General features: G+C 39.7%; 5 protein-coding genes and 1 pseudogene across 5 annotated transcripts; 5 read left to right on the top strand and 1 right to left on the bottom strand.

Annotated features, from left to right (window-relative positions):
- The first annotated feature begins 1,773 nt into the window (after positions 1–1,773).
- Positions 1,774–6,447, top strand: LOC104426423 (probable proteasome inhibitor). Its single transcript, XM_010039481.3, has 9 exons — positions 1,774–2,008; positions 2,134–2,302; positions 2,426–2,572; positions 4,152–4,241; positions 5,168–5,245; positions 5,341–5,375; positions 5,461–5,524; positions 5,603–5,680; positions 6,143–6,447. Exons 1-9 carry the CDS (start codon positions 1,828–1,830, stop codon positions 6,213–6,215), a joined length of 915 nt encoding a protein of 304 aa, XP_010037783.2. The 5' UTR covers positions 1,774–1,827; the 3' UTR covers positions 6,216–6,447.
- A 16,926-nt stretch (positions 6,448–23,373) lies between these two features.
- On the top strand, positions 23,374–26,974 carry LOC104426421. The gene is made up of 6 exons (XM_010039480.3): positions 23,374–24,057; positions 24,585–24,672; positions 25,084–25,256; positions 25,740–25,797; positions 25,889–25,936; positions 26,556–26,974. The coding sequence occupies exons 1-5, from the start codon at positions 23,884–23,886 to the stop codon at positions 25,903–25,905; spliced, it is 510 nt and encodes a 169-aa protein (XP_010037782.1). The 5' UTR covers positions 23,374–23,883; the 3' UTR covers positions 25,906–25,936; positions 26,556–26,974.
- An 844-nt stretch (positions 26,975–27,818) lies between these two features.
- LOC104426420 lies at positions 27,819–28,601 on the bottom strand. The gene is made up of 2 exons (XM_010039478.2): positions 28,198–28,601; positions 27,819–28,032 (listed from the first exon to the last, which is right to left on the bottom strand). Exons 1-2 carry the CDS (start codon positions 28,526–28,528, stop codon positions 28,016–28,018), a joined length of 348 nt encoding a protein of 115 aa, XP_010037780.1. The 5' UTR covers positions 28,529–28,601; the 3' UTR covers positions 27,819–28,015.
- Positions 28,602–41,577: 12,976 nt separating this feature from the next.
- LOC104426419 (probable glutathione S-transferase) lies at positions 41,578–44,557 on the top strand. The gene is made up of 2 exons (XM_010039477.3): positions 41,578–41,962; positions 43,914–44,557. The coding sequence occupies exons 1-2, from the start codon at positions 41,648–41,650 to the stop codon at positions 44,289–44,291; spliced, it is 693 nt and encodes a 230-aa protein (XP_010037779.2). The 5' UTR covers positions 41,578–41,647; the 3' UTR covers positions 44,292–44,557.
- Positions 44,558–52,576: 8,019 nt separating this feature from the next.
- On the top strand, positions 52,577–55,105 carry LOC104426418 (glutathione S-transferase U8). Its single transcript, XM_010039476.3, has 2 exons — positions 52,577–53,041; positions 54,502–55,105. The coding sequence occupies exons 1-2, from the start codon at positions 52,727–52,729 to the stop codon at positions 54,859–54,861; spliced, it is 675 nt and encodes a 224-aa protein (XP_010037778.1). The 5' UTR covers positions 52,577–52,726; the 3' UTR covers positions 54,862–55,105.
- Positions 55,106–67,893: 12,788 nt separating this feature from the next.
- On the top strand, positions 67,894–70,253 carry LOC104430546 (annotated as a pseudogene).
- Positions 70,254–71,288: the final 1,035 nt, after the last annotated feature.

Genomic DNA, 71,288 nt, shown 5'->3' with positions numbered 1-71,288 from the left:
CCCCTTTTTCCAACAATCGAAGTGGCCTGGGCTCGGATAATGGTGGCTCATCTAGGGTCTAGAATCTTAGCCCTAGGCCACTCACTCACGAGCCTTTTTATTTGAGTATCAGTGAACTTATTCCTAAACTTGTCCTTTACCAATCGTGTTGGGCACAAGCATAGCCCTTTTTAGCCCAACCTTTGACTGACCCGGCAAAGGACGGACCCTTCCTTGTTGGCGCACTCAAGAAAGGTTCCATTATCCTTTATTCTTGGGGTGAAATGAAATTCATCATGATGGAGATTAAAGGCTGATTTCAAATCAACATTACACTCATATGATCTTGCACCAGATGGTGTTATCTCGTTCCTAACGCTATGTTTGGGAAATGGGGAAATTGAATGGGAAAAATCTTTTGTAAGAAGAAAAAAGAGGGTAAACTTATAATAGCAAGCATTTTCTTTGCAGTTTTTTCTCCATCCATGCTTCCAAACATAGAGCAGAAAAGATAAATAGATGTGTTGACGCCAAAATAACAAACTCTTAATATTGAAGAGTAATGAGTTCGATGGATCAGAGCAAAATTTGGTCAAAACCGAAGTCATTGGTCAATAAGACAAACTTATTGGCTGTGAAAGAGTCTGACAAACACACATTGCGGAGGTTCTCGACAAAAGCCTTAACCAGGATTTAAAAGAAATTAATTGACATCATAATAGAAGCCTGTCAATACTTTAGTCAAAAACAAAAATAATGGAATTGACACTAACACATTGCTATTGAGCGGTTATGTCAACATTCTCTGAATTTGCAACTTCTTTTAGATGAATATTACTAGATAATAGGAAGGTTTATAATTTTTAATTAATAACTACAAATAAGATCAAGAGATTACTTACGAATTCAAAATCATAACTGTTTCTAGTAACTAGCGTGAGTGGGATATAAATGTCCATGCTATAATCTGGGTAGAACAACCCCTACGAGCACACGTACAATCAATGACAATATGTCAATTTATCTTTAATTTCCTCTTACTTCATATTTCCAACAATCTTTCAATTTCCAATATCATTTAAATCCTTGCAACTTTTCGTTTTCTATACCTATCCTTTACATTTCATTATGATTCATGCTATTTATTTTCCTGTCCAAATCAATAAAGAATCCTTTCACAATCTTTGACGTTTTTATCTAATCCATACTTACTTTAAAGAATTTTTTACTCACTTTTTGGGTGAAAAAAAGATGAAGCTAGAGAATGAGGTAGTTGACGATAAGTTTAGCATAGAGACGCGAGTGTCCAACATATAATTTCTTGATCTTGTTTTGCCTACTACTTAGCAACATACCTATTCTCTCCTCAGAGAAAATTGGCGTACTTCCGAACTCTGCCCTCATGTAGAAATACCCCTGCGATGAGGAACGAGAGATAACTAAATCGAGGATGAAAGAAGCAAAAAAATCGAGTCGGATTAAGCGAACTAAATCGAGCAGCATCCGATTTCATCATGCAGTGGTTTGGCTAAGTTAAGAAGACTAGTCAATGTAGGAGATTGTTCATCATCATCATCATCATCATCATCCTTGGGCTATAAGCTAAACGGTAAGCCATCTTCTTCTTAAGTGAAGAACAAGCAAGCGGGCAAATCTGGGCCCCGGCCCAAGGAAACAATCAGGCCCACACCTCACAGCTCAGGCCCGTCCACGATATTGGGCCCAACGGGCCCAACTGCGCACCGACTCTCCCAGTTCTTCAGGACCGATTCGAGGAGAAGCGGAGTCGCTACCTTTCTGCTGAAGCTAGCGATTTCCAGCGTTTCCTCCCGACGGAGATCGCCGACGATGGAATCCGACAAGTCCAAGGCCGTGATCGGCGTCGTGCGGGCGTCGCGGCCTTTGTTCCGGAGCCGCCACGACGGCCTCGCCTTCGCCGTCCACGCGTCGTTCCTCGCCTCCGGCCACTCGCTCGCCGCCACCGGCCCCGCCGCGTACGCCGCCGACGCCCTCTCCTCTCCCTTCGCAGGTGAGTCGAGCATCGTTCCGTTGCGCGCGCGCGTCCGCGGGGGCGATCGTTTCGCCCGGGGGGTTTCGGGAATGAATTTCTCTGACCGGAGAGCTTCGAATTTTGTGGGGGTTTTGGCCGTGCAGGGGAGGTTGGGATCGAGGGCTGGAACGAGGCCGACGACGAGTACGCGTTCGTGTACGTGAGCCCCGAGGACTCGAAGAAAGTGTTGGTGAAGTGCCTTGCGATGGACGACAAGCTGGTCGTGGATGCTTTGAAAGACGGGGCTGCCGAACCTGTTCATCTCGAGATTGAGTATGCGACTTGGTCCTTCTGAATTTCCTTGCTTCCGTGCTGCGCTATCGAGCATCTTGTATTTGATTCTCCGTTCTTTCGGTTTTAAATTTGTAATTGATCGACATTTTCCATCGCCGGCAGCGTTGATGAGTTCATCGGGGAGGATGGAGCCGCGAGTTACTCTGGTCAGTTCAAAAATCTGGATAAGTTGGTGAAGAGTTTGGATACGGAGATATTGTCAAAATTGAATGGCTCATCGGCGCCTAGTTCGTCGACGAATGCTGTCGGGTAATTTGGTTTGATTTATACTTTATGTTGATAGCGCCATGTAGGTAATTTATTTTTCTTAGGAAGAGAGATCTTTTGATTGTGGAGAAGATTGATAAGCAAGGGAAGGGATGGACCTTTCCGTAAGTGGATGCAAAGATTTGGTTGCTGTGGTATTTCATCGAATTCCAACTCAGAATTTAGGCTGTTGTGGCTCTAGAATGTGGCTCAAGATTTTATGGAGTGCTGTTGGAGGGTCTTGCAGTATATTGCCTAGTTGTCTGCGCTTTTTATTTTTTATTTTTGGTTATTTTTCAAGTTAAGAGTGAGTATGAATTCATTTGAGGATGACTGAAATGCAGTCCCTTACTTATCTGAGCCAGATCTTACCGTTCATATTTGCTTAAAAACAATAAATTTTTCTTTCTTTTCACACTTTTTCTTTGGCATGGAAGCTAAATGATTTGTGCATAGCATTCATACACCAGTCAAGAGCATAAATGCTTATGCTATGGGGATGCTTGTTTTAATGGCTCTTCTAAGTTGTATGAGAGTGATTTGATGACTAAGATGTCTGCCAAAGTTTTGTCAAGGGGGTAGACAATGTACCGCTGTAAATCAAGAAAGCTGCTTGGGGAGGTACTTTTTGATTTTTTTCCCTTGGCTCAAATCAAGAGCATCCCATTTGTGTGGCTCTGGCCTTTTGACTTTTAGCTATGCTTCTAACTCTATCTTGTCTTGGCTAGAGTGGTTCTATATGTAATCTTTCACTTGCTTGATAGGTTCCATGCGAAAGGGGTACTGAATGAATTATAAAAGCGAATGACAATTTTGGTCTTTTAATATACTTCCTATGCCTGGTTAGAGAAGTTCATTCTGTAATACTATGTGATTTGCTCCCTACCTTTTGTTGGAAAGATCATATTGCGATCGTATGATCATGTTCTATTTAGCTTACTTTGGATATTCTAATTGAGAAGTTCTTTAGCTTTCATGTTTAATTTTCCATAGCCATTTGCCACAAACTTTAACAAGAAAGAGTTCTTATGAACTTCTTGTTTGGGCTCAATCAAGTGTTATGTAGTTATTTGACTCGAATCCCATTTATTTGACTAGTTATATGAGTGATGTAATTAAGCTTTCTGTGTGAATTGGGAGTTAGGTCTTCAAATCCTTTCCATTCTATGCTGTACGTGGCCTCATTTAGTCTGCATAATGATCTATATGCATATGTACTTGCATGTGTTGTTATAATTTCTCTCCATTCTCCAATGAGATATGTTTGATAATGGTCGTGTGTATGGTTATTGAGCATCCTGTGTTCTACATGAAAGCAAACAGTTGTCTAGAATGTGATTTGGTTTCTAGTGATGAATTCTGTCATAGTGATCATTCACTTGTTTCTGCTATTGCCATATAAGGCAGCAACACTGCAGGCATTTAAGGTACAACAGTGGGTAAAATGAAGTTTTATATGGTTGTCTGCTTTAACATGTGCGTTCTTTTTGGAGATGCATAGCTAGATTTTGCATTGAGTTAGATTTTTCATCTTCATTTCTACGATTTATATTTTAAAGGATGTCTTCTTCCTCATTTTCAGAAGAGAAAATAGTGAAGGATCAAGACAACCTATCAGTGAACCTGGTATTGCAGCTCGTGAACCTTGGGGTCCACAAGTTCATCCTTCAGGGTCTCTCTCTCTCTCTCTCTCTCTCTCTCTCTCTCTCTCTCTTTCTCTCTCTCTCTCTGCACTTGTTTGTGTGTGCTCGAGCATGCGAAGATCCTGACAATCTTATCCAGTGTCTTTTAAACTGAGGGCAATGGAAGTACCTAATTACTGCTAGAAATGTGGTTTTGAGAGATGTGAAAGCTGAACTGCTAATGTTGACAAGTTCCTAAGGTTGTTGTATTTTGAAAATATATTGCATCTAGAATGTTGCACAAGTCCCCTTGGAGTTGCTGTTTCGAATTACAGCAAGTCTAATTCTTTTTGCCATATGAGACTCTTGATAATAATTATCTTTTCCATTACTCGTCAGCTATGAATTGCAATGAGATGGCAAATGCCTACATTGTGATATGGCAATTCTGGCCAATTTGATGTCACTAAAATAGGATATAACTAGGATAAGTGAACAGGAGAGATGTAGAAAAAGCAAGTAACATAGAATGAATATGTATCAGTCTCTTATTGATATAACAATATGTGGAAGGAGCTCTCTGTCCTTTGGATAACAAGAGTCTGAGAATCAACATATATTCTGTTCTGTTATGTATGGAAAATGAGAGTATTGCATGTTTAAATATGATATTCATGAATAGTTTCTGGGTGTGAAGTAGTAGTTGGGGAGCCAGCTTAGAGCAGTATTATCCTCTTTGTTTATGGGACTTTTTGTCTGGTCCATATTGGAAATATCTTGCCACTTCTAATTATATGCAAGTACATTGTATGAAGTCTTATCAATCAAAACTGTTTTTAATAAGCATATCTTCTCACTTAATTTGATATGTCATATTATATTTTTGCCTGAAGCAAAAAGTTACTGTTCTATTGTTGCTTCTTGCATTGAATGCTCTTTTTGTTTCTTTTCTCTTTTGTTTTTGGTTTGTGCACAGAGTTGTAATTCCTCCTGTTTATCCTCTTGGTGGCAACGACCTTTTTCCTGGGCCTGGGGCTGGAATGTACCCAACCAGGTTCTTTGCTGATCTTATCTTATTATATATACATTTCTTTTACACTTGCCTTACCGGATAAATTAGAGATTAATTTTCTTTTATTTTCAATGCAGGGGTGGTTATGGTAGCAGTGGGAGTATGCTTTTAGGTTTGTTTGTAAATTACGTATATATAGCTCTTTCTCATTCACTGTTTTTTGAGAGATTAACAAGGGTGGCAATCTGAGTATGCAGGACCTAGTGATCCCAGTTGGTTTGGTGGAGACGCTGGACGTCCTGGTTTTCCTGGAGCCCAACCGTGAGCATCTTCTCTCCCTGTCTCCCTCTCTTTGTGTGCGCACACGCTTGTTGACCTTCACTTGATCATTTGAAACAGGGGTGTTCCTCCAGGTGCTCGTTTTGATCCATATGGTCCACCTGGTGTGCCTGGTTTCGAGCCAGGTCGATTTGTCAGGTAGTTATATCTTCTTGCCTTGAAGTCCGGTCTTGCATAATCATTTCATTTGTGGCTAATTAATATTCTAATGTCTCATGTTACTGGAGTTTGGTGTGGGAATTGTGAGGGAATTGTAAAAAGAGAGCGACAAGGCTGTGGAGTATAAGCGCATGTTCAAATTTGTAATCGGAGGTTTTGCAAGGTTAAGGAATTGTTGTTTTTTGGTCATTTGGCTAATAGCTTATTAGGAGGGGAATAATAATGGAAGGAGAAACTAATACACAGTTACAATCTTTAAGTTGCAATTCAGTTAAATGATAGCTAAAATGTTTTCGTTAGGTGAGACTGAGAGAATCCTCATTTTGAATATATCAAATGTTCGTATCAATTGTGACTGCGCAATGGAATGCTGATTGCATGTGGGCTGAGATTTTTCCTTTTCTAGTCTTTTAACATCTTCGCCAAACTTCATACCGACAGAAACCCAAGGAGACCTGGTAGCGGGACACACCCAGACTTGGAGCACTTCCGGGACGGTTCGGATTTCATCTGATTCCAACTGTTTGTAGATTCTTGCCCTTTTCTACTCGACGATAAGAGAATCTACGGGGAAGAGAGACGGCAAGAGTAAAATGCCGCTGCTCAGAAAAATTGTCCTTTTTGGCCCCTTACTTTGCCCTTATAATCTGCTTTTTTGTCTGCGTGAGTCGAATGGTTCTGTATATTGCTATGATATAAGTTCTTGGTTGTGATAGTAATGGTTTAATATTTTAAAATTTTTAAAATTTTTAAATTCCCACGGAAGAGCAAAAAAGTAATTGTTAGTAAAATTTAGTTTTAAACAAACAACAAATGGGCTCGCACGGAGAAGGCCCTCCAGACAAGCAGTGAATCCTATTGGTGGAATGAGGGCTCAACCTTTGGCGTACCGAGCTTTATAAGCTTTTGATTGATCTTATGTGCCCGAGTGGATTTCCCGTGAGAAGCCATATATGCGTCTATCATTTCTCGTCTACACTTTAATTACCCAAACAAAACTAAAGAAGACGAAGAAATCAATCAAAACAAAAAGCCTGGAAAGAGATTGGGCTGCATCAATTCATTCTATACGAAGAACGCCCGACATGGACGAAGCTTCTATTTTCCATTTTTTTACGCACCTTCAGGAACGTCAAGGAAGTTTAAAATCATGCTGTCAGACCTCTCTCTCTCTCTCTCTCTCTCTCGGAGTTTCTAGAAGACGAATTTTCAACATGGATTCATTTTCAACCAAAGGGGTCGCTTTCTTCTAGAATAAATCTTACACCGTCCTTTTAAGATTTGGTTGGCTGGTGGTTTTCAACTGCTTTGATATTACGTATATTAGCAAACTCTCTTGTCAGTAAAATTGTATCAGTCGGTTGGAGACGCGTTGAAGAGGAATGGCGATTATTGAAACATTCAAGCCTCCCACGTTGCTTATCGTGTTCTTGGTTGTGCTTTGTCTTGGCTCGGAGATGAAATCAGTATCCACAGAGGCGAGGAGTCTCGCCAGCATCCCATCCCACCACAGTAAGCATCTTTCTCACTCTCTCCCAATAGGATACGCGTTAGCCCACGTTCTTCCGGGCCACATGGAGTAAGGATTTACCGATCTCTTGATTTTGTGGATATCTACGACAAATTGATCGTTAATTGTGCGATGCAATCATGTACAGGGTATTCGGGAATCTTCGGCACGCTTGGAATCGTCTGCAAGTGCTGTGACCGTGCCGGTGGTGAATGCACCGATGTGCACACCGGGTCTTGTTCCAATCTTCGTTGCTTTCCGTGGAAACTTAGTTGATGCATACCAAAAGCCCCGTTGTTTTGTTTTCTCTTTCTCGTCCCATATTTCTCATGCCGTAGACAGCTATAGAATTAGAAAGAAAGCTGAAAAACTCTATACAAAGAGATTAGACTTTTGAGTAGAGTGTTTCGTTTAGTACAACTTTGCCCTACTATTCTCTTTCATTAGCGGACTCTAATACTAATATTTTTTAGCAAGTCATAGCATTGAGCTTTGGAGGATTTTACATTTGTGAAACTTGATATTTCTTACAAGCTCATATCGAATTCTTGTAAAAACATGGTGGGACTTCCTGGGAATATGGATTGGATCTATATACGAAATATATAGAAAAATATGATAACTATGACACCTGCAATTTTCTTTCAGCTGCCATCCTCCACCGTCGTCGTCTTTTTATTAGCATTCTCCATTATTATCGTGCAGGCAAATTCACCGCTGCCTCCTCCGAATATGTACCGATCTCAGACTCTCTCTCTCTCCCTCCCCGTTCAAGTGTGCACGCAAAAATATGTCAATCTTGACATCGACTCAATGAGAATTCAGCTCCATCTCTTTGTTGTCGACGTCCATCTCAATCAGCTACTCATCGCCATCGCCTATGGAATCCCAGGTCTAGAGGCAGTGCCTCCGATTTTAAATCTATCGACATCTCAAACGGAAGTCGACCTCGTTTCGATATCAAAAAGGGGGAGAGGCAGCCCCTAGAGGTGACTCGCCTTAGGTGATGTTTGCTTGTTGTGCTGCCCTGGTATAAACGAAGCGGCGTTGACTTCGCCAATCGCAGCAACGCGCACTAAGTCAGAGACGAATGGTTAGATGGGGTTTGGTGTTTGATTTGGTGTGGAAGAATCAGATGGAGCGAACCCATGTCAAAATCTCACGAGAGACATAGGAGATCGAGAGATCAATTAGGACACATAGAATCCCCATCCGCTGAGATGAACGTCAAGAGCTCAAAGCACTCTTCTATGCACATTAAAAGCGCTTGCAACACGTCGCTCAATGCGAACTCGCCGGTCAATATTCGGGATGCTCTCTATTAAAGATATTTAGATATCTTCTTACTTAAGCGACCGTTGCTAATTGCTTGATTTGATTGGATGTATGAGTTGAGTGTTGATTGGATGAATGAAATGATTGACAATAATGACGGTCAAGGTGGCGGCCAAGGAGCCAAAGGAGGCAGACGTGAGCTTGAAGACGGGGCAGTCTTCGGTGGCGGTCCAAAGCGACATTAGCATAGTCTAACTTAGTTTAGCTTAGTACTAACTAGGTTAGCTTGCTGAAAACTTTAGGTCCTAATTAGTTTAGATTCTATTCGATAAAATCACGTTAGACTTACAATCACCTTTAAACTGATGGTTAGAATTCCTTAGATTAGCATTTGGATAATAATATGATTGGATTTAGGCTCCCCTTAATAGGTTTAGTCTATAATCCCAAGCTTATGGGGATTTATGTCCCAAGGCTTAATAAGAAGGCATTATATATTCTTAGCCTGGCTTAGTATCAGGCTGTTATTTGACCTTGTAATAATTTTTGTCCGATTTGTATTGGGTTTTCCTTTCCCACCTTTACTTATAAGCCATTTCATTAATTGTTTGTGTCTTTACGGCACTGCATTTCAAAATATTGTTTGTTAATCTCTTTTTTTATATACATTAAGTCTAGTTTAGAATTAAATAATAAACCCCTCAAGAGCACAATGCATGACCACTTAGATAACAACCTTCCAAGTTGAAGGTACCAAAAGGATGTTAATAGGAATATTAGCATAATCAACTCCTCGAAATTAGAATTTTTGGTTGCGTAGGAAATGAAAAAAACCTCCCACATCTCATTTGGTTTCTAGCCAACTTCAAATAGCTGATGGCAAATTTTAGGAAATAATTAGGTTGTTTAGAACTTAAAAACAAAGCCCAACATCATGTGAGCTATTGAATTGGGATCAATAGACCCCTTGGATTGTCATCTTGTGGTAAATCATTTGGACAATCTTTCAAGCAAAACCTCTAAACTTGTTTCTAGAATTCCTCAAGACGGTCGTGACACTGCCTCACGAGGTTCTAACTTCGTGCATTTCATTTGGTAAAAGATGCAAAAACTAAGCACCGCCAAATACTTGAAGAAGATTTTAATTAGGAACACTACTAAACAAGCGCTTGTAAGGAGACAAACTCATTAAGATTAAACGATAAAACATGATGTTTTCCCAACTTATCCAACAAGCAGTCGAGAAGTTTATTGTCAATAGAACGTATGTGACCACTTAAAATCCAAGTACATAATCTAAAGAAAGAAGGATGACTTAATCGAGAATGTCAAGTTTCATATGATTTAACAAAAGATTTTGGAAACTTTAAAAAGATAAGCTCAAGTAGGGATCTACTTTATGACTAGTCTGAATTGTCCATCTTGTCAATGAATTGTGCACATGATATCCATCAGAAGAGAAGTGAATGTCAAGACCAATGTGATTGTAGTAGGTAAAATCAAAGTGTCATAAATCGAAAGTATATGAAATGACAAATAAAGAAAAAGTGTTAGTGATGGAGAAATAGCAATATTAAATTCTTGAAGAATGGAACAAAGATCCTCCAAATATAGAGTAATGAATGATTCGTCGAGGGAACCCTCAATGGTAATAGTAGTGGACTGGTGTGCATGTGGATCTTTGCATCAGGATTGGTTATCTAATTTGTGGGTTGCTTAGATTGTAGTTGATAGCAATTGGATGCTAGGTGACCGTGTCAACAACGAAGCCCACAAGAGGCTTGTGTGATGAGGCACTGCAATTTTTGTGAGAGTAGACATAGAAAGGTATTGCGTTGTGCCTCAAAATAGGTAATTGAGTCTCCTCAGTCAACAACTATGAGACGTGCCTGAAATGAGGTAAAGGATCTTCATGGAGAAGTGAAGCTTCCACAAGTTCAAACTCATAGTTAAGTGCCATAAAAAATTACATAATAAGCATAAAATCATGATATTTAGCAAACTTGTGAGCATCAAAATTTGCATCCCATTGCGGCTCAAATGAAATTAATTGATCCCAAAAAGCATGCATGGAGGATAAAAACCATTAGTGGGCGGACTTGTCTTGGTGATTCCTTAAAAGTTGATAATTGATTGGCAAGTCGGCAAGTAGGGGCGCGTTTGGTAACGTTTCGTTAAAAAATTGTTCTAGGGAACAAAAATAGAAAAACTATTTCTGTTCCGGGAAACAATTTTTTACCGAAAGACGTGTTTAGTAAACTTGTTTCGGGAATAAAAATGAATAGAAACACGTTTGGTAAATTTATATTTTTTTGTTTCTTTTAATTTTTTAATATTTTTATTTTATTTTTCCTTTTTCCTTTCTTTTTTCTTTTTTCTTTTTTTCTTCTTTTGGCCGGTTGTCGGCCTCTCGTGACCGGCCGACGGGGCCGGCAGCCTCACCCAGCCATGGCGAGGCTTGCCGGCCGGCCCTCGGCGAGGCCAAGCCTCGCCGGGACCGGCGATGCTCGGCCTCGCCGAGGGTCGACGACGCTCCGGAGAGGTCGCCGACCCTTGACGACCGGTCGCCGGCCATGGCCGAGGCCGGCGATCGGCCAAAGAAAAAAGAAGAAGAAAAGAAGAATAAAAAAAGAGAAGAAAAGAAAGAGAGAGAATTGTTCTTCAAGAAGTGTTTCTGGAACAAAAAATTAACTTTTTTTTGTTTCTTTTTTTCGTTTCCATTTTGTTCCGGGAACAAAAAAACAGTTTTTGAACAAAAACGCAAACAAACACGTTTCTGTTCTTTTTTTGTTTCCGGGAACAAAAACAAAATTTTTGTTCAAAAACAAAGAAAAAGAACATTACCATGCAGGGCCTAGATCTCAGGCTTTGTTTGCTGTATTGGTGCAACCAAACATAGATTTAATAGATGTAATCAAAGTATTTTGAAACCTCATTAGGATTTAATAGTTCTTGCTATCCCGCTTGTCCAAATATTTAGCAACTACGTCCTCACTCTCACCAGTAGTCTAAATAGGCTCAAGAATATTACTAGTGACTTAGAGGTGTTAAATGGGTCATTGATCCATTTATGGACCCATTTATAATTAAATGGATCGTTAATGGGTCAAGTCTCATTTCCCAAAACATCCATAATAGGTTTTGAAAATAAAGATGCTAAGATATATGAATCTTAAATAGGTTTGAGAACAGACCCATTTAAGACCCATTTATCAACCCATTAAAAATGAACCCATTTACTGAACTCTCTTTCTCTATTTAACTTTACAATTTTTTTTATTATAAAAACTGAAATTATAATTACTTTTTATTTTAATTTTCTTTTCTTTTTAATTTAATTTAATTTAATTTTCTTTCTTTTTTCTCCGATCGTCAGCGATCGACCAGGCGAGCCTCGAGCTTGCCAGCGTCGGCCGAGCTCAAGCCTCGCTGATCTGGCGAGCTTGAGGCTCGCCGGCGTTGGACGAGGGGCAAGCTCGAGCTTGCCCGACATCGGCGAGCCTCGAGCTCATCGGATTTGGCGAGGTGGAGGCCTCGCCGACGTCGGCGAGGCTTGAGCTCGCTAGATCTAGTGAGGCGGAGGCCTCGCCGACGTTTGGTGAGGGGCGAGCTCAAGCTTGCTCGACATTGGCGAGCCTCGAGCTTGGAAGATCTGGCGAGACGGAGGCCTCGGCCGACGATCGGGCGAGGCTTGAGCCTCACCGATCTGGCGAGACTCGAGCTCGCCGGCGTCAAGCGAGCTTGCCGAATTTGGTGAGCCCGAGGCTCACCTGTGGCCGGCGGCTGGCCAAAGAAGAAGAAGAACAAAAAAGAAAAAAGAAAAAGAAAAAGAAAATTAAAATTTAAAAATAATTAAAAATAATTAAAAATAATAAAAAATTTAATTTTAAAAAATAAAAAATAATAAAATTCGATTTTTTAAAATAATTATTTTAAAAATTATAAAAATTGTCCATTAAATTTGTGTTGTATAAAACTATTTTAGTAATACCATTTTTTTAAACATATATATAATAAATAAGCTTTTTTAAGTTTAGTTAAATGGGTCGAGTATGGGTCAGGAAAATTTATATTAGGCATAAATGGGTCATAAGTGGGTTAATCGGTCAATTTGGGTCGGGCCATTAATGACCCGACCCAAACTTGACTCGACCCACCCATCTAACACCTTTACTAGTGAGTAATGCCAAGACTTATGTCTTTCGGGCCAATTCCATAAAAAAACACGAATTTTAGGTGTTGTCCTTAAATCTGACCCAAACTTTGTTTTGTCTAAAAAAAAGCACAAACTTTAGGTGTTGTCCCAAATCTAGCTTGAATTTTATTTTGTCTAAAAGAAAAGTACAAACTTTTACTCGTATCCCAAATCTAGCCCTCCGTTAACCCTCATTCCAATCATCTGACGTAACATTTCCACGTCAACAATAATATCCAACACAACAAGCTGATATGGATATAAAGACAAAATTGTTCTTGGGCTTTCTCTTCTTCTGTAATGCATGACTCATTAGATTGGGGAGACTTCTTTCTAGGGTTTCCTTTCCTCAAAGAGTTTGCGCATGGGAGTCTTAAATTCGTTGGAAGATCTCGCGCACTGGCTTGCTCTCTCATTCTCTCACACGGAGACACTTGCTCTTGCACATACACAAGCTTGATTGCTTGGAGACGTTGTTTCCGTCATAAATTTTGGCCCTGTGAAAGTTGTGAAGTTAATGTGCATTGAGTCTAATTGTTTTTTGAATGTCATAAATAACTTTGATATCTACTCCTTTGATACATAATGGTACCATGGAGATGCTTTTGGACTTGACACTAAGAAGATGCATAAACTTATGGGATCTAGGTGTTGCCGTAAATGCACTCCTCCTATTTGCCCTATGGGTCGACTGTGAAGAGGTCCAAATTTGTTGAGGTGCAAAACGATGTTGCATTCGAGTGTTTAGAGGAAGTGTTAACGGAGGGCCAGATTTGGGACATGAGTGAAAGCTTGTGTTTTTTTTTTTTAGACAAAATAAAGTTTGGTCGGTTTGGGACAACACCTAAAGTTTGTGCTTTTTTTTGAGACAAAATAAAATTCGGGCCATATTTGAGACAACACCTAAAATTGGTGCTTTTTTTTTTGGAATTGGCCCTATGTCCTTCTACAAAGCTTGACATTTTACTGAGCCCTTTGAAAATTACTTGATCCATTTAATATGGTTTGAATGAATAGTGAAATAGTGAAACTTTCATTTTATCCACCATGTTATCAGTGAAAAACAATAGAATGGATTAAAAAAAGTGAAGAAAACAACACATTTGTGGACAGATTTGGAGAAATAAGGTCATAAATAGGCTCAACACTTAGACATTCCTCTAGAACCGGTCTGAAGTTTCTGAGAACTTGCCTGAAAATTATTGAACCGTCAAGGTCTATTGAACAGAAAACCGGCTGGCTTGAGCAGGCTAAGTTACTGTAAGCTGACGTGGCAAATGACGTGCTCGTGGCTGCAGCTTACATGTTGACGATGTCAGCAAACACTAGTGCAGAAGCTTCTGGGCGTGAGAGGCGCGTGAAGTAACTCATCCCCTGGTGCAGCGGCGCGTGTTAACGTGGGGCGGCGCGTGGGGCGGCGGAGCGCGACAACTTAAGTATCCCTAAACGCAGTTCCATGTGTAAATTCTTAGTAACCGTAACTAATGCCCAAACATGAAATGCAAGGACGCAGTGCATATCATCCGAAATGTGAAATGCAAGGACGCAGTGCATATCATCCGAAATGTTTTTGATAGAGATTAAATTCCAATTTTATCTTTATCTTTGCTTTTTTAGGTTAGAAAATGCAATGAAAACCTTTGGGTAAACTTAGGTGTCAATCAAGAGAGATAAAAAAGTCCGAAGCGCCCTAAGGTGAGGAATGTACATTCATGATGAGACTAATATATACTATATTTTTTAGGCGCACGTGAGCTTTGGAGGATTTCACGTTTTAGAAATTTAGATCTATATCGAATTCTTGTAAAAAACATGTGCAGAATTCCTAGGGACATAGAGTCTATCTGTAGAAGAATGAAAAAAGAATAAGTATAAAAAAATCCCCAAATTTATTGTATTAGTTAACTTTTCAATTAGAAAAATTTAGTATTAAAATTTTTCACATTGGTACTAATGGAGTTTATCCAAATAATTTATGTTGAAGAATACTAATGTAAGTGTCAGTCATCCTCCATGGCATGACCGCTCTTGGCAAGGGTCACGGCCTTCACCTAGGCCTATGCCAGTGCGGGCAAAGGTGACCAAGCCTTACCAAAGGCCGCAAGGTACCTCAGTCTTCTAACTCGATTGCTGAGTCCCACACCATTCCTTGTTGACTAGCTTGTCCTCCAGATCCCTGCAAATTCTAGCTTACGAGGGGGTATGTCCTCCTTCCTCTGAATACAATCCTGTCCCCAAATGGCTTTTGTTCTCCACGGCCTCCTTCCTCAATTTGATCTCCTGGCCTCTAGTGAGGGTCGTCCTCATTAGATCTAGCTAGGGCAACGTCGCCAGCACTCGCCCTTGCCCAGGCGAGGCCAGCCCTCTTCGGTCATGGAATAGTCATGCAAGAAAAAGGAATAAGGAAAGAAAAAACTTCAAAAAAATCATTAAAAAAATGTCAATGTCGGTGTCCCATCATGCCATATGGGATGTCTTGTGTCTATGTCAGTCATTTCCGGCCTAAATTGATTAAATGGACTCAATTGATACAAATGAATTTTTTTAAGAATAAAATGATCTAATTGAAATGTTAGGACTAAATTTATACAAAAAGAATAGGCTTATGATCTTTTTGGTACTTTTTGAAAAAAAAATGATGACCGTTACACCTATTTTTTTCCCCTTTTAGTGGCCATCCTCATTCAACTTGCTCTTTTCATTAGCATCCTCCATTGTTGTCACCCAAGGAAATTCACCCGATGCCTCCTCCGAATATGCACTTATCTTAGAGTCTCTCTCTCTCTACACACACACACACACACACACACACACACACACACACACACACACACACACACAAAATATGCATGAGATAAAAGCTCCACCTCTTTGTTGTTGATGTCCTCTCAATGAACTACTCGTCATCAATGACCAGATCCTAGATCTAGAGGGGAGTGCTTTCAACTCTAAGGGTACATATGGCAATATTTTTATTTTGGGCTAATTCCATAAAAAAAGCACGAACTTTAAGTGTTGTCCCAAATTTGGCCCGTAATTTATTTTGTCTAAAAAAATGCATAAATTTTCACTTGTGTCCCAAATCTGGCCATCCGTTAACCCTCATTCCACAGTTATCCGACATGGCATTTCCACGTCAGCAATAATATCCAACACATCAAAACGATGCTGTATTCGAGTGTTTGGATGAAGTGTTAAATTTAAGTTTGCCTTCTAATGAGGTGAACTTTACAGATGATTCTCATGAGAAAAATAATTCAGCAGTTTCAGTTCCAGGGGATGAGGCACATAGCTAGGGCCATTGGATCAATTAACAATTGGCAAACTGTTTGCAATGTCAGAAGCTAGGTTGAAAGCAGAAGATTACATTGCTTTAAAGCGAGATATTAAAATCGTGCGCATCTTGTAGTTAAATAGAGATGTGAAGCCTATTTGTAATAGAATTAATTTATTTTGTCTCAAATAAAGTTTGGGTCTCAACACCTAAAGTTTGTTTTTTTTTTTTTTTTTTTGGTGACCAGGGGAATTCCATGGAACAACATGGGTAGGGCCCCCGCCGCTGGCCCATCCAAAGCATTGAAGCACTGCGTCCACGAAGTCTCGAACTCTTCCCCTTGGCGTGGAGGGTACCAAGCCTTAATAACCTAAAGTTTGTATTTCTTTTTTTAGACAAAATAAAGTTCGGGGATTTGGGACAACCCCTAAAGTTCGTGCTTTTTTTTTGAGACAAAATAAAGTTCGGGCCAGATTTGGGACAAAATTAAAGTTCGTGCTTTTTTATGGAATTGACCCTTTTTATTTTGGGGAACAATTTCTGTTTAGAAATATTATTATTTTTTGTTATTTTTATTTCCTGGATGAGTTTATGAGTAGAAGAATGTGTTCAGTAAATGTACAAAATTTTAATTGCCGAAATAAAAAAAATGTTTAGTACAATTCTAAAAATTTATATTCCGATTTAATTATAAAAAATGTTAGTGAAAATTTAACAAATCACGTTTGGATAAAACTAGACATTGTAAGGATTTAATTGATCAAGATATTCTAAATTGATGCATTTTGAGCTTTTTAGCTATAAGAAGGAGAGCAAACGTTGCTTGATGAAATGGGCAATGACGGAACAACTTAGGATGAAGGTGATCCTAAAGTTGGTGTGCTTTCATCAAATCTTTAAGCAAATGATATTGGAAATTGATGGAGCACGGGCTTATTCAATTGCTATGAATACAAGACAAACGGTAATACAAAAGACTTGTTCAAAACTATTTAATATTATATTAAAACAGAATTGCAGATGATCAAAGGATGCCTCTAATAGAATCTTAAGGAAAGAAGATATCAACTTTTTAGCATAGTCGCTAGGTTTTCGCGACTTAGTACTATTTTTAAAAGAAAATGACATTCAAAAATCTACATAATAAAGTCCTAAGCGCTTATTCAATTTTGAGTTCAATTTTTATCAAATGATTTTCACATTTTTTGTACTAAACTAATTCTAAAGTAGAATTAACGCTAAAATCTAGTAAAATTACTCAAAATTTTAAATTTTTTTCGTAAGTTTTCTAAATATTTTTTATTTTTATTTTTTTTTAGGATTAATATCACAGAAAATTTCATATTAGTATACTTGTTATAAATTTATCTCAAACTAAAATTTTGATAATAAAAAATCTTAAATCGATACAATTATGATAAATTGTCTTAAAATTAATTTTTTGAAACACTCTTTAATCACGTGTCAAAATCTTGTGAGTAAGATAGGAGATTGGGAGTCGGATGTGACACATGAATCCTCATCCAATGAGATGAACATCAAGAGCTCAAATCATTCTTTTTACGCTCACAACACGTCAATAAAAGGAAAGTCGGTAAGTCAATAGATCCAGATGCTCTCGACCGCTTCATCGGCGGCTTCGGTTTTCGATGGAAGTGTGACTAGACCCTCCCAAGATCTGCAAACCCACGACATTGCGAAAGCTGTTTGGGTGGTCGATATTCGATGAGGCGTGCGCGGAGATTAGGAATTGCGGGACAAGCTCCATCCAATCATTAGTGCGAGGCGTTGAAAATGCAGGACAAAAGGTGTGTGTGTGGGACGAGCAGGCTCTCTAAATCATCGATGGCTCCAATAAGGCTCCGCATGATCTCTAAATAGTGACTTGATGCGAGGGATCGATGGGGAGTCTATTCTCAATTGAATATGTACTCGTGTCAATGTTTGTCAATCATCGTGCATATTCATTTCGATCTGATCGTTCTGCTCAAAAGATGTGGTTGAGCATCCAAAGTTTCTCTACAAGCGCATGGGTACTTGAGTTGCACGAGTAAGGATATCATTTGCAATTTTGTACATTCCATCACTCCCGCATAGATTCATGATTTGTATGTAAATTCTTATACAATCACCACTAGATTCGCTGTTAGCGTGAAAAGCTCTCTCACATTTACCGCCGGATGGGTGTCAAGTGCATTTTTTTATTTTTTATTTTTATTTTTTGCATTGGCAATGAACTTAATGGAAAACCCATGGTACTTTCTTACTTGCCTGATTGCCACTCACCTATTTTTTATGCTCGTAGTCATCCATCAAAATTCACTAAAAATGAGTCGTGATTAAATCAAATGAATCATAAATGCACACTCATAACTCGATTGCCCGAGATATGTTAGTGTAACTAGTATAGGACCCCGGTATTGCCTAGGGAAAAGGCTTGCCTTTCTGTAGTGCTAACCTAAATGTTCCTAGAGCTTCCTCAATCTTAATCAGAGTCAAATATGACATATGGTTTCTAATTTATTGAAACAGTGGAATCCTCACCAATCATGCTGGTTACCCTAGGTTGATGGGACACCTATAATACCAAGTATTTGTAGAGAAAATGTACCTCCTATGAAATGGAGGATAGTGGGAATTATCATATAGCGACAACTCGTTTGCACTATATTTTATGCACATGTAAAATATAAAAGTGATGATCATTCGTCACCTGGTCCACTACAATTATTATTGTTGTCTCAACTCTAGTCATGCACGGTATCTACCTAATGAAATTCAAGGTCATGAAGGTCAATGTGGATCTTATCATGCAACGAATGAAAAAAAACAAAAAAAAAAACTGCCAATCTTATATTGACACGACGTGTACTTAAGTACCGAAACAGTGGGGGCGGGTCTTTTATTCAAGAACCGCATGATAATTCTATGCTTCATTCCGGCAGGTGCTTGTTGCTATCTTGATATCTTCTGTTTTTACATCAAGATGCTTGATGCTGCTTTTCCTACGGAACCGACGAGACTCCAATCCGAGCACGCAAGCTCGCATTACGTAGGGACACTTTCTAGTCGCCAAACTGCATTTGAATCTGTACTACTTTCACTAAACCCAACGATTGCTTTCTTGGGAATAACAGAACCCTCCTAGTCCTGGGCTCCTAAGGGCTCCTAATCGCACTAACTTACGTAGGATTTAAAACGTCAAATATGCAGATGAAGAAAGAACGAGTCCATAAAAACTCCTTCCTTTAGAATATCTGGCCAAAGAGGAGAAGCCGTCCACTGAACAACTTTGCCCAAACAAACATTTGCACGAATCAGGTTTCTTAAAAGACATTGCATGAAAAGTCGTATTTTTCTTTCTAGCCAGGAAATATATATATATATATATATATATATATATAATTATATCTATCACATCGTTATCTTTTAGTCATAAATCTTTTAATAAGATAAATTTTGTTCTAAATAATTTTACATTGATATCAATTGAATTTATCAATCTAATTTAGGTCGAAAATTACTGACATAAAAGTCAATTATTTGATGTGACACAGTTGGCATTGAAGTGGATAATTTCTGAATTTTCAAATATTTTTTTGAATATATTTTTTTTAAATTTTTTCCTTTCTTTCTCCTAATTATTTTTTTTCCCATTGTGGAGTTTTACTACCCTTGCTCGGCCTCACCTAAATGTGGTTGAGGCTCAAGTGATTGCGAGTGAGGTCCCCTTGTCGGAGGCCACCTTGCCGGCTAGAGGCAAAGGTGGCCATAGCCTCGCTAGTCCTGAGTGAGGCCGCCTTCATCTATGGCTATCGTGCCTCGCCCATAGTGGAAAGAAAAAAAGATAAGAAGGAAATGAGAAGGAAAAAATTGGAAAAAATTTAATAATTAAAAAAATTATCAATGTTAGTGATAACTGTCACATAAGATGCTTGTCGTCCATGCCATCGATTTTCGACCTAAACTTGCTAGATAGACTCAATGGGTATCAAGGTAAAAATGTTTATGACCAAATTGATTCAATTAAAATGTTTTGAATTGAATTGTATTAATACAATAAATTTAAGACTTTTGTTGTAATTTTTTTCCATCCTAGTTGGGTTTTATATATTGATATCCCCACGTACAAATTTAACTAAAGTTAGATTCGATGAAGCTGTATCCATCCATCCATCTTGCTGTATTTCCCCCACCGACGTTGGCTCTCTGCTCTCCACCACTCTCTCTCTCCGCCCGCCCCACCCCACCCCCTCCCCCCAACGTGCAATATGCAACAGCCGTGGGGACGTTGATGTAGTCATTACCGACCTCGGTCGAGGTCGGCGTTGTAGCGATTTTGAATAACCTGAAGTCGTCGGTGCCCACGGTGGATCTCGGACCAAGATCGCGAACGTGGCGGCAACCTCAACCTAAGATCCCTGGTCCATCCTCGGCCTCGACGAGAGAGAGAGAGAGAGAGAGAGGTGGGCGGCGGCTGGCCTAGATATGGAAAGCAGTCTAGGGTTTCTAGGTGGTTAGGTAAAGAAAAGTAGCGGGGATACTTGCCAAAAGAAGGGAGAAAAAACAAAACCAGAACGTGGTAAATAAAGTCACATGGTTAGTTGGTGTTGGTGCCCAAGCACAAAGCGAAGGCGCAAAAACAGAGGTCGTAGAGGGATACTGAGATATGAAAGAACTCCGAGATGATTTTCAGAACGTTTCCCCCGTAAAAATAAGAAGGAATTACATGTGTTGGAATCTAGAGAACTCGACCGTGCGGTATGGATGCATGCTCCTATTAATAGGGAAAATTGGCCACCAGTGTCATAAACCTTCTCTTTTTATTTATTTATTTGTTTGTTTATGATATCTCAAGTTCTACATTGAATGAGAAAGATCTTGTTAAGTGATGTCTAAACTAACACCATCCACTCAGCATTGAGCTGGGTTATTTACGAATGGCATTATTGTATGACCCAATGTGACGATGGTAGAGAGTTTTGAGCAAGAGGCTTTTAAGATGGCACAAGGTATAATAATGGACGTGAATGAGGGGAATATCATTGGGGTCCATATGGGCCAACATCGACGATGAGCTCAATTCTTTTAGTCGGTGGCCACCACTTTGTATGGTTACTTGGAGTACTTATTAAGAAGGCTAGGCCCACCTAGAAAGGATTAAACCTTTACAAAAAGAGAAAAAAAGGAAACAAATTAGAGATGGTCTCTATATAGGAATAATCGAAATCATCAAGCGATGTCCTCTTTCTTTCCTGTTAATGGCAAATGTTATCCTAGATTGCTACGGTAACTCTCTCTATTTCATCAATCTTGTTAAAAACGAGTCATTCGTGTTAATAAGGAAGGCTCAATGAAATTACTTTAATGGTGACCCGATTTAAGAGCCTAGTATCGAATTAGAATCACGTATTAGATCTCGCTCTTCTTTTTCCATGATGAGAACCAACTTACTCGATCAGTAAAAGTGGTCAGGTGGCATTTATGGCTTTGCTTTTTGATACCAGGAAAAAGGATTCGTCACATGAGACTTTACCTAAATCTTTAATCCGACTGAAAGCAGATCGTCCGCGGTAAGTTCATCAACTTTTTGCAAAACTATCTGGGCATTTGAGAACATCGCCGCCCACTATCTTTCCGTCCGCAACGCTCCAAATGGAGAACAAAGGTAACATCAACCACCCCCCCATCTCAATCCCAAAGGATAGAGCCAAACCGGGGCCATCACCTTCATCATGAATCGTATGATGGGAAAGCGGACACATCCCATGATCCTAAGGTGGAATTTGGAGGGCCTCCGGTCTATTGGACCGGAGGGAGAAGACGACGACCAGTCGACAGACACTCCATGTGGCCCAGAATCTTTTCCGAGTTCAAATTTGCCCCTTCAAATCACCGAACCCCTTTCAAAAAGTCTCAACCGAAACTCAAGACCATGCGGCGACCCTCAGTGGTGAGCCTAGTTCCTGATCGGGTCCACTCTTAGGGACCATCTCGTTTCCACCCAAAACTCAACCCTCCTCCCTAGGCTTGGCCCCCTTCCCCCCTTCCCTCGTGGGCCCCACCACCCTCAAACCTGACGTCCTTCTCCTATCATGGCAATTCAATTAGGGTCGGGAATTCCCGACACTACCCTTTTACATGATATTTGCGAGAATAGATAACTAACCGTATCCAACTTAATTAACATATTTGTGCAATAAACATGCGATTTGTTCTCCTTCATTCCTTTGCCCTCGATGCGCAATTCGTTCATACACAAACCGTCCAATGCGTGTTGCATACATATCAACTAGGCGAAACTCCATATTAATATTAATTTTCCCCCTCCACTATAATTTTAACGGTACCATTGAGCCTAGGATGATATTTCTCTGCTTATTTACCCCCTACCCATCAACTCAATCACGCCCGAACATGATTGTCAATCGGACTCCATCGCTTTTGGTATTATTAGCCTAGAAAAAGATATCCCACGTAACCCTATAATCTTTATCTCCTTCGTTCTAAAATGGCCATCGCTCTTATCCAAAAAGACGCATAATAGAGAGGATTCCTCATCATGAACTTGCTTACTCCTCCCGTGTGGGTTCCCCATCATTAAATCGAAGGGCCCGAACCCAACTGAACTCATAAAAGATCCTCTGCATTATATATTAAAGAATATATATATTATAAATATATATAATGTGTATGTATACAAAAATACATGCTGCGTTGTAGCGACTGTAGCTCCATATCTGAGCTTGACGACGACCCACCCTTGTCTGGTCCGACAAGATAAAACGATAAGGTCAAAAGCTCACGTCCCTCTCTTTCTCCCTGTGGGGAAGAGGGGGCTATTCGCATTCTCCTCGTCACTGCCATGGCTTGGCTCGGCTTAGATGGAATGCGATTTGTCAGAGGAACGTTCAACGGGGGGGCGGAATCGCAAAAACAAGAAAGAGGAGGGTCGAAAATGGGAAAGAAGAAGAAGAAAAGGAAAGCCATAGAAAAAGTGGAAGCGGGGGTGGAAATCAAAAGGCGTGAGGGACTGGGGAGTTCGGTTATGATCCACTGGGGAGAGGGTGGGGTTCGTGGCAGTAAAAGGTTGGAGGGCCTCAGCAGGAGGGCCCACCTGGGCGGTTGATGGCTCCACGTGGCGCGGATCCGTTAGCACCACCCCGACAGGTATTAAGCGGGCGAGCGCCCCCCCTAGAGAAAGACGAAGCAAAAGGAAGGAAGGAACACAGCAGGAGGGGGTGCCTCCAACGAGCTTCAGAGGCGTTATTATTTATTAATTCAACGTAAAAAAAAATTAAAAGAAAATGCATTATTTTACGACAAACTATTCATATTTTTTCCCCCTCTTTTTATTATTTAATAAATGAAAATATATGGTTAGCGAAAATGTATATAAATTAGGGGTTGGCGACGGTTTCGATCTAGGTCGTCGTCGTCGTCGTCTCCATCGCGTGCCGTCCTTCACGTGTCGCGCCTCCCTCTCCCTCTCCCTCTCTCTTCCCTTTTCGGTGTTCCTGTCCCGTTTCGCTTCCTTCTTCTTCCTCCTCCTTTTCTCTGCTTTCTCTGCTCTCTCTCTCTCTATTTTTATTTTTTGGGCTCTCTCTTTCTCTTGTATTTCTCTCTCTCTCTCTCTATCTTTTGTTGTTGTCGTCTCGTCGGTCGGAGCGCAGACGCCTCCTTGTCGTCTTCGCCTTCCTATCCACTCTCCTTGACGGTGGCAATCGCGCTCGCGTGTGTGTGTGTGTGTCTCTCTCTATCTATCTATATATATATACGTACGGACAGACGGACGTATCGGCCCTCCATTGCGGCTCTTTCACCCGCGCAACACGTTGCCCAGTGTGGTGCGGTCAGGCGGTGGAGTGAGAGACAGAGAGAGCTATAGAGAGAGAGAGAGAGAGAGAGAGAGAGAGAGAGAGGGGAAAATGGAGGGAAGGAAGCAAGGTGGATCGTCTTCTGCCCCTGCCTCTGCCTCTGCCTCCGCCTCAGCCTCTCCGCCGCCGTCGTCGTTCGCTTCGGAGCTGTTCGGTTCCAAGGAGGCGTATCCGTCGTCGTCCTCGGCGGGCATCTTCGGCTCCATCTTCGCGCCTCCCCCCAGGGTAAAAAGAAAAATATTTATCTTTTTTTCATTTTTGCCTTCTCCCGTGCGCGGCGACGGGCTCTTTGAAACCTGCCCATCGGGTTCGGTCTTTGGCTTCGGCGCTCGCGCGGGGTTGGTGGGTTCGTTGCCGCATTTCGATCGGTGGATTCGGATAATGATGCTGTAGGAAAAGCTCTGTTTTGCTCTGTGTAGTGGAATCCTTCGTCGAGATGCTGATCGTTTGCTTTGATCGGGGGGGTTACGTGAGGTTTCCCTTTCGTCCTAATTGGATGGTGTAATTTAGTTTGTTCACCCGATTGGAGTTGAAACCGACATTATCGGTGACGGAATTGATCTTACGTGCGTTGTGATTTGTCTCGTGAAGAAAGCGCTAGGCAGATGAAATCAACCTTGCAATGATGCTCGTTGAGACCGAAAATTCTTGTTTTTTCCCACCCTGCGGTTCCTTAGCATAATGGTTCCTGTCAGAAGTTATACATACAGGAGTTGTTTCTGTGTCCTTATGTATTTTGTTTGGCACGCTAGGTTCTTGGGAAGGAATCTGTGCGTTACGAGAGCGAGAGGAAGCAGGATTTTCAGAACGAGCCGTGGAGAAGCAAATCCGGACTTCCAGGTTTGTTTGGTCTGCCTTGCTCCCATGTGCACTTGTGTGTTGCCATCGAGCTCTACTCGAGCGCGAGATTTGAGTCCTTAATGTGTTTAAAGTGTTGCGGCCGGTATAGATATTCTGAGTGTGCCGTTGTTTATTTATGTCTTGATTCTGCTTCCCATTATTGTCCTCCGGCGGTTATTGATCGAATTTGACGGCGGTGCCTGACATCTTCCTCTTTCGTTTTCTTGTAACCGTCAATCTGAGTTGTTTAGAGAACATTCTACATCTGCAATTTATCTTTAGATTTATCTCTCTTTTATGAAGATGAGATGCTCAAAAGATACAGAGTAGTACATTTGATTAATGCTTTCTTAGTAATATCCCGGTGGATGTGTACTACCAAGAGAGTAACTTAATTATTCGATTAACCAGATGATGCGTCAAATGTCAGCGGAGGAGGTCAGAGCATGCTGAATGGAGATATGGCTACCATTTATCAAGAGCAGAGAGTACAACCATGCCACCTCAGTTCGTCTATATTTTATGGTGGCCAAGAGAACTATTGCCACCCTTCGAGTACTCAGGGATCTGGATTAAATTCTGTGGTAAGCAGAAAGTAATGTAGCCGTTTGGTTCATTTAGATGCAGGGAGGAGGGTCGATTAATATTGGGTTCAGCCAAACTCTAAAGTGAAAGACTAATCTGATTGAAAAGAATGTGTATCTCCAGCCAGAGAAGGTTTTTTGCATGATGCTTGATTTGGAGATTTTTTTTTTTTGTCGCTGGAACCTATTTTTGATTCACAAGTAGACCTAAAGGATATTTCCAGAGAAATTTTTTCTTGTGGAGTACTTCTTTAATTTGTGTGATGCTTAACCCTTTTTAGACTGGTTTTCTATTAAAATTATGAAATTATTGCTTGGCTGTACATGTTGACAGAACAAAAGAACGTTTTTGAAACGATAATTACTATGTTTGCATCGCTTTCATTTATCTTTATATTATCTGGATTTGGCCTGTTTGCAAAGAATGTTGTAGGTGGCTTGTCTTGGTCGCAGAGTTTGTTAACAGCTTTGTCTTCTTTTCAGTCCAAGAAAGATCCTGGAGAAGATGACGGAAGTGCTTCCAGGGGAAATTGGTGGCAAGGTATGGTACTGAAGCTGTTCCACTGTGTATATGTCGATTGCGTTCTGAGATTATGGTACTTAACTTTTTGTCGTTACATTAAATCCTGCAGGGTCTCTATATTACTGAGAGCTTACCTGTCAGGCGGATCGTCAATATGGTACTCCTTCTTGAACTAGTCTTGCAAGCATCTGAGTTTAAATTCCTCTCTGGATTTATTATAAAAGCAGACTCTAGCTTAAAAGTCTTCTGTCCATAATTGGCACTAGAAGAAATTTAGTGCGAGAATTTTGCTGTGTCTCTAAGAAATGATGAATAGAGGTGATTCGCTATTTGCTGAAGTTCTGTCATCAGATGATACACTTGCAAATTATGTGAATTTGTTTCAAATATTTGGCATTTTTCAGATATTTTTCCTTACATTTATGTACTTTACAGGCCTATATTTCCATAATCAGATTTTAGTGACTGCTAGTTTGAAAATGTAGCATTTGCAATGACTACTTTGATGCTGTGTGACAGTTGGCCCATGGTATTATGCTATACGATGTACAGATTTCTCATAAAGCTAGTTTGAACAGGTCGATATACTGGGATGAAGTGTAACATTTTTTTTCTTTACTAAAGCAATTAAAGGGCTGTATTACCATAAAAGAAGTCCATATTGCAAATTAATTGGGGCAAATAGGATTTTAGCAACACCAGAGCGTTCTCTCTCATTTATCTTCTGCAACCTTGAATATTCTACTATATTGTGATTCGGGAGTTTTTCTTGGCAGGTACATAGCAATACTATATTAGCAGTATAGTCTTACTTGGTTCTCATGGATATGAAGATAATGGTCAGGTTGCTGTTTGTCCAGCCTAACCATGAAGTGGTCGTCGGATACTATAGTTAACGACTTCCATATCCCTTTTCTCGAGTATGGATTGCTTTCCTTTACTGTAAGAGATGTTTGGATGAGGACTTCTTTCACCACAACCTATTATTGTGGACTGAAGGTGCCTTATAATCTAGTGGGTGCTATGTATAAACTTTCGAAGTTTCCTAGCTTAATTCTCTACTCACCAGCTGTAAATGACCGCATTATAGTATAGCATGATCTCATACTGTGAATATCTATTGCAGTAACCGCTCTGAGAGGATGATTTTCGTCTCTACTCATTTCTTTGTGTATTTGTGAAGCATTTGAATCAATGCGTGGTTTCAAATTTAGGTTTATACAGATAATGAATTCACAGGATGGCTATTTGGAACACGAATACTTCATGACCAGCTAAGCACATACTTTTCCATTTTGAAACGTGTCCACTACTCCGCATCTGAAAAGCCGAGGCTGATTCCAACCTTCTTACCATCATCTTATGTTGCTGCTTTTGCTACGAAAAGTATGTTGATTATGGTCCAAGCTTTAGTTAACTGTCGAATGGCCTGTTAGGCGGGTCTATCTCAGTTACGTGCTCCACATGGGAATGGCCCTCTATCTGTCCCCATTCGTGTTTTTCTTTTGTCTTTTCTAAGACCAAAGTGTTGTTTGTCTTTTCAAACTGCTCTTTTTCTTTTTTCTTTTTTGCCCTTTTTACTACCAGTCTTTTCCTCTTATCCTAAGCTTTGGAGCCTCTTGAGGTTATTCCCTATGCGAAGCGTGATCCATCGTTCTAAAAAGCAAAGCCGTATGCGTGAGCTTGTGGGACAGATTTTGCTTTTCCAAATTGGTAGTTGCCTGTTAAGTTATGGTCGTTAAAGCGGAAAGAAAAGGAGAAAATGAAAGGATTAGAGGGCGAGATGACGACAAAGATTCCAGAGCCACACCTTGGGGGGTCTATCGTTTATGGTCTTTTCCCTCCTTTTCCTTCTTTTCGATTTCTGGGTTTTCCTAATTGATGCTACCACGAGTATGTGTCGGCTGTGCCCAATGATCTTGTGCCAGGTTGACCTGAAGATTCTTTGAAAATTTTTGGGTTCTGTGGAGTTGCGTCTCTCTCTAGCAATTTCTGCTGGGGAGCTATGCACGGAGAAGTTCCAAAAGAACACCAGCAAGGAACGAAAACGATTGGAAGATTCTCGCAACTGAGAAAGCCCTCAGATGCGCTTCGATTTATTAAGGTAGATAGGGAAATAGATCATAGATTACAACAAAGCTCCTGTCCCCCTTATTTGTTATAAAACGACAGAGCTGAAGCATCGGTTGCCAAGGAATCATTAGCAACCATGTATCCGTGAGCATATGGTCTTCCATCATGGCAGGGTATAAGCTGCATAGGAACAAGAGAAATTAATATTTGGAACATAGAAGGTGGACTATGATATCAGCAAAATTGCACGAAAATTCATTAAAGGGAAATAATCAAATTTAGATCAAGAAATCACTGAGCGCAAAGACACAGAGTAATTATCTGTCGATGCGGTCATTCACATACCTCCGCACTTGTAACCCACCGGGCGGTCTGCGATGTTGCAGCGCTTGGGGATTGTGATGGCGGTCTCGAGCTTGATACCGGAAGCCTTGGCTGTGTTCGAGAGCATCACGGCGCAGAGGCAGCTCGGGTTCTTCCCTATGCTCTTCACCTGGGCACAGCAGCTGTCAGACACAGGGGCCTTAGCGTCCTGTGCAGCTGCCGCGCAGGGGGCCAGCTTCATGGCCTCGGCGTCTGGGGTTGTCGACTTCCCACACTCGCCTGCAGCGAGAGCTCCCCGGGACACCACGCATGCCATCAGGAGCAATGCAAGGATGCAAATGAACTTGCCCATTGGAGACTCCTCTTCAATTTGCTGTCACGACACAGCTTGTGAGGAAGAACGATGTTGCAGTGCTCAAGAATTTCCTCACCTGAGAGGGTTTTTTATACTGAAATTCTGGGCTTGAGAGGGTGTCTCATTTCATGTAATTCCCCACTATGTTCTAGTGGAGATAGCACTAGTCTCTGAAAACACATAAAAAACGAAACCAATTTCTTATTGCAGGGGTTTGGTGAAATCGGTATTGGAGGCTTTGGATTATCTCTTTTTGGACCAATTAAGGTTGTGGTCTCCAGCATTAGCGTCGGCCACTTTCCAGATGTTGCAGCACTAGCCAGTGTGAAACTAGAGAGGAGCTTAGATCTACAGACACCTGAATCATCTGGAACTCCTGAACCTACGCATGCAATAGTTGAGTGACCCTTCTTCGATCACTTCCAATGAGGCTAGGAATTAGTGGAAACGTGTAATCAAGTTTGAGACGAGCCAACTACTACAACTTCAGGAAAGCCTTGCCGATCGTTGGCATCTCAAAGAACAGGAGAATTCGCACCTTTGTCTACGTTGATAAGAGCAGAATACTTGATCTTATTCCCTTTCATTTATTGTAAGAACAGAAAGTCTGTTTTCACTTAGATACATAGGAGCTTATATCTATTGAAGCATTCAGCAGAAAGGTATAATCGCCAACGCAAACGATGCAACTGTTCCTTCAGAGTGCGTTGGCAGCGTTTGCTCGAATGCCTCGATCTATGCTCAGCTGTTGCTCCCATACCTGCCCTGGATTTTGTTGGAGAGAGATTTTCATCGTTGAATTGATATATTTGAAAGTAAAACAGATAGAACATAAACCAGTTAAACCAATCTGATTCGCGATATATTATAAGACATTAAGGTTTAAATAGTCTCAGCACCTATAATATCATGGTAAAGTCCTAGAAAAGCAAAGTGGTTGAAAGATGCTGCCATTGCCCGTTTAGGTTGAATACAACCTATCCAAGCTGGTATTTTGGACCTGGTTTTCGGGCACGTGGATTTTCTTGCACGCCTCACAACATGCCACAGGGAGAATTGGCCATTCGTTCGTCGGCCTTTCGATTCTTTGTGCGTCGTATGTGATTTTTATGCTCGTGATCAACTTACAGATAAATGTCATGTCATGCGCCATCAGGTATCAGCTGCCGGATTTTTCATTGGTCGACAAAATTGTCAAAACATTATTACAGCAACTAAAACCTCAGAAACACGTCATGTTACCAAGATGGAATTGTCGGATCGCACAGACAATAGCAACAGTCCTGTAAGGATGAGGAAAGAGTGATGTCGATACTACGGCATCTCAAAAAACAGAGTCGAAAACCAGAATTGATCGACAGTCTGACTTTACTCCATTGAAGGACTAAATGCTCTTGGAAAAAGCATGGAGTATCACTTAATTTTAGTCTAGTAGTTTCCGAGAAAGACTGCCAACTTTCAAACGCCATCTAATAGAGAGAATCAGAAAAGTCATTCATAGTGATCAGTTGAATTTGATAGGGAAACACGAAGAAGCTCCGATCTAGCTTTTTCTTCAAGAAAGTGAAAAGGCACTTGTTTTTTTTCCTCACGTTCCGATATGTACACAAAAATACAAGTCTTCACTCTTCATACTGTATCGCCTATAAACTCGAAAGATGAGGTTTGCTTCAATCAAACGCATTCACCATATAGTTGGCAGAAGTGCAAGAAAGGAGGATCAATGGTTGTAATCAAACCGAGACGTTACTATGAGGGTCAACACTTGCTGTGAAATGTCCAGAACCATAACCACCCCATTCCATCCGCAATCCGAAGGTCTGAAATCGGCGAGTCTATCAACACTCGACATGGCTCAGCAAGATAATAACAAGCAAGAAGTCTGTCCACATGAAGTATGTTGCAGCTAGGCAATACAATACTAACATCTCAGGGGTTCGCTCTTAATGTAAATTGACCCGTGAAGATGCATTATTCTCGATCCTCTGTCAAACTTTGAATTCAATGTACTTCTGACACAGAGGAAATGAGGAACGCAAGTCACAACTCGCAAGCGCATAAAGGCGCACACCCGCTAAGCCCAATAGAGAAGGAAAAAAAAAAAAGCACTCAATTTCATCAATAGTCAAAGGGTGAGTCGTTTTCTGACCAAAAAAATAAAATAAGAAGAGGGTCAGTTGTCTTACAGACGAGAACACTCTGTTTTCGAAAAATAGAAATGAAGAACACACTCATGGAGTCACGTGCTTTTGCGAATAATGGGGCGGCTAATCAATAGCGTTGCCGAAAAACTAACTTGGTGACATTTTGTTTCAAAACCCAAAAACAATCACGCATTTTGCATAGAGAACCAAATAGTAAGTGGAAATCGAGGCTTGATCGATAGAATCGTGGTTTTGAAAGAACGTAATGAAGAAACTAACCCTTCTCCACGTCTAACCGAGCTGCCGGACTTTAGAGCTCAGATATACACAATATACCAATAGCTTAGCCTAGGTGGTAAACTTCTCGTGCTACGTAGGTAATAGGTTTTCAGGCCTAGGATTATTTGAATAGATCGGTGACGACTCCAAATTTAATTAGAGAATGAGTAGATTATCCATTTAGATCCTAGATTAGAGAATGAGTAGATTATCCATGTAGATCCTAGACCTAGGAATTTGGGAAGATTGGACGCATTTTGAGCCAGAGGCTCCTAGGTTTGCAAATCACACAAGGATGGCCAAGAAAGTTGGAGTAATCGGAGGCAAATGGGATAAGAATAGCACAAGTGTCATAAATTTTGTTATGGTGCTCACTTGAATATCATAATTTTTTTTTCTAGAGTGCCATAATTTCTTAAAAATGTTTACTTGAGTATCATAATTTTTTGAATACCACAACTTTTTGAAAACATTTACCTAAGTACTAAAAAACTGACGTGGCATGGCACTTGTGGTGAACATCTTCAAAAAATTATGTAATTCAAGTGATCGATTGAAAATATATATAACACTCAAATCGTCGGAATGAAAAGTTAAGTTACTTAATTGAATGCCATACAAAAGTTTTCATACTTGTTGTCGCGACCTAACCTCGACCAAACCACCTAGGGTTTGGCTAATGGATTACTAAGTCTAGACTTAGCTCGGGCTCTCCTAAGCCTATACCAATTCACGACTTAGGTTCAAGTTCTTAATATGCAAATGATTTTTTCAATTAGGAGTCGCCACTATAATCGGAGAATCAGAATTTACAATCACTCACACGCTCAAGTGTTTCTCACACCTAGATTTAACCCCAAACCCAAAGTGTTTATAAATAAACAACTTACTTGGATATAAATTCATGGCACAAAAATACCACGTGTTCAAGTCGTACGCCAAAAAGAAAAGATCTCAAGCTTCCTTTTCTTTCTTTCGTGCAGCTCCTCTTTAGCAGACGTGCGACGTTAACATGGCTTCTTACGTAGGGCTTTGGCAGACTTTGAACGGCAAGAAAAAAAAAGACCTATAAATTGTCTTTGCTTTTATACGTGTGTGCCCAGGTCAAAGTTTGACTTGGGCCCCCGTACGCTTGGCTTCACGAGTACGTGCAGAGGTTTCTTGTTTTATCCATCAGCCAAAAGAAAAAACCCCATACGGAATATTGTGTGTGCCCAAAGTAAAAAAATTGACTTTGGGCCCCACGATAATAACCTTCTATGAAAGGAGGGTTTGGACACTTGCAGGCGAAGAATAAAACATTCCTTTATTATTATTATTATTATTATTTTTTGTATCTTTCATGCAGTCCCACAATCAAATAATAATTTTTTTATCCAAGCAAATCATGTTTTGCAATGGCTTAAACTTGAGACATAATTTAACAATTCTTCACCTTTGTTCGATATTTGAAGCCAAGTTATAGTGCTCATCATTCATGCTGCTTTCCCAACGCCCCAACGGACGCTCACTCTCCACAGATGCCAATAGAGCTCAAGTAGAGTTTGAGCTTCACCAAAGTAACAGACTTAGTTATCATGTCTGCCGGGTTATCTGCTGTAGCAATCTTTTTGACAATAACATTACCCTTAGCTAAGACATTTAGGATGAAGTGGTACTTGATGTTAATATGCTTCGTTCGCTCATGATAAATTGGATTATATGCCAAATATATCGCATCCTGGCACACTTTTGTATTCTAACCCAAAGTCCGAGAGTAAGGTAATGTGATCCTGTAAGGACACTTTCTAACTAATTGCACCACCTGCTAGCGTAAACACGTACTATTAAAGACTTGCAATCATCCAAGTCACTAGCGTGATTCAAATCCACAAAACCAGTGGTCTCACTGCCTTGTTGTCCCTCCAGTACACTATACCACGTCTGTTGTCCCCTTCAAATATTTGAGGATCCACTTCACAGCTTCCCAATGAGTTTTTCCAGGACGCTTCATATAACGACTAACCACGCTTACAGCTTGTGAAATATCAGGCCTAGTGTACACCATAATATACATAATACTACCCACAATACTAGAATAAGGAATACGGGACATATGATCCTCTTCCTCCTTAGTCTGCGGTGATAATTTATCTGAAAATTTAAAGTGCTTCGCTAAAGGTGTACTTACAGATTTTGCCGACTGCATATTAAAACGTGCTACGATCTTCTCAATATATTTCTTTTGAGATAGACATAAAACTCCTTCATCCCTATCACACAAAATCTCCATACCTAATATTTTCTTTGTAGCACCTAAATCTTTCATTTCAAATTCAGCATTTAATTGCTTCTTCAACACATTAATATCAGACATATTCTTAGCTACTATCAGCATATTATCAACATATAAAAGTAGATAAATTAAAAAACCATTCTCCAATCTCCTATAGTAAACGCAGCTATCCATATGACTTTTTGAATAGTTTTGACTAGCCATGAAAGTATCAAAACGTTTATACCACTGCCTAGGAAATTGTTTTAGCTCATACAAAGATTTCTTCAACAAGCAAATATAATCTTTCTTATTCGGAATAGTAAATCCCTCTGGTTGCCTCATGTAAATTTGCTCCTCCAACTCACCATGAAGAAATGTAGTTTTGACATCTAGTTGCTCTAACTCGAGATCCTATGAAGCAACTAAGGCAAGTAAAACACGAATATAATATGTCTTGCCACCGGAGAGAACACCTCATTGTAGTTAATGCCCTCACGCTGTGTATATCCCTTCGCCACAAGTCTCACCTTATACCTCGCTATCTCGACACCGGGAATGCCCTCTTTCCATTTAAAGACCCATTTACTTCCGACAATCTTTTGGCTCTTAGGTACTTTGACCAGCTCCCATGTATGATTTCATGGAATGATTCCATCTATTCACTCATAGCCCTTAGCCACTGCGACGACTCCAAATTAGTCATCGCCTCAGAGTAAGACGAAGGCTCATCTGTCTCCACTTCATTACCTACAGTCAATGCATAAGTAATATCTGTATAACCATAACATACCAGTGATTTAATGTGCCTTCTTTGTCTATCTATGGTTATAGTGTATGACCTAGAAATATGCACTTCTGGGTTATACACTAATGACACCATGATATGTCTCCGGAGTCTATACTAATGACACCATGATATGTCTCTGGTTATAGTTTATCTACGGTTATAATGTATAACCCGGAATTGTGATTTCATCTGCAGTCTCAACTTCTGTTACATTTGAGATCTCTAGAGTCTCTACCTGAAGTTCTACCTCACTAATGACACCATGATATGTCTTCTTTGTTGGTTGTGTCTCAAAACTCCTCTATTGAAGCATTGTAATCTTGTTGAAAATCACATTTCTATTGATTAGAAAATCAGGTGATCTGAGATCAGTACACCACAGCCGGTAGCCTTTCACCTCACGTGTATAACCCAGAAATATGCACTTCTTCGCCCTTGGCTCAAATTTACCATCACTTGCATAAACATACGTAGGACATCTGAATATACATAATCTAGAATAATCAACAAGTTTCCCTGACCATTTTCCTCAGGAGTCTTCCACTCGATAGCAGATGATGGAGATTGATTAACTAGGTAATATGCCATGTTCACTGCTTCAACTCAAAATTCTTTGCCAAGTCTTGCATGTGAAAGCATTCATCGAGCTTGTTCAAGTAAAGTTTTGTTCTTTCGTTCTGCTATGCTATTCTGCCGTGGTATCTCAGGTACTATGCGGTGTCTCACAATACATTCTTTCTCGCAGAACTCGGTAAAATATTTACCACATAACTCCATGCCATTATCGGTTCTTAGGCACTTGATTTGTTTATCAGACTGCTTCTCAATCAATGGCTTAAATTTCTTGAACCGATCAAACACTTTATATTTGTGTTTCAGGAAGTATACCCATACCTTCATCGAATAATTGTTGATAAATGTCAGTATATATTGGGTACCTTCTTTCGAAGGAACAGAAGACGACGGGCCCTAGACGTCTAAGTGAATATATTCAACTAGTCGCTTGGTTGAATGAATAGCTGTAGTAAATTTAACTCGGTGCTGCTTCCCAAAGATGCAATGCTTACATAGGTCCAGCTTCCCTGTCTTTTGACCCTTCAATAACCCCCTTTCATTCAGCATCGTCATACTTGCCTCGCTCATATGCCCCAAACACATATGCCATAATTGAGTCAAGTTAGAGTTTGACTCATCTGATGAAACTGCAGTGGTTCCGGTCACGGTCTCTCCCAGTAGATGATAGAGAGTATTTACTTTCTTTCCCTTCATCACTGTCATGGCACCTCGAGAGATCTTCAGTACTCCACCTTCAACGGTGTACCTACACTCGATGTCATCGAGTGTCCCCAGAGAAATAAGGTTCTTCTTGAGTTTTGGTACATGCCTCACATCTGTTAATGTGTGCACCATCCCATCGTGCATCCGGATCCGAATTGTCCCTATCCTCACAGCCTTACAGACTGCATTATTCTCCAAAAGAACTCTACCACCATTTGCAACCTAGTAAGTAGTAAACTAGTTCTTATGAGGCGTCATGTGATAGGAACACCCCGAATCCAACAACCATTTGTCTCCTGACGAAGTAACAGTCACACATAAAACATCTTCTGTATCACTATTGCTCCCCTTGGCAATGTTTGCCACATTGCTTATGGCATTCTGCCTATCAGTTTTATTCCTCCGCTTTGGACAATATCTCCTGATGTGCTCCTCCTCATGACACTCAAAGCACTTCATGTGTTCCTTGGACTTTCTATGCCGTGATTTCGATATGCTTTTATCTTTGCTGCTACTAGGCCCTCGATGTTGTTTTCTACCTTGAATCATCAGTGCTTCCGCTACTCCTTATGTCAGACCGTCATCTCGCAACTTTTTCTACCACTCCTTAGCAAATAAAGCGGACTTTACATTTTCTGAGGTAATTATAGTACGTCTCTGTAATAGTGAATCAGTAAAGTGCTCCCATGACTTTGGTAAAGAGGTTAACAACATCATGCTTTGTTCTTTATCATCAAGTATTTTACCGACGTTCTTTAGATCTATCATGAGTTTATTGAATTCATCTAGGTGGGTTCTGATAGACGTATCTTCAGTATGTCTAAATTGAAACATCTTCTTCAACATGTACAAGCGATTATTTAAACCTTTTCTCACATAGAGTGCTTGAAGTTTTGCCCATAATGCTGCGGCATCCTTCTCCTTGGCAACCTCTATTAACACCTCATTCGACAAATTTAATAGGATTATACTTTTTGTTTTTTCCATTAGCTTTACCCTCTCAGAGGCTTTCATTATAATAGGCAACTCATCTTCACCATCCAGTGCCTTGATCAAACCTTATGTTGTCAATAATGCCCGCATCTTGATGCTCCATAACACAAAGTTATTGCTCCCGTTAAACTTCTCAATTTCAGATTTCCTCTTAGACATAATTGTAATAACAAAATTTCCAGATAATAATAAGACAAGCAAAAGCTCCAAATCACAATCATGAAATCTGATACTGACGAAGCTCTGATACCAATTTGTTGGGATATAATACGCGGAAACGACAGGATCTTGCAATTTATGTCAACGTGAAATTACCAGAGAAATAAACGAGAAAAATAAGGATACCGGAAATTTACGTGGTTTGATTTGAGTATCGGTACCTACGTCCACGATGAGAGCCAGAAGCAAATAATCCATTTTAATCGGAGAATTAGAGTTTATAATCACTCACAAGCTCAAGTGTTTTCCACACTTAGATTTAATAAAAAAACCCAAAGTGCTTATAAATAAACAACTCACTTAGATATAAACTCACGTCTGAAAAATACCACGCGTTCAAGTTGTACGCCAAAAAGAAAAGATCTTTCTTTCGTGTAGCTCCTCTTTGGCGGACGTGTGGCGTGAATGCAGATTCTTATGTAGGGCTTTGGCGGACTTTGAATGGCAAGAAAAAAAAAAGACCTGTAAATTGTCTCTGCTTTTATATGTGTGCCCAGGTCAAAGTTTGACCTGGGCCCACCTACGCTTGGCTTCATGCGTATGTGCAGAGGCTTCCTGTTTTATCCATCAACCAAAAGAAAAAACCCCATCCGGAATATTGTGTGTGCCCAAAGTCAAATAATTGACTTTGGGCCCCACGATAATAACCTTCTATGAAAAGAGGGTTCGGATACTTGCAGGCGAAGAATAAAACCTTCATTTATCTTTTTTTTTTTATGTAATCCTTCATGCAGTCCCACGCTCAAATAATAAAAAAATTTATTCAAGTGAATCTCGTTTTGCAATGGCTCAAACTCGAGACATAATTTAATAGGAAATGCCATTATTCTTTTCAAATTCTTGAAACAATTTTATGATCACACCATTCAAATGTTAAGGAGTTTATATATTATTTCGAATGATTATTTTAAGGGGATAGCGTTTTTGTACAAATATTTGAAAGATGCGAGTAATGCTTGGATCCTAAGCTTATAACTATGGGTACAAAAATGAATGAGATGTTTGATAAATATTATGGAAGTTTGGATAAAGTAAATATAATGATTTTGATTACGGTGGCGTTAGATCCTATAAAAAAGTTGTATTATGTGAAGTATTGTTATGAGCAAATTTATGATGATGAAACAAAAATTAATGAGATGCACAATAAGTTGAAGTACATGTTGGAGCTTTTTTATGCATTTTATAAATAATATTTTCTTGGTCATGGTAACTGATATTTGGGTGGTCAAACTATGATTATTGAAAGTAGCAGTGCTTCCAATATCAATGGAAATGATGGAAACGACAAGATTAACATCAAAACTTGGCGAAAAAACTTTTTCCATCAAAAGAAAAGAGGGCGTGATAACGACAAATCAAAGCTTGAACGGTATCTTGAAGAGGATTCTGAAGATATTCTTGATTTGGATATTTCGATGTGGTGAAAGAGTACCAGTTCGAAATATAAACTTCTATTTTCGATAGCTTGGGATGTTTTATCTATTCCCGTGACTACTGTTGTTTCAGAATCGGTTTTTAATACTTCTGGTTGGGTGTTTGATGGTTTTAGAAGTTCTTAGATTCCTAGAGTAGTGAAGCTTTAATCTGTACTAAAGAGTAAAGACTGGTTGAGACCTGCTCGTGTGCCTATTAATGTTGAAGAGTTCATTGAGAATGTCAAAAAGTTTGAATTGGGTAAGCTTAAATCCTGCATATTTCGTTTTTACTTGTTAATTCTTTTGTACATCTAATGAATGAATTCCTTTTTTTAAGATATGGATTATCTTACTGAGGAGATTACCATTAGTAAATAGAGTTTGCATGTTGAAGTTGGATGACCATAAATGGCGAGATGTTCCATCAATGGCACTAATAGTAATTTCAATTTTAAATTTTATTAGGTATTAATTATGTGTGTTGTTTGTTTTGTTTTCAGGTGTTCAGAAGCTAAAGTGATCATCTAAGAATTAACAAAATGTAAATTTGTATATTCATGGTTTATATTAAGTATTTTGAACTCTTATGGTTTAATTGTATTTTACTAGTAATTTTCAATTGCATTTTGCTTTTTAGTTTGTATCAAATGGAAGAAGTTTTTGAATAGTAGTATCGCAATTGTTATGATGATTTGCTTGTCAAGTGGTGTGAAGCTTCATGATTGGTTGATTATACTTTGCTTGATTGAATGTATGAACTGTTTTTGCAAATGGTGTTACAAGTATTATTGATAGATGATCACAGGAGAAGATGTCTAGAAAACATTTTTTGGCCTAGAATTATTTTCTCTTAAACTTCCCATCTCATCCCATTTCCCGAACGAATTAATGATTCAAAGACAAATCAAAAGCAAGAAAATTATAGTACGCTTCAGCGATGGAAACACTTTATCTCTATTAGCAATCTCAATCTTTTTTTATAGTTTGTTGTTTTTAACAAGTGTGAGATTTCTATGATCACCTTATCTTAAATTTATGTTAAATATGTATTTATGTTTATAGTTTGGTTTCTCAACACCGTATTGTTGATTGATATGTAATTTGAATTAATAAGTTTTACTTTTTAGGGAATATAAAAATTGAAATAAAAAAAAATTATTAATTGGTCCCGGGTTTGACCTTGGAACCGAACCGAACCCATTGGTTGGGTTCGGTGCTTGGTCATAGGTTCAACCAGGTTGGTCCTCAATCCCAAAAAATTAGAGACCAATGTTGTGCAGTTTGATCTTAGGGTTAGGCGCTGGAATGGCCCAATTCGGACCATGATCACTCCTAATCATAGCATACCGACTTATGATTTTTTGTGAGAAGAAAATTAATTTAAGGTAAATGTATTATATGGCATTAGATTAGGATTATGAGTTAAACGGTTTAATTAGTTTTGACCTTTTCATATTTGATCCGACCCATCTATATGCCAATGGAGATTCTTGAGGCACTTATGGACTACTGCTAGAAATTTAGCGATTGTCTTGAAAGTGACATCATATATCAACTTTGAATTGAATGATTAGACCTAGTTTAGATTAATTGGAGATTCTAGCCTATGAAGAACAAATACGTTGTTGGAGCTTTTGTATCGTGTTGGACACGCTCGTTCATGCGATCAATGCATGTTGGAGTTTCCGACACATGGTCAACTTTTCTCGACACGTTCCGACATGCGTGTTCGAGAGAGGATTGTTGAAGAAGACGATGCAAAGTGGAGGTGAGGGCATGGGAGTGGAGGCAAGGCCATGACGGCGAGGGAAGGCTAGAGGAAGAGCAGAGACCAAGGCAATCTAGAGGGTCGTGATTGCGATGCTGCGATGGAGGGTTAGCGGTGAGGATGCGGTTGTGAAGGAGGAAGGGCCAGAGATGAGGCAGTGAGCTATTTTGATGAGGCGATCAAAAGAGAGCAGAGAGGATTGTGCAAGGAGGAAGAAGAGGAGGAGGTCGCAGTTAACAAGTGATGGTGGGGAGAGGGGGAAGAAAGGGAAAGAACCGGAGGCAAAGGGGGCCCCAAGGGGATGGGTTGGGGTGGTGTGGGGGAGAGAAAGAGAAATAATGGGTGATGGGGGGATGGAAGAAAGGGAAAGAATTGGAGGCGAAGGGGGCCCAGGGGTTGGGGTGGTGTGGGGGAAGAAACAATGGGTGATGGGGGATGGAAGAAAGGGAAAGAAACAAGTTCAGGGGGCCCTGGGGGGTGGGGTTGCATGGGGGAGAGAAACGATGGTGATGTTGGGGGGGCAACGAGGGAAAGAAATCAGGGGGTGGTGTGGGGTGGGAGAGAGAATCGAGAGAAATGACAAGTGATTAAGGGGGAGAAAGGAGGAAAAGAAATTGAGGGAGTGAAATAATTTTTGGGGGATGAGGATTTGGGAAAAAAAAAAAAGGAGGGAGGGAAATAATTTTTGGGTGATGAGGTTATTTTTATTAGAAAAATAAATAAATTGGCTAAAAATAGTTTTCAAAAATAAAAATGTTAATACCTTGAAAAATCTTAAAATGGTATAAGTGTGACAAATTTATCCAAAATTATTTTTTTGATATGAAAAATCATAAATTGGTATACGTGTGACAAATTTACCTAAACTAATTTATTTAACCGTAAAAATCTAAACGATACATTTGTAACAAATTATCCCTCGTTAAATTGGATTAATATCATAAAAAAATTACAAAAATTGTATAACTGTGACAAACAAGAGTAAAATCCTAAATCGATATACTAGTTAACTGTCACGTATAATTTAACTTAGTAATTTAATACTAAAATTTAATGGAAACTAACATAAGGTAAATTTGTCACAAATATATCGGTTTGAGATACATTTGTCAAAGGTGTACCAATTTGGGGTTTTTGGTGGTCAAAAATTAGTTCGGGATAAATTTGTCATAAGTATATTAGTTTGGGTTTTTCAAAGCATTAACCCTAAATAAAAATAATGAATGTCAAATAATGATAAACTTTGATTATTATAGAAGATCATAGATATTTAAATAAGTTGATTATAATCTTTTATAGTCATTAGTTTCATCTATAATTTTTGTTAAAATTAGAAACATGTTCCCAAATATGGGTACACATTAACTATGAATTTGTCTTTCAAATTTTCTATTAATAGATTTATTAATTCGATAAAAAATATTAATTAATATTATTAGTGTAAATTCATTATAAGCTCTTTTTATTATTTATTTATTTGTGAATTTGAATCAAATTAATTAAAAATAAAAATATTCATTTAATATATAACGTATCTCAACATATCGAAATTCTCTATTTTTGAGAAATAACGTGTCTGCATGTCGTGTAGTGTCGAGTATTCGTGTCGTATGTCAGTGCTACGTAGGATCTAGCCGTCCATTCATATTCACAAATTGAATATTTCACCGTATCTGAGGTATCCTGAGGTAGTTCGGCCAATCTGCTTATTTCCTGGCCAATAAGTCTTCGAACCACCAACTCCACAATTTTATAGGCGTCGACTTTGACCCGTTGACACAGATGTCATTTTTTGTTTTTTTATTTTATTTTCGAAAGATGTGCTATCCTACGCGCCAAGGAATCTTCTCTCCATTTGAACCCTATAAGATGCCAATCTTAAAAAACTAAGGACACTCGCATGTTTTATTTGGCTACTGCCCAAGAAGAGCGATTCTCAGTGTGCGTGGGAGCCCGCGACCGTGTTTGGATAGATGGGTGAAGAATTGAAACTATTGGGTGCATGGGCGAACCCATTTAGCCGGCGAGTCGAGATAGCTCTGAAGATCAAAGGGGTTGAATACGAGTACTTGGATGGGGACATAATCCACAACAAAAGCGCTTTGCTTCTCGAGTACAACCCCGTGCACAAGAAGATGCCTGTGCTTGTCCACAATGGCAAGCCCATCGCGGAGTCTCTGATGATTCTTGAGTACATCGACGAGACATGGAAGGACAACCCGATCTTGCCACGAGATCCGTACAAGAGAGCGATGGCCCGATTCTGGGCTAAGTTCTTGGATGAAAAGGTAACCGTCTCATCTTAAAATTGAGTGCAATACTCTCTGTGAGCTACTCATATAGGTTATGTTAGCAGTTAAATCTGTAAGCTACTCATCTTAAAAGAGCTTGATGACCATTATTGACAAAAAGACAGGAAAATATTAGTTCGTCATCTGTAAAAGTCGTGAAACCTCCCGGACAGTCTGGTAGTGTAGCTGCGGCATAAGGTGTGGGGTTGACTTTGATTTGTGGGGGAAGAAGAATTTGAGAAAAGCGAGATCCGAAACTGCGTGAATGATGATAGGCTAAGCTGAACCTTAGGCTCGAGCCCTTTTCGAACATATTTTCGACGAGAAAATTACTTAACCACTGTACCAAACCTTCAAAACTTTCTTTAATCAATGTAAAGTCTTTGGGAGTTTGTAGGCAGAGTCCACTTTTCTGATACTTGAAGACCTAAGAATTGTTCTACAAGCACTTTTTCCCCTGTATAACCATTAAGGAATGGAAACATAAGTTTTATCATAATGAATGCATTTTTCTTGTGAATACCTTGTGCTACGAGCCTAGACTTATTTATTACTATATAGATCTAGTTTTATCCTTTGACGGAAGAATCCTTGGGTTGTTCAATTAGTTTCAAAATTTTATTGACTTTGAATTGATAATAGGGTTAATACCCTGAAAAACCAAAAACTGGTAAATTTGTGACAAATTTACCAAACTATTTTTTTGACCACTAAAAATCCCAAACTGGTATACTTTTGACAAATTTATCTCAAACTGGTACACTTGTGACAAATTTACACTCTGTTAATTTTCGTTAAATTTTATTGTCAAATTATTAAGTTAAATGACACGTGACAGTTGACTAGTATACCAATTTGAGATTTTACGCTCCGTTTGTCACAATTTACAATTTTTGTAATTTTTTTGTGGCATTAATTCAATTTAGTGGAGAGTATATTTGTCACAAATTTATTAGTTTGGGGTTTTTTGCGGTCAAATAAATTAGTTTGTGATAAATTTGTCATAAATGTACCGGTTTAGCGTTTTTTTATGGTCAGTCGGGGTAAATTTGTCACAGATGTATTAGTTTGGGGGTTTTTTATAGTAAAAAAAATATTTTGGCGTAAATTTGTCACATGTATACCAGTTTGGGGTTTTTCAGGGTATTAACCCTTGATAATACTCTTTTTGCATTGCTTCTATTCAGTTTTCACCTTATAGAGCTTCTTCCACACTTTTTATTGGATGACTGTTCCATTAAATTCATCATTTCCCGAAATGAAAATATAATATTAGTCGCTTTTGAGAGGTATCCAACGATTTGTTCTTTTTGATGTTTAGAAGTGAACTTTCAATCCTTCGGCAGAGAGAGACAGATTCAGTAACTTGCTCTTATAAACTTTTTGGTTCTGTATGAGCTGAAGCATCTGTGTCAGGAATTTGTTCCTCCTTTTTCTACTGGCTCCTGTACTTCTCCAAGCATCTAACTTTATGTGAGTTGATTTCTCTACTTCCTAGGTTCTCTTGTCATACACACGAAAAAGCTTTAGTAGATAGTGAATAACCCGAAAACATTGCTTCATGTGATCTAGGATCAAATTTACCAAAATTTTTATTCGCATTTTTCACAATATAATATTTGCAACCAAAAATACGAAAGTATATAATGTCCGGCCCCTTGTTTTGTAAAGTTGATAGGAGGTTTTCCTAAATCCCTTTTCTAAGCCCCAAAATTGGATTTTGGGCCCAATTTATGTGGGATCGAATGTGGGCTGTTGGGCCGCTATTCTAAACAGCCCAATAACTCCTACATCAACCCATATCACCAAGATCCAGAGCAAATTCACTCGCCACAATCAAATTAGTTAGTTCCAGTTCACGATGGATTCAATATCTGATCAAAACAGCATTAATCCAAGAAGAATTCCTCCTTTTGTTTTCGGTCTTTGTGACTTAAACTTCATTTAGTGCGTGCCGGCCCTTTGGAAATATTGTTGGAGCCTCGGGGAAGAACAGGAAAATGCATATGAAGAAGCATGCGGGGTCCTGAAGATTCTCGAGGGCGATCTCGAGGACAAGAAGTTCTTCGGAGGTAACAACCTCGGGTTTGTGGACATCACCGCCAACTCCGTGGGACTCTGGATCGTAGTTATCCAAGAAGCTGGTGGGTTCAATATCCTAACTCCCGATAAATTTCCCCGGCTGTGCAAGTGGGCTGAAGAGTTTCGAAGTTGCCCGGTCGTCAAGGAAAATCTCCCTCCGAGAGACAGACTCTATGCCTTGTTCAAGGCCCGCTTCGAGAAGATCAGTGGCTCGAAGGATGCCGAATTAGCCTCGCGTCATTAGCTGAGACAGACTATTTGCATTCGCACGGACCGTTGGTAGGAAAAACCGTTTCCCCAAGCACTGTTATATGTACAGTTGCTTTGTGTGGTTTTGGTTATGCACCTAAATAAATCTTAACGATCCTTCATGTCATGCATTTGGATTAGAACTGGTTGATTTAAGTAGTATAGCAGTTAGTAGATCTACATAATCTTAGTCCTTGGATGATATTGGCTGTGGAGTTACCTTTTAATGAATAAAATTCTGAGCATGCTCACATATTGTCATTGTTGTCTTTGAATGTCTTGTTTGCTCATAGAGGTTTTCAATTTAATGATGATCAACTACAATAAGGAGGTTTGTTCGTTTCCTTCATCGACTGAAGTTTGCAAAAAGAAGTGCTCAACTTCAAGCCCATAGCATAACCATCTGGACTCGGTTTCAACTAATATAACTGATCTCATTGAGTTATGAGATAAACTATGTAGCATGACAGTCCGAGAAAACTGTAATTGAACATTCATAACTTGGTTTAAAAAATAACAAGTTTGAAATATAAAGAAAAGGCAAGAGAAGCAATGATGGCACGAGAGAACATTATATGATCCAACAATAACATATCTGTAAACAACTTTCTGGCCAAAATTCGAGCAAATCATTTGCGTCCTTAAATGAGCAATTGGATCCAAGAATAAAGCAAATCTTTTCCATCCTTGAATCAGCAAATCACGTCCAAATCTACTTCAGCTTCCCTCCATCTAATACGCCCCATCAAGGCGTTTGTGAATAAATCAGCAATTTGATTTCGGGAGAAACATAAGCTGTTATAATTGGGCCATTTTCAAGTTTTCCACGAACTTATGCTGATCTGTCTCAATGTGTTTGGTACACTCATGAATTCAAACAAATCTATAGACCCGCTTGATTGGCATAGTGCAATTGAATGGGTTGTACGCCGTAACTATGAAAATCGGCTAGGAGACACTTCAGCCATTGACGATGTTGTCAGCATAAACGAAAAAAATGTAGATTGAACCGCTAAAACAATGTTTTGCAAATAAAGTATAATTGGTTTTAAACGTAAATTTTATCAGGGTTTGACCAAGAATTTGATCAAAACAAGATTATGCTAAGATTAAAGCTCTATTCGTTTTGGAAAATATGGTTTTTCTAGAAAATATTTTCCAAAAAGCCATTTTTCAGGAAAATAAAAATATTCTCTGGCGATTCAACTAAAATTTGAAAATGAACTAAAATATATTTTCAACTATTCAGTATAAAAATTCAATTTGATTTTCCTCCGTGCACTCCTTTTATCAATTTTTAAATTTTTAATTTTTTTTTAAAAGTCAAAATTTTAATTAATTTTTTTTTTTCCTCCTTCTCATTCTTCGGTTGGTCGCAAGCCACAATGACATCGACGACCAGCAAAAAAAGGCAAATTCAAGCTTGCCCAAGACCGTTGAGCCTCGAGCCCGCCAGCCTTAGGCTTTGCTAGATTAGCAAGCTAGAGCCTTGTGCTTGTCGATCTAGTGAGTGGCCACTTTGAGCTCACTTATTGCCAATCGCCAGTCATCATTGTGGTCGGTGATCGGCCAAGAAAGAAGAATAAAAAAAAAAGAAAAAGAAAAAAATTAAAATTTCAAATTTAAAAAAAAAAAAAAGAAAAAAAAGAAAGAGGTGGGGGCTCACAAGAATATGAGATAAGAGAGAGTGAATAAAGAAAATGTTTTCTCTTACTTTTTTTTAATAGGTCGAAGTTTTCCCTACTTGAAAAATGAAAAATATTTTTTCCGACCAATTCATTTTTCGTGAAATGGATGCCAGAAAATCTAGAAAATATTTTCTTGAAAGTTATTTTTGGTGAAGTAAATGAAGTCTACAAAAGGAGGCCATGCTAAAGGAGGCCATGCTATGCAAGGGCTGTTCGACGATGCCCAATTCACTTAAATCGGACAACCCTTCTTATCACCTCAAACTGTGTCCCCATTCTAAAAATTTCATAAAGTTTGACGCAAGATTGATCAAGAATTGACTAAACGTTAACCGGCGAGACACTATACCCAAATCCACATCCAAAGAAATTCTTTCACACTCGTATTGTCACTTGTATGCGGCAGTAAAATTTCCTACCCTTCGGAACCGATCGCCTATTTTTCACAATGTCGGGAAGCTTACAATTTCTCAATTTCAATTACAGATCCGAAATCAATCAATTGCAAGCATCCCAATGCAACAAAATCGGATCAAACGGATGTTGGACGAGGGTCTAATTGTTCGGTCAATTTTGGTCAAACTTTTCAATACCCAAGTGAAAGGTCCTAGAGTTTTTGATTTGACTAAAACTTTCTAGGCCTCTAAGTTATGATAAATAATGATTTTTAAAATGATAAGTCATCAAAACGACATGCAGTTCATAAACCTATGCCTTAAGCCTCGGTGTGAGTTGAAATATTGAATTTACGATTTAGTGATTGCACCTAACAATAGTAGTCCTTTTGAAAAGCTCTTTGTGGTGGATGGCAGATTGGTCTCTCAGAGCATGTCGAAACCACTAGAGATCGATCTTATAACTAACCCATAAGTAAATTTTGATATTTCAGCGTGTTAATTGTTATCAAAAAATATATTATTCAAGTGTAAATTTATTTTCAATTACTTGATCTCGTTAGTATGTTTTTAATTTATTCACTTTATTTCATTTTTGCTGATCAAAGGAAGAATTAAGGCAATGTGTTCATAAATTTAAAACGTTCTAGTCAACGAGTGCCATTGAAGCACCTATTATTTGTTAAGCATATTAAATAACAAATAACTCACTTTTTAGAACGGTGAATTCCTGTAATACCGAGACAGTGGTTGCATTAACAATTGTAGTATTTTTTAATTAATTGGCTAACAGGTGTCTTCACTTGCGGGCATAGTCCATTTGAAAAGACTAAACTCAACATGTCCTATCAAGTTGTGTTCGGACTTAAAAAGATTATGTGGGATCTAAAAGATGGCTGGGGGGAAAAATTAAAAAAAATTAAAAAAAGATAAGCTAAGGAGCGCATTTTGTCTCATAAAAAATAAATTAATTTGAATTTTTTTAAAAAATGATTATTTATATTACTTATAAAAAATGAATCAATAAAAATATTTCAATAATTAAATAGAAATTATTATTAATAGTATTATTTTTAGAAAAATATTTTTTAAATTATTAATTTTTGAAAAGTAAATGAAACTTTAAAAATGAAAATGGGAACAAAAAAATCTTGAACACTGACAAAGGTCACATCACCCAATCCAATCTCGGTGACGATAAGTACTGGTTAGTGAAGTAGGAGATCAATGTAGGGTACCGAAAGGCTGATGCAGATCAACTAATTAACAAAGGATATCAGAAAACAACAATCTGGGATCTTCACTCCATCTCCCAAGTCTGGTGAACGGAATCTTGATTATCAAGTTGAGCCCCGTCGTGCGATGTAGGGTCTTCATTTAGGTTCTTAATTGCTGAAAATAGTGAAAGTGGAACCAAATATTTATATGTGGATTTTAAAGTTTGGAGATTAAAAACATATTATGTGGGCCATCATTTAGGTCTTATTTCAAAGATTCTGGGTGTTTCACGTCCACTTAAAAGTATGTGAGAGTCGCAAGATTTGAAAGTACAATTTGCCAAATGACTCAACTTGTAATTGTTTCACCAAATATTAACATTATGGAAAAGTATTTCAAGAAAAAGATGCGACTTTCCTTGTGTTTGTTGAAGCTTCCCCTCTCACACGTCAGGAGTCTACTCTCTAGCTTTTAGCTTTCAATCCAGGCCACCCTTTTCATGAAGACCCTTTATCCTCTTCAAATTAAATCCAGGCACTTATAGAGAATGATCATTCATAACATTATATGAGTTTTCTACTAACGTAACTCAGTCAACATCATGTGAGTTCTCTATACCAAGTGAATCAGATAAAAAACAAATTGAGATGACTTGTTTAATGAAAAGTGATAAGATTAAAAGATACCTAATGCGACTAGTCTCAAATGTCGGCTATGAGAGTATCGTCACCAAAATTTTTCTCTAGGGGAACAATAGATAACAAAATTTTCCTTTAGGCTTGACCTCAGCACTTTTAGGGAAAAGGAACTCTGATATTTACTTAAAATGTGTTCTCCAAAATTACAAGCCGACTATGAGGTGATGTTAGTGATATAAATATTCTATATATCACATGCCATGATAGACAAATTAAGATACTAATGTAAGCCTTTTCATAATCAAGGATACTGAGATCTAGATAGTACTTTCTATCAAGCCTATTCTCCCTCAAATATAAATCCAACGCTCAATAAGTTCATTGGTCTTGAGTAATCATGCTCATCAATATTATTCTCAATATTCCCGATACTACCCTTAGCTAAAATAGTATCTTGACTAGTTGAAGATTGAAGCGATTCTCTCTTAGCATAGTGGTCAAATACTCATTAAAAAGCACATAGAGCCTTTCTCCAATGTTTAGTTTAAATTTCACATGATCATCTATGTTCATCTTTAGATGGAAAAAATCTAACAAGTATGACTTATAACGATGATCTAATATAATAACAAAAGATAAAATAACACTATAACAAATTTAGTGTTTTTCGAACTTCTTAGGCATTGCCATCACCATAACACTAATAGCTTCATCCTTATTGTTTCTCACATTTATCAAAGAAAACTGTATCTAGCATACTCCAAAGAAATATGAATTCGTTGTGGGATATCTAACATTAGAAAAAAGAGTAGAAGAGAGTCTAGCTCATGCAATTGACACGTGAGAAAGTTATAATCAAGTAAGTTCAAATGAGAAAACACATGTTGAAACCCAAGTGCACCTCAAAATTAGATATGGAGAGTTTTATTTAGTAGCTACATCTTAAGGTACTCATTTACCGATCTTAAAAAATGATCGTGATATGTTGGATATCAAATTTCCCTTCTCTTTTTCATAAAATTTTACTACATTACTTCTTGCTCTATTCCTTGATTTGTGTTTCATGTTGGAGTTGAGCTAACTAAGCAACTCTGTAATAGATTAGTGCTCCAAAAAAGAATAAATGTAATCATTGTTTATCATTGCTCTTGCTAGCATGTGTCTAAAACACAATTCGGTGGAATCGCATCATAGAAAATTGTCAACATTGGCCTCTAAATTGGGATAAGTACATAAATAACTCAACAAGTTTTTTTTATCACACGGTTGGCCATGTAATTTAGTTCACATTACTTACACTTAGAACTTTTCCATGCCATCATCATCTGTGAGTTTTTAAAATTCAGATCATACAATCACAGTGCTTCTTTTCAATCGTTTATCAAATGGAGTTATTTTCCTCATCCTCATAAACTAAATATGCAACTCTTCATCTCTTGGATTGGTAATTCAATATTTTTCTTGATTCTCATTAAATCTTGACATGTAAACTAGTTAATTAGAGAAAAGTTGAATTAGAACAAGTTGTATATTATGAGATATAAGATGACATGTTGTATTGCTGTCAAACACTAAATTAAACACTTGGTGGTGCTGATTCACATCCCTACCCGATTAGTCATAAACATCAAGATCTGTGAATAACGACATAACATATAGTTTCAACAGCACTGGAAATCAGAGAGTTCGGATTCCTACAAAGTAGCAAACGGCATTCACAAACATTTTAATATCCCCACCTAATAACGAATGGAAGCCGCAACGCTGGGAATTGAAAGAGTACAGTTTTTATACTGAGAATCAAGGACGCACCTTTAATGGTCCCGAGCTTGGTGGAGAACGAAGGGAATGCCTTTGGATAAATATATGGCGCGACCCCATACAACTCGAAGAGTGAATGAAGAAGGTCGTGCCCGTGTGCGCAGGAACGATTGCTTACTTTCTTTGTATTTTCGTTTTGGTCGAAATAATGTGTTCATTCGTTCATAGAAACGAACCCTACCAACGTTAGACAGGAGAGTTTCTGAACATAATATATTTCAAAAAGGTAAGGGGTGTAAAGATAACCAATTAGTGGGAAGAGTTTTGTTTCGTTAGACAGGAGAGTTTCTGAACATAATATATTTCAAACAACTTTTGCCATATCTGAATGGGCAAACAAGGTCCTGCAGTCTTCAATAATGCCGCTGACTGGATATTTCATAGGCAGATCTACTTTCCCGTGCAGATTGGAAGCTTCTGGCAGGTACATTACAGGCTATCTCACGTGTGTTTCTTTCACTTTTTTTTTTTTTGCAGAAATTGAATGCCCTCCTTCACAGCTTAGGCTTTGGCAACTTGCATCGAGAGAGCTCAAACTTCCCTCATCCAGTAGCATGATGTTCGAATCACGAACGACACCAGCAATTGACGCCGCTGAGGCTTCGTTAGTCCATGAGCAACCAGTGTCGAGTTTGAGGGAACCTCTTGCCTTTGGAACCCACTACTCCGGTTTGGTTTCTGCACCAATCCTGACTGGCTTCGAATTTGGGTTCCATCTAACAAAACTCTTAGTTAGATTGAGTGCGGCGTCAACGCCTGAAGTTGGGTCAAGTGGGCGAGCCTAGAAAATGTGAGCATTTCATGATTTCCAAATCATCCACAGTGTTGCAGCTACCATCTCATTTGCCGGCGAAATTAAGTTTGAATTGAAACACCCCAACACCCATTGTTCCATCCCGATTACGTTGGGTGGGCAAATGATGTTTATTCGTGGGTGTGACCACACCTATTTCGTCTAGCTGTAGAGGAGGAGAGTATGCTCAATGGTTTTTAGAGCTTGTTAACACGGAGGACAGATTGGGTCAGATAAGATCTGCTTCCTGTATAGATTTTCTCGCGTTGGGATTGCGCTCTAACTAATGCTCCATAGGAAGAATCTTAGTTTGAGGGGGAATGCGCAGGACAACGCTTCTTGGCTGGAGAATAGTATTTTTTTTTTTTTCAGAAATAGTTATTTTCTATTTATATTCCGGAGAATAATTTCTGAGTAAAAAAACCCGTTTGATAACTATACAAAATTTATACTCTTGAAATAGAAAAATAATAGAAATGCGTTTGGTAAAGTAATGATTTTTTTTTTTTTTGTATTTATTCATTTTTTATTCTTGTTCACGGAGCGGCGGTCGGTGACCGGTGGCGGAGGCAGCGGCGGTAGGCGGTCGGAGGTGGCCGCGGCAAGAGAGAGGAATAAAAGAAAAATAAAAAAAGAAAATTGGCTTATTTCTAAAAATTGTTCCCAGAAATGAGAAGCAACTTTTTTTTACTTTTTATTTCTGCTCCAAATTTATTCATGAGCTAACTTTCTATTCTGAGGAATAGAAAAACAACTTAGCATTACCAAACGGATTTCTATTCTTTTTTTGTTCCAGGGAACAAAAGAACATAAATTTAGAGAAATAAAAACGTTACCATGCGTTGCCTAACGTTCCGAATTTTAGTCAATAGGTTTTTGGGTGGCTAGTAGGATATTGTTGCTTGGTTTGAGCTAATAAACGCAGCTATGGACCTCAGCCTGTTGTACCCACTCTTTACGGAATAAGATCCTGATTTGTTCTTTGCCCATGATAGTTTATCCGTACTCGGGTTATAGCTAAGTGGAATAGACAGGATTTCTTCTTTCATGATATGGTCGTTGAAACTAGTATAAAGCTCCGGTTCCTTCCATACCTTATCCCCCTGATCAATCAATCTACTTTCTTTCTATTTCCAAAATGGGTTTTCTAGAAACCCATTAAGATTCGATCTAGTTGAACATTAATTGTTTAAACCCACTCTCACTTGACTCTTTAAATGTTCGAACAACCCATATACAACATGATCCTAAAATATGAGTCAAAAATGTTATCCATGATCTATTTTGAAACCTCTAAGTCACAGTGCTAAATTATAGGTTCGCGTGGAAACTTTTGGGACCAAAGACTAAGTCGCGTGTGTCCTTGATCAGTAAAGGTAGCTCGGGTACGTGAGAAACGCTTAGAAAGGGGTAGTCTATATCAGGTCCCTGAGATGGGAGGTCCATCGAGGTGGGAACACATCCGTGGCTGCCATTACCAGAGCATGGACTAAAGAGGGATTCTTGGAGGAGACCTTGTATCGTGGAATCTGATGCAGCACCGTTTGCTAGTCAAATAGCGAACCAACTGGACCAGCTGAGTCTTGGTCGAGTCATTTTTTAATAGCAGTACTCACAAAACTTTGTCATTTTCTTATAATTCAGTTTGGTGCGGTGTCTTTTCAACCAATTTGCTTATTTTATGGCCAGTGCGTACTCGAGCCACCAACTCCACAATTTTGTAGCATTTTCTTTCACCGGCGTGCGCTGTCTCACTAAGGATTCTTCTCTAAAATTGAACCTTTTAAGAAGCCAAAGAAAATCAAGTGACTCTTGCAAGTTCTTACTTAGGTAAAGCACAAGAAGAGTGTTCTCAGTGTGTGTGAGTGTTTGGACAGATGGAGGAAGAATTGAAGCTATTGGGTATGTGGGGAAGCCTGTATAGCCGGCGAGTTGAGATGGCTTTGAAGATCAAAAGGGTCAAATACGAGTACTTAGAGCAGGAGATATTCCACAATAAGAGTGCTTTGCTTCTCAAGTACAACCCAGTGCACAAGAAGGTACCCGTGCTTGTCCACAATGGCAAACCCATTGCGGAGTCTCAGATGATTCTCGAGTACATTGATGAGACATGGAAGGACAACCCAATTTTGCCACAAGATCCATACGAGAGAGCGATGGCTCGTTTCTGGGCTAAGTTCGTGGATGAAAAGGTAATCATCTCGCCTTATATTTGAGCTTGATGCTCTCTGTAATCTACTCATTTAGGTCACGTTAACACTTATTATGCAAAAGTTGAAGTGGACACCAGAGGTTTACTGAGCCAAGCAGAGCAAGAGTTGGAAGAAGAAATTAGTTCATCATCTGTGAAAATAGTGAAACTGGCCAGGCGTGATGATGGTAAGGTAGTTTTGGCATAAACTGTGGTATTGACTTTGATTTGTGTGGAAGACCTTGAAAAGTATCAAGATTCGATAGTGTGAATTACGACAGGGTAAAGCTAAATCTTAGGCTTGGTATATTTGGGTTTTGAAAGACTAAGGGTGCACATGATAATCATTTTATTTTTGTTCAAGAACTATTTTTCTAGAACAAAAATCCATTTGGTAATTTTTTTTAAAAATTTTTGGAATAGATTTCTACTTCAAAAATAAGTTTGGAATAGAAATAGAAGTAAAATTTTTTTGCTTTTTATTTCTAAAAAAAAAAAGAAATAAAAACTATTCTCATTATTTGTCTTCACTATTAGTCAATTGTTCATCTGTTGTTACTGACCGCCATTCGCCATTTGTTGCTATCACCGAAAGAGAGAAATTTTATGTCATTATCTAACGAATTTTTATTTTAGGAATATAAATTTTGTGTCATTACCAAATGCGTATTTTTACTTAAAAGCTCATTCAAGAATAAAAATAGAAAAATCTAATTCTCTTTTAGAAATCAATTTCTAATTAAAATGGTTATCATTCGCGTCCTAAGCATTCACAAGTCAACAAGTATTGACAATTCAGCCGTTCACATGTTTGAGGAACACTGAGCCACACTAAAGCTTGCAGTAGAGAACATGGGCATCCCGTAATTTCAAATTGCAATATTGCAACTGATATTTGTTAAAACATCACGCGTGCACTAAATGAATCCATAATTCTTTTTCATGTTTGAATTAGTGATTGTCTTAAAATGTCCTCGTATATCTAGTCTTGATATACAAAATTATATGCGTTTTCCTAACATCATGAATATATTTCCCAAAATGAATAATCGTCCCAGAAATCGTATAATATTAAAATGGTAACAAAGTCATAATCCTTCTAATCAATGCATTAGTCCTCATCTTATTGAGGAGGGATGTGACGCCATGTCCTCCGAGCAATGGCTTCCGTGACTTCTTTGACATGACAATCTCAGAAGGGCTGTATTGCATCATCGCATGATTTGAGAATATATTTCACAAGAGTAAAAGCCGGGGATTCGTTACATTCTAAGTACAAAGATATTTAAGACTTGAATTTCCAATGTAGTCTTCCTCTCAATAATGATAATTCTCGACTTCGATCACCATGAAAGTCTAAATTTTTGAGTTACAATAGGTGACCACAATTTCTCTCGCTAGATTCATTCATGATCACAAGTCATTTGATCAAGAAAATTTTGTTCTTTCCGTTATGAACAGTGTGTGCCAGCTCTCTGGAAGTCCTGCATGAGCGTTGGGCCCGAGAGGGAAAAGGCGCAGGAGGAAGCATGTGAACTCTTGAGCACTCTTGAAGGTGAGCTCAAGGGCAAGAAGTTCTTCGGAGGCGAGAACATCGGGTTCGTCGACATCGTGGGCGACGTCCTCGCGTACTGGGTTGGAGTCCTCCAAGAAGCGGTCGGGGTCGACGTCTTGACCGAGGACAAGTTCCCCGTGCTGTGCAGGTGGGCCGAAGACTTTCGGAATTGCCCGGTCGTGAAGGAGAATCTGCCTCCAAGGGACAAGCTCTTGGCCTTCTTCAAGACTCAATCCGAGATGTTAAATAGCCTTCAGAAAAAATGAAGTCCACGAGTTTTGGGTCATCCTTGGGTCGAAGTGTGATTGGGTTCTTGTGTTCGAGTCAGGGCTTTTTAATAGTAAAAAAGCTGATACCAGTATAGTGTTTCAGGAGTCTTGCATCTTGATAGAGATGGCCCACGATAATCATGGTTTAATCAAGCATCAATTTGCTGTAATTTCGGTGTTTTTCGTGCCATATATGTCCTATTTACTGAATAAATGAAGTTGAAAATGCTTTTTTCCTTCATGGGCATGATGAGCGGATCAACTGGTCTGAGGAGCTCTTACCAAAAACTCAAGAATGTGCATCGGATTTGGTATTCGCATTTTAAGGCCCATTTTCCTAAGTTAATTCTACTTTGGGAGTTCACGAAAAGCTAATGATAATTGTTGTACTCTAGGGGAACCGTTAAACCTGGGAAATCTATTCCTATGGGATGCCACCACCCTACCATATAAACATATTGGCCCAATTTTCTTAAAAAGTGAGGTTAATATTACGAAAAATCTCAAACTAGTATATTTAAGATAAATTTATTTCAAATTTATTTTTTGATCACAAAAAATTATAAATTGTTACATATTTGATAAATTTACCCCAAACTGGTACGATTGTGATAAATTTACTCTCTATTAGTTTCAATTAAATTTTATTATTAAATTACTAGTTGGATGATACGTGATAGTTTGTGATTTTACTCTCTATTTATCACGGTTGTGTCAATTTTATAGTTTTTTGTGATATTATCTAATTCAATAGAATGTATATTTCACAAATGTATTAATTTGGAATTTTTGACAGTCAAAAAATTAGTTTGAAGGTAAATTTATCACAAGTGTACCGATTTAGGGTTTTTATGATTATTTGGGGTAATTTATCATAAGTGTACTAGTTTAAGGTTTTTAATGATCAAAAATTTAATTTGGGACAAATTTACCATAAGTTTACCAATTTGGGATTTTTCGTGGTATTAATCCTAAAAAGTATCGAGTTTCGCTCATATCTCAATTTGGGGAAGCACTTTCTTTTTTATTTCTCATAAAGAAACACCAACTTTAAATTGGATCCTAATGCTAATCCTAACTTTTTTTTTGTTGAATAAAAAAGCACTAATGTTGGTCCAAACCTTTACTTATCCCATAAAAAAAGCCTTAACTTTTAGTCAATATCTAAATCTTGCTCGCATCAAATTTTGACTAATGGTGTCGTTATAAAATTGACATCTTTAGAAAAAAAAAAAAAAGAAAGAAAAACTTAACTGGGTCAAAGTTGGATATAGATTGAAAATTTGTACTTTTTTATGAGACATAAAATTTCTGGTCATAATTGGACCTCCACTTAAAGTTGATAATTTTATGAGGAAAATAAAAAAGATGACTAGGATTAGGACATGCCCTAAAGCTGACGCTTTTTTATGAGACAAAAATAAAGTTCAAACCCAAATTGAGACTCGACCTAAAGTGGGTGCGTTTTAAGAGAATCAGGCCTAAATAGATTATACAAAATACTTTCACAATACCTTATTGGATGATGAGTTTAGTATCAGGAACTTGTCACAAAGGTTTTGAAATCAAAGAATGGGAAAATTCCAAATAAAAGTTCGAAATTAAGTCATTTTCTCAAAAAAATTGCATAATGTGTACAATGTTGCAGATAAGGGCATAAAGGCCTCAATCTCAAGTAAGGGCCTAAGCTCACAGGCCAATGAGTATATGACTTTTCCGATGATTAGAACGAGGGCATTTTTTCCAAAAAATTAAATAAAAAAGAAAAGCCAAAGTTTATAAAATTAAAAATCGGATCGTTGGTTCTCGTGGAACAAAACGAAGGTTGAGATCGTAACGGAGTGCTGCTCGTGCGACCCGCAGCCGCGACGTGCGACTGGGCGGCGGGGGCGGCATGTGAAGAGTGAGGGATTTTGAACGAAACTAAAAGAAAAACCTTCTCCTACTAATCGGGATTTTGTTTTCTCTCCCCACCCGATTCCTTCAACAGCCCCGGAAATCAATCATCACCCACCTTTTAACCACACAACCATTCTCCAAAAGAAACAAACCATCGCACCCATTTCGTGCATTGATACTGCATTTCCATTCCCATTCTTTTTCCTCCCTTTGCGTTGAATCGATTTCGATTATGGGTCTCCAATCCCTCTTCGGAAGGAAGAAACCCATATCACCGTCGGCGACGTGAGGCTCCACATTGGTGACCCCGCCGGGGTTGTGGTCCTCGTCGATGGGTTCACAGTCTCAGATCGAGTAGCTGGAGCAGGTGTTCGAGAAGTTGGACGCCAACGGAGATGGCAAGAACTCTACATCGGAGCTGGGCTCCATCATGAGCTTCCTCGGCCACCCAAAGACAGAGGAGGAGAAGCCCGAGATGATCCACGAGGTTGGCTCAAAGAATGTGGCGGGTGTAATAATTTAATTTTTCTTTTTATTCAAAAAGATTTGGACAAAAATGCCCTTGTTCTAATTGCTGGAAATGTCACATGCTTGTGTCACGGGCCGATCGATCAACTCTCAAACACACGTAGGCTGACCCGTATGACTTTAAGGTTTTACCCCTAAGCAGCCTTTCAACACTCGACTCACAAGACTTGTATAGAGAGAGAAACTCTTATAGAGAGAAGCTTTGGTTTTTGTATTGCTTGTGAATGATTTACAATGAGGGAGGAGACCCTATATATACAAATACAAGGCAAACCGTATTCGTAGATTTCTCTTAGATCTAACGGTGGAGATTGTACCTCCCCATCTACCAATTACCCGCATTAATTACCATCTACCAGCTACTCACATTTATAGCGTATGCGTAGAAATATAGTATCGTCCGCCCCCAGGAGAATACTCTAAGTCTCGGGGGTATAAGCCGAGGGTCCTTAATGTGTTACGCCCATCCCGTAGGAACCTCTTGGACATGCTTTCTTTTGGGTCGTGACATTCTCCCCCACCTAATCCGGCGACGCCCTTGTCGCGTCTTCGCCATGAAAGACTTCAATCTCCTTCCTGAATTGCCAAAAACTTTCCGTGGGCTCCCAACTTGCTTCACTCTCCGGAAAACCATTCCATCGGATCAAATACTCTCGCTTAGGCGCGCAATACCGCTTCCGTATGACTCGATCCGCCAAGATGCTCTCGACCTCTCGATCATACGAGGTTTTTTCCTCGAGTGGTGCTCGATGAGACTCCCCACGATCCGGATCCTCCTCATCAACTTGGAAAGGTTTAAGCATACTTACATGGAAAACCGGATGTACCTTTAACTTTGGTGATAACTCCAGCTTGTATGCGACCTTCCCGACCCGTTGTAGCACACGAAACGGCCCCTCGTAGCGACGGATCAACCCCTTGTGCACGTCCTTGTAGCGAAGAACTGTGTGCAGCTTGGCCAACACTTTGTCTCCTACTTGGAACTCCACGTGCCGTCGCTTCTTTCGGCCCATTTCTTTATGCGCTTTGACGCCTTGTGTAGACACGCCCTTGCCAAGTCGGCTTGCTCTTGCCAATACTTGGCAAACTTGTACGCGAGTGGACTACTCCCCTGATAACCCGAAGCAATGGCGCTAGGGGTATTCGGTTGTTGCCCAGTCGCGATCTCGAACGGACTCTGGCCGATCGACTCACTTCGCTGTAGGTTGTAGGAGAACTGGGCTATGTCGATCAACTTCGCCTAATTCACTTGCATTGTGCTCATGTAATGCCGAAGGTAGATTTCCAAGAGTGCATTAACCCGCTCCGTTTGACCATTGGTTTGGGGATGCAAACTTGTCGACATATTCAGCTCCAACCCCAGCAGCTTGAACAACTCAGATCAGAAACGCCTCGTGCAATGAGGATCACGATCGCTCACGATCGTTTGTGGCATATCCCAGTACTTGACCACGTGTTTCATGAATAGCTTGGCCGCCTCCTCGACCGGGCAATCCTTGGTCGCAGGCACGAAGGTCGCGTATTTGGAAAATCTGTCCACCACGACCATGAGAGTCCGATACCCTTCGGACTTTGGCAGGTTGATAATGAAGTCCATGGAGACACTCTCCCATGGACGACTTGGAACGGGAAGAGGCTCCAACAACCCCGGTGACGACCGTTGCTCTAACTTGTCTTGTTGGCATACCAGACAAGTCTTCACATACGCCTCCACATCGTCCCGCATTTGAGACCAGTAGTATCAATCTTCGATGAGGACCAACGAGCGGTGGATCCCTGGATGACCCGCCCACTTCGAGTCGTGGCACTCACGCAAGATCTCCTTCCTCAGCTTTCCATGGAAGGGCACATATAGTTGCCTTCCCTTGGTGTAAAGGAGCTCGTCCTCGCACCAAAATTGTCGGGTCTTGCCTTCCTTTACATACCCGAGGAGGGCTTGGGCTCTTGAATCATGCCCCAACCCTTCTTTGATGCGGTCGACCTAAGAACAACTCGGTCGACTCACTGTGTTTGCCAGCTCCATTCTTCGACTTAGTGCATCCGCCACAGAGTTGGCCTTCCCCGGCTTGTACTCTAGCATATAGTCGAATTCCGCTAGAAAATCCTGCCACCGAGCTTGCTTTGGACTCAACTTCTTTTGAGTCTAGAAATAGCTCGTGGCTATGTTGTCCGTCCTCACGACGAACTTCGACCCCAAGAGATAGTGCCTCCACGTTCGAAGGCAAATGGACCGCTGCGGTCATCTCCTTTTCTTGAACAGTATACCGTCGCTCGGTATCGTTCAGCTTGTGAGACTCGTACGCCACTGGATGGCTATTATGCATAAGCACATCACCAATAGCATAATCCGAAGCGTCGTCTCTACCTCATAGGGCTTGGTGTGGTCGGGCAGCACTAACATTAGCTCCTTGGTCATAGCTTGCTTTAATCGGTCGAAGGCTCTTTGGCATCGATCCGTCCACTCCCACACCTTCTCTTTCTTCAACAGGTCCGTGAGTGGCATGGTGATGCTTGAGTAGCTTCGGATGAATCGCCGGTAATAGTTGGTGAGGCCCAAAAACGACCTCAATCCCATCACTTTTGTTGGCGGCTCCCATTCGACGATCGATTGAATCTTGGCCTTGTCCATGTGCACTCGTCCACCCCCGACGATGTGCCCCAGGAATGGAACTTCCTCTTGGGCGAAGGCACACTTCTCGCGCTTAACGTACAGCTCGTTCTCGCGCAAGACTTGAAAGACTTGCCTTAGGTGTTCGACATGCTCTTCCAACGTCCGACTATAAACTACAATATCATTTAGATAAACCACTACAAACCGATCTAGGAAAGGGTGGAGTACCTTGTTCATTATTGTGCAGAAAGTAGCCGGAGCGTTGATCAAACCGAATGGCATCATAAGGAACTCGTAGGATCCATACCGCGTCACGCACGCAATTTTTGGCTCGTCCCCTTCAGCGATCTAAACTTGATAGTAGCCCGATTGGAGATTTAGCTTGGTAAACCACTGAGTTCCACCAAGTTGATTGAAGAGATCCGCAATGAGCGGGATCGGGTACTTGCTCTTCACGGTTAATTTGTTCAGTGTCCGGTAGTTAATACACATCCGGAATAACCTATCGTGCTTCTTTTGGAACAGGATCGGTGCACCGAACGGAGCTTTGGACGACCGTATGTAGCCCGCGTCGAGCAGCTCCTTGAGTTGCCTCCTCAACTCTTCCAATTCCGGGGGTGGCATGTGGTAAGGCGCCATGGCAGGCGGTTGAGCGTTAGGCACTAGCTTGATCCGATGATCCACCTCTCTCTTAGGTGGCAGCTTCTTCGGCAGCTTTGAAGGCATCACGTCCTTGAATGAGCCGAGGACTTGGGTTACCTCCGTCGGGACTTCCTTCCCTTCACCCTTGTCTTCCTCGATCTTCAAGGTCGCTAGGAAGGTCACCTCACCCTTCCTTGTTCCTTTGGTGAGTTGCATGGCTGAGATCATCTTCCGATCACGGTCCGACTCACGATGGATCGGGACCACGCATTGGCAATGCTTGTCCAACATGCATATACACTCGGCGAATGGCAATATAACAGCATGGATCTTATCTAGGAATTTTATCCTAATGACAAAGTCATAGTCGTCAAAGGGAATTACCTCTAGAGTTTCCTTGCTCTTCCATGGTCCGAGTTGTAGCTCTATGTCCCTCGTGACACCGATTACAGGGAATTCTTTGGAGTTTACCATCTTGAGCCAACCGGTTCCCTTCTCAATCCGTAAGTTGAGTTTCTTCGCGGCTTGCTTCGATATGAAGAGGTCGGAGGCTCCTGTGTCCACGAGCGCACTCATTGTGGATTGTCTGATCTTCAAGTCCGTGAACATCAAGCCCTTGGGCTCCTTCGCTTTCTTGGCCTTGATGGTGCTAAGGAGGCGCAGCGAACCCAACTGCGTTTCCTCCCTAGGCTTATCCTCCTTACACAGGGCGACCAGCTTGGCCTTGTTCAGGCAATCTCAAGCCATATGTGGACCATCGCAGAAAAAGCATTTGTACGAGCATACCTTCCTTTGTCCTCCTCCGCTCGACTCCGCGTGAGCTTTGTGAGGATTAGTCGGTGGTCTACCTCCGGTTGGGCGATTGTATCTCCCCTGATCTCCCCCACCAGTGGCTTTGTCCCTCGGACGAGTGTCCGATTGGGATGTGGAAGGTGCCTTGTACTCCATGAGCGACTTGGTTACGGTCATGGCCGTAGTGAGATCTCTCACGTTGTACCACTTCAACTCTTGCTTTGTCCATAACTTGAGACCGCTCATGAACTGGTGAAACGCTTCAATTTCGTTCATCGAAGGGATTTGGAGTAGCAACTTTGAAAACCGCTTGATGTAGTCGCGCACACCACCCTTTTGCTCGAGACGCTTCAGCTAGTCACGAGCTTCTTCCTCTGCGTAAGCGGGAAAGTAGTTCCGCCAGAACTCCTTGACGAAACCACCCCAGGTCGTGATAGTGTTCCCACACCTATCATCCGACCGACGACGCTACCACAACAATGCACTATTAGCTAAATACATCGAAGCCGTGTTTACTCGTGTTTGGTCGTCGTTGATTCCCATGGCCTGGAAGTACCACTCCATGTACCACAAGAAGTTGTCCACGTCCTTGGCCACCCGCGAGCCACATAACTCCTTTGGCTTTGGCGTGTCCACTTGTGGACCTTGCACGGTGATCACCCCGTTCACGCGTGCAGCTTCTATTTCAGCGAGCTTACTCTTAAGCTCCGCTATCTTCGCGCGCATGGCCGCTATCATGGCCTCCAAGGGTTCGTACCGTTGTGTGAGTTCCTCCTGTAGGGTCCCCAACAACTCATGGCGGAGTTCTCCCATGCCGGTCTTGAGCTCTTGCACTTCTGCAACCAGCTCCTCCCTTCCGGGGTCAACTCCGTCCACGATCTGGGTCAGGTCATCGACCGATCCTTGGACATTGGTGACAAACAACTCTAGCTTTGCCATGCGATGTGCAAGATCCCCTGTAGGCTCCCTCGAACTCGAGACACCACGATTCTTCTTCCCCTTGGCAGCGCCCTTCTCAGCGTTTCGCCCACGATCAGTGCAATCACCACCTATGGCAAGCGCCTCATCAGATCGTGGATCAGCCATTGCACTTACGCTTGGATAAAAAATCAGCTCCGATACCATTTGTCACGGGCCGATCGATCAACTCTCGAACACACGTAGGTTGACCCGTGCAGTCTTAAGGTTTTACCTCTAAGCAGCCTTTCAACACTTGACTCACAAGACTCGTATAGAGAGAGAAAATCTTAGAGAGAGAAGCTCTGGTTTTTGTATTGCTTGTAAATGATTTACAATGAGGGGAGGAGACCCCTATATATACAAATACAAGGCAAACCGTATCCGTAGATCTCTTTTAGATCTAACGGTGGAGATTGTACCTCCCCATCTACCAACTACCCGCATTAATTACTATCTACCAGCTACTCGCATTTATAGCATATGCGTACAAATACAGTATCGCCCGCCCCCAAGAGAATACTCTAAGTCTCGGGGGTATAAGCCGAGGGTCTTTAATGTGTCACGCCTGTCCCGTAGGAACCTCTTGGACATGCTTTCTTTCGGGTCGTGACACTTGCCACTCGACAAGTATTTGACCAGCCAACGAGTTTAGGCTCTCATTTAAGATTGAATTAGACACTTCAACCCTTATTTGAAATAGTGTTTGAACCATTTTTTTAAAAAAATGACTCTAGTTCAAGTCTTTATTTGAAATAATTAAAAAAAATTACCAACAAAATCCAAAAACAAATTATCACTGAAAATTTTCATTCAAGACAAGTTCTAATTTTTTTGTAATATGTTTCAATATCATTATCGCTTATTAGTGTTAATGGAATTTGTTGAATTAGAGGCCAATATGTAAATGGATTGTGGATTTCGTACCAGTAACCATCATTAAAACAACGAAAGCAGAAGATGGTTAATAATCTTTTTTACATGTACTAGTTACTTCACTCACTTTAAGCAATTGTCCTCATGCACGTTTTACCCTCTCCAACGGCGATTAGGGTAACCTAATCACAAAACTTCCTACAAAAAGACAGAAATCGAGAAACACAGGTATTCGATTTTTAGTAGGAACATGTGGGGAGAACTTTGTTGCTTTTATCTGAGGCATGGTGGATATGACATACCCTTCATCCTCTACTTTTTCACGTGATCTTGATTGGAAGCTTGAGAACGAATATGATGAGTCTCCGTTTTCTCTCTCAATCTCATCCTTCGATCAAGCGGAAATCTTTTCCTTCGAACAAGTCCAGATCATTTTCTTCAAGAAGCGCAGTAGATAATTCTCTGTTCTCTCTGTCAATCTTTTCCTCCGAGCCCTAATTTCCTAATTGAAAACAAATTGAGCGCTAATTTCCCTATTTTTCTCCAATTGCTGACTATCGAGAAAAAAAAAAAAACTGGTCATTTTGGTCCTTAATGTGACATGGATGTAATGCACAGGTGGAATGACATGTTGGACCTTTAATGGCATCATTGGACAAAAGATTAACAAGGATCAGATTCGGATACCGACTGAGAATTTGTGACTTTTTATAAGATGAGAAAAAAATTGGATTAAAATTTAGACCCGACCTAAAGCCAGTACTTTGTAAGGGAATTGGGTCTAATTCAGGTGTAACAAACTCATATATACGAAATTAAAAGTGACCAGACAAATGAGTCATTACTTATCTTATTTTATAATTTTTCTGTTTACAAGTAACATAGTGGGACAAAGTTCACATGGGATTTGACCAAAAAAATAAAAGGTTCGCATAGGATGAGAAAAACGCTGAAAGTAGAGATTGTACAGCTCAACAAGCCAAAAGGGAAAGCTAGAAGGCTTCAACTTTAGTAAAATTAAGTTTATATAACATATTGCTTGACCACATCCATCCGATTTGGACCTCAACACTATGCCTTGTTACAATAGAGTCCCACGTTGAATGGGCGTGCACAAAAGAAGTGATATATAGCCCTAATTTAGCAACAAAAAAAGAAAAAAGAAGAAGAAATTCTCTGAAGTTTCTCGTTTAATGTGTTGGGTTCTACTTCCAAATTCGCTGCTCATCTTGTGAATTGAGTGGAAAAGGAAGGAAAGTACGATAGTTGGGAAAATCTGGAGGAAAGCATTCTCCCTTTAGTGGTGGAAAATGGAGTTAAGGGTGAACATGGGTGAACGAGTGTTACAACAACTAAAGTAACCCCTCTAAAAATGCGCTTACTCATTGACATCGTGGACGAAACTTGCATTTATAATCGTGATTGTTATCATAAGCATGCCTAATTTATGGAATCATGACTATTATACAGTCACAAAGGACAATATATTTTTGAAATTTTATCTCTACACCATTGTTATTTTATGGGTCCAAACCAGATAAAGGAATTGGTGGGGTCATGCCTGCAACCATTTTGGCTAAAACATGCCTTTTTCTAGTACCAAAACTACTCCCTCCCTCTCCTTCTCTATTTATTGATCATCTCATCATGTTTTGTCCAAGGGTGGTGAGGGGTACATGTGATCCTTTATTGATGATGTTTTGAGGAAATCTGAATTTGATTTTTTAAGTACAAGGGCGAGGTGCCTGGTCCGTTCAAGCCTTGGAAGGAAATGATCAAAAGACAGATGGGAAGGAAAATCATGTGCTTGAGAAATGATAAAAGGTTGGAATTATGTCATGACAAGCTTGACCAGTTTTGCACAAAAGTAGGCATAGCAAAACATCGCACTGTTGCTGACACATTGCATTATTACCAACACACCAGTTGAATAGAGTTGCTAAACTGATGAATGAGATTATATTAGAGAGAGGTCATTCTTTGCTCTCCAATGCTAAATTAGGTTAAGATTTCTAAGCCAAAGCAATGAAAACCACTTATTGGTTAGTGAACAAATCATCATCGCCAGCATTTGGAAAACTCCTAAGGAAACACGGTTGGTTAAGCCTACTAATGACATTGATTGAGAGTATTGAATTGCCTTGCTTATGCTCGTGTGACTAATGGTGCACTAGAGTCAAAGGTAAGTAAGTGGATATTCATAAGCTATACACATTCGGTGATAGGATACAAGCTGTGGTCCTTATCTTTTACAAATCTGCTATGTTCCATAAGAGGAGCGGGGGATTAATTGCAGAGATCCAAATATTGTTCAGAACTAGGAGGAGCTTTAGGGAGAGCCTGGAGATGTTCAAAGCATAGTAGGTATGATAGCGTGTGCAGAGTCACCTTGGTTCTATTTTAGTTGACATATTGTTTTGGGGTTACAGTTGATGCAACTACAAGATGGTCAATGGAGGTTGGTGAGATATAGAGCAGCATTTGTATGCAAATATTGAAGTAGATAATTTGGGTTTAGTAGAGCCAACTTCAAATATGCAAATGCAAAGAGTAAAGAGTGTCAGAATATTGTGAGTGACATGGAGGAGTTACGTTAGGCAGCAATGATTATGTATGCACCCAACTTCCACATATCATAAATTGTCTAAACTGTCACTATTTACTTGGATGGAGGTGGAGCACTTGCTCCATGCTTCACATGCTAGTACTGTTCGTTATTTGAATTATGTCATGGTAGTATTAGGCTTGATCCATCGCATACAATCACGAGAATATATATGGTTAATCCAAATGTGCATTATGATGCTGTGAAATGGATTAGAGGCAACAAACATTAGTACATATTTCGAAGGATGTAGTTCAAATAGTGTGAACATATTTGGGTTTGCAAGCCTGGGTCACACAAAAAACCTAAAGGATGGCCAAAAGTTGAGCAGCTATGTCTTTCCTTCTATCAACTGTGCTGTTAGTTGGAAGCCATCGTTAAGAGACACAATGGAGGCCAAAAACACAGTGACATTGAAATGAGTCAAAGAGGCGATGTGGTCTAATGACTTAACTAGTGACGCCGATGTGGTATATCAGGTTATGCGGTATATTAGGTTGATGTGGTATTCAATGTAATATAGAGATATTGTTGGACAACAAAGTTCTTTGGTGAGCGATATCGTGAAGAAGCTTGCAGCGGAGAATCTTGTGGACATGTGGATCAAGCTCATTCCTCGAGACAAGACCAAACTTAGCTTGGGCTTGATCGATGTTTATGATAATTGAGTGCCTGTCAAGGCATTGAGAGAGTTGACATGGATAATGAGTACTATGACTTGGTCCAAATGTTGAGAAAGGGTAAAGATTGTTGAGTGTTATATTCCGTTGCTACGCCCATGATGAGGTGCGATTAAGGCATCAGTTCATCTTGATGTGATATGATTGAGAAGGCATCTTTTGAAGGGATATGAATAGTTATCTTTTAAAGAAAGTATAAATAGGATGACTTCATAAGATAACCAACTAATGACAATAGAATGTTTTAAAAAGAACGTCTTTCCTTGCTCTCTCACTCCATCAAAAGTGAACAAACAAATGGCTTCCACTTTTACTTCGAGAAGACAATCGGCATTAACGCTGTAGAACGTGAATACTTTCTTCGTGATTATATTTGGACCATCATGAAGTCATATCTTCCATCGTTCATTTGTGATTCAGCGTACATTCCTAGGTAATTCATTCATTGCGCATCAAAAGAGGTTATTCGTTTCTTCCGCTGATTTTTCTTCCATATGTCTTGAGTTTGAATAAAATTCCTTTTTTGAGTAGGTTTCTAAAAAATTTCCTATTTTGGATAGGACTGGTATATGTAAAAGATAAATTTCTACTGTAATATCAAACACAGTGAAGCAAACAAGATAAACACTGGATTTTTTCTTGGCAAATTTTCAAGAATGAATTCTCTGTGAATTTAGAGTTAATATTTGTGGCTTTGTTTTGGGTGTAATGTAAGTTTGGAAAACACTTAAGCAAGTATTCAGATTCATGGTGGATTCCTTGCAATTGGCTCTTCCTATGGAGTAGATACGTATACTCGGACGAAATAATGTAAATCTTTAGTGTTCTTTATATTTTTCGTTATTTATTTGATAATTTTCTTCTCTCATATTTGACTTAAATTGCAAGATATATCGATATCCGCGTTAATTGTGTCGCAGCAATCATCACCACAAAATTAATAGTTTTCTTTTCAAATTATTTCATATACCTAATCCCAATTGACAAGTTGCTCGTCGAGCTAAAATTAATGGAGCTGAAGCCATCATATGTCACGACTTTGTCCATTTTTAATAATTCTGTAGCCGCTGAGTAGTGCATCCGACGACCCCAGCCTCTATATTGAATAATTTCTCTTTGTGGGTGATATATCAAAGATCAGTTCAGCCAATCTTCTTCTTTGTCGGTCAATAAGTCTTCGAAACGCCCACTGAAAATTATATTAGTATTACTTTGTCTAAACAACATCCACCATTAAGTCAGGGAACCGCTCACTCCAGGATTTTGCAGCATTGACTTTAACCGAACAACATCGATGTCGATGGGCTAGCTTACGCGCTAAGGAATCATCTCTGAAATGGAACCCTACAAGGAGCCGACGGAAAAACAAGCGACCCTCACACGTTCTTACTTAGCCACTACACAAGAAGAGTGTTTGTGCACGTGTCGTGAGAGAGTGGATGACCGTGTTCGGATGGATGGGTGAAGAATTGAAGCTATTGGGTGCATGGGGGAGCCCCTTAGCTGGCTAGTCGATATAGCTCTAAAGATCATATTCAGAGATCATAGGTGTTGAATATGAGTACTCGGAAGAGGATGAATTCCACAACAAGAGCACTACATTTCTCAAGTACAACCCCGTGCACAAGAAGGTACCCGTGCTCATCCACAATGACAAACCCATCGTGGAGTCTCACGTGATTCTTGAGTACATTGATGAGACATGGAAGGACAACCTAATCTTACCTTGAGATCCGTATGAGAGAGCGATGGCCCATTTCTAGGTTAAGTTCATCAATGAAAACGTAATCATTCTCATCTGAAAATTAAGCTTGATGTGCTCTGTAATGTATTGATAGGTTGTGTGTTGACAATTAATATGCAAAAGTTGAAGTGAACACCAGAGGTTTAATGAGCCAAGCAGAGTTAAGAGCTGGAAGACATTATTAGTTCATTGCGGGATAAACGGGGTTGTCTTTGACTGGTGTGGAAGACATTGAAAAGTGCGAGATTGAAAACTGTGGAGTATGTTAGGCTAAGCTGAATCTTAGGCTCGAGTAATTGGTAGTGCCTGTATTTGCTGGGTATACATCTGGGTTTTTGAAAGGCTAAGCTTTTGAAAAGTCAATAAGTATGTCTAAAAACAGTTTCTATAATCAAATCCTTCACTTGTCTGAGCAACACTGATCCTACACTAAAGCTTGCTCTAGCGCACATGGGCATATCGCATTTCCAATCCCTAAGATTGTAATTTAATATTCATGAGCGACTGACTGAATTTATCATCCCTTTTTAATGTCTGGACTAGTGATTGTCTTAAAAGTAACCCAATGCATCTAGTCTTAAAGGGAAAAAGAAGATGCACGTTCTTAAAATCATGAACATATTTGAGAAGGAAGGAAATCATATCGGGAGTCGTAAACCCCGATGATAAAATGGTAATAGAGTCATTATTGACAACCTCGAAAGAACCATATTGCATTTGCATAAGATTCAAGATTATATTGCACAAAAGAGAAAAAGTCAAGGATTTATTGCATTATGGGTACAAACATAATTACGGCTCAAATTTTTGATGCAATCTTCCTTTCAATGATAATAATAATTTCAGACTTTGATCACCGCTAGAGTCTAAGTCTTTGAGTTCTTTGAGTTACAATTGGTGACCACAACCTCTCTAGCAAGATATCGTGATCAGTAGGGGCCTGTTTGTTTGCAACTTGTTTATGTTCCCAGAACAAAATTTCTGTGTTTTTGTTCCTGGGAACAAAAAGGAACAGAAACGTGTTTGTGTGTGTTTTTGTTTCAAAACTATTTTTTTGTTCCCAAAAACACATCCTGAATAGAAACAAGAAATAAAAAAAAAAAAGTTGTTTATTGTTTCAAACAAATTTTTTCACACTTTTCTCTTTCTTCTTTCTCTTTTCTTTGGCCGGTCGCCGGCCTCGGCCATGGCCGGCGATTGGCCGTTGAGGGTTGGCGACGCCGTCGAGGGCCGGCGACCTTGCCGGCCCGGCGAGGCGAGCTCGGCCTCGCTGGTGGTGAGCGAGCTCGAGCTCGCCCATCCGACGAGGCCGAGCATCGCCAGATTTGGGTGAGCCCGAGCTCGCCTAGCCAAGGCGAGGCCGAGCCTCGCCCAACCATGGTGAGACTCGGCCTCGCCGGGTCGGTGAGCCTCGCCGTGGCTGGGCGAGGCCGTCGGCCCCATCGGCGACCGGCCAAAAGAAGAAAAAAATAAAATAAAAATATTAAAAAATTAAAAGAAACAAAAAAAGAATTGTTCCCGAACAAGTTTACCAAACGCGTGTTTACGGTCAAAACTGTTCCCCGGAACAGAAACACCTTTTTTTTTTTTTTTTTTTATTCCCTGGAACAATTTTTGAACAAAAACGTTACCAAATGCGCCTTAGATCATTTCCCCCATAAAAAAATATGTTCTTTCCACTGTAAATAGTGCATGCAAACCCTTTGGAAATCCTGCACAAGCGTTGGGGCCGAAAGGGAAAAGGTGCATGAGGAAGCATGTAAGCTTTTGGGCACTCTCGAAGGCGAGCTCAAGGGCAAGAAGTTCTTCGGAGGAAAAATCTTCGGGTTTGTCGACATCGTGACCAAATTCATCGGATATTGGGTCGGAGTCATCCAAGAAGCGATCGGGGCCGACGCCCTGACTGAGAACGAGTTCTCGTTGCTGTGCAAGTGGGCCGAAGAGTTTTGGAACTGCCTGGTCATTAAGGAGAATCTTCCTCAAAGCGACAGGCTCTTGGCCTTCATCAAGGTACAAGCCGAGAAGATAACTAACTTTTATAAGAGTAAAGCGTGAGTTTTGGGTTATCCTTGGGTCGTGGTTTGATCGGGTTCTTTGTGTTTGCCTCACGTCCTTTTTGGTTGTAATAAGGCTGATTCGAACGGTGTTTTAGGAGTCTGTTCCTTCTCAATAGTGATGGTCCGTGATAATGACGAATCATGGTTTGACTAAGCATCAATTTACTGTGAGTTTTATGAAATGAGTGAAAATTCAAAATGCCTTTTCCTTCTTGTGCATGATTGATCAACAAGCCTGATAAGGTCTTATTTTCTTGGACAAAAAACTTCGAGTTTGTACAAAGAAATCGCAAGCTCTTTAGAAGCGATATCCACAAGGAATTGGTAGCGCTACGCGGTCGAAGAGGATGGAATTCACCTCATGGAGTCACATGTATCTTTTACCCAACGGAGCCAAGCCTTTGGTGCTAAAATGATGACATTGAATGATAGGTTTTATCACAATTACTCGGAACTATTTCTTTAATAGATGATAATATTAAACATGAAAAATCACACGGCAATACAGTAAATGATAATTTAAAATAATTTAAGATACATTATAACATTTAGGCTCCGTTCGTTTCGCGAAAAATAATTCTCAGGAAAATATTTTCCAGATTTTCCGGCGTTCGTTTCATGGACAATGAATTCTTTGGGGAAAATGTTTTCCATGAAAGGAAAAAGTCTTCTAAATTAGGAGAAATGCTTTTACTTTGGAAATGTGGAAAACATTTTCCTCACTTGTCTCTTTTATCTCACACCTCTACAAATCCTCACTTCCTCCCCTTCTTTCTTTTTCTTCTTTTATTTTTTTATTCGAATTATTTTTTAATTATTTTTCTTTTTTATTCAAATTATTTTAATTTCCTTTTTTTCTATTTCTTTTTTTTTTTTGTTTCTTATCTTTTCTTTCTTGGCTAGTCGTTGGTCGTTGCTAGGCGAACCTCGAACTCGTTGATCTCAAGCTCGCACTCTGCACTCTTGCTTATCTTTTCCTTTATTTACTCTACCCCGTAGTTGTACATTGTTTAAGCAAATGGCTCTACATGCT

Source organism: Eucalyptus grandis, chromosome 11, assembly GCF_016545825.1.
Source record: "Eucalyptus grandis isolate ANBG69807.140 chromosome 11, ASM1654582v1, whole genome shotgun sequence".
NCBI lineage: Eukaryota > Viridiplantae > Streptophyta > Magnoliopsida > Myrtales > Myrtaceae > Eucalyptus > Eucalyptus grandis.
The sequence above is the reverse complement of the archived record's forward strand: the minus strand, read 5'-3'. Positions and strand labels throughout refer to the sequence as shown.

What these genes read in the sequence shown, in the direction of transcription:
- LOC104426423 (XM_010039481.3), top strand. Translation starts at nt 1,828, where the DNA reads ATGGAATCCGACAAGTCCAAGGCCGTGATCGGCGTCGTGCGGGCGTCG. An exon ending in GGTTTTCCTGGAGCCCAACC is followed by an intron (nt 5,525 to 5,602) that starts GTGAGCATCTTC and finishes CATTTGAAACAG; the next exon opens with GGGTGTTCCTCCAGGTGCTC. An exon ending in GAGCCAGGTCGATTTGTCAG is followed by an intron (nt 5,681 to 6,142) that starts GTAGTTATATCT and finishes TCATACCGACAG; the next exon opens with AAACCCAAGGAGACCTGGTA.
- LOC104426421 (XM_010039480.3), top strand. Translation starts at nt 23,884, where the DNA reads ATGGAGGGAAGGAAGCAAGGTGGATCGTCTTCTGCCCCTGCCTCTGCC. An exon ending in TCTTCGCGCCTCCCCCCAGG is followed by an intron (nt 24,058 to 24,584) that starts GTAAAAAGAAAA and finishes TTGGCACGCTAG; the next exon opens with GTTCTTGGGAAGGAATCTGT. An exon ending in GATCTGGATTAAATTCTGTG is followed by an intron (nt 25,257 to 25,739) that starts GTAAGCAGAAAG and finishes TCTTCTTTTCAG; the next exon opens with TCCAAGAAAGATCCTGGAGA.
- LOC104426420 (XM_010039478.2), bottom strand. Translation starts at nt 28,528, where the DNA reads ATGGGCAAGTTCATTTGCATCCTTGCATTGCTCCTGATGGCATGCGTG.
- LOC104426419 (XM_010039477.3), top strand. Translation starts at nt 41,648, where the DNA reads ATGGGTGAAGAATTGAAACTATTGGGTGCATGGGCGAACCCATTTAGC. An exon ending in CTAAGTTCTTGGATGAAAAG is followed by an intron (nt 41,963 to 43,913) that starts GTAACCGTCTCA and finishes AACTTCATTTAG; the next exon opens with TGCGTGCCGGCCCTTTGGAA.
- LOC104426418 (XM_010039476.3), top strand. Translation starts at nt 52,727, where the DNA reads ATGGAGGAAGAATTGAAGCTATTGGGTATGTGGGGAAGCCTGTATAGC. An exon ending in CTAAGTTCGTGGATGAAAAG is followed by an intron (nt 53,042 to 54,501) that starts GTAATCATCTCG and finishes CGTTATGAACAG; the next exon opens with TGTGTGCCAGCTCTCTGGAA.